The following is a 72,089-nucleotide window of genomic DNA, read 5'->3' as shown; positions in this document are numbered from 1 at the left end:
AGATCATTAAAACCAAAGTTGTCAAAACTTGAGTAGAAATAGATAAAATATTACATAATAATGAGAAGGATACACATTTATGTATTTATGAGTTTATCCATGTTCAGTTTATAATGATTCCCTGGATTTTTCCATGTCCACATTGTCTTCTGGTTTTGAATTAGTGCTAAAACATCATGAGATAAGAGGCTTAAATGCCGTTGACCTGATTGCAGTAAGACTTAGTTTTCTAAATGCCTTTGAAGGTCTGGTCTTTACATTCACTCTGTTTCTGTTTTCAGGAATGATAGCTTTGCAATTCTCACAAAATTACTCTGAGGACAAATACAATAAAGATTAAGCGATCAAACTCCTTGGTAACTGAGACTATGCAGGTACCTTAGACAGGTGAATAAACACTCATGTTTGCCTTCAGGGCAATTTGACAATTTTCAGCTTACATCAGTTTGCCCATAATTAGAGGTGAGAAGGAAACAGGAAAGCAAAAAGTGGGAGGACTTAAGGATCAAAGCTAAGTGACCTTGACAGGAAGAGGCTTTTATCTCTCCAGAAGGAAGCAGCCTAAGCTGATGACAGTCAAAATGCACTAGAAGTGCATGCAATATTTAAGATACTGGAGTTGAACATATTATGAGTGCAAATAAGTGCAATTTTTAGGAATGTTTGAGATTTCATTAAATGCATCCTTTGTTGCAAAGTCATGGATTTCTCTAGATACAGTCAGTAAACGTTTGGTTACTTCGTGTGGTATTTAAGCTCCAGTGTCTTCAGCTGTAATCATTAAAATCAGGCTAACAAAAACATTGCCAATAAAAAGAATAGCAACAATTGAAAGAAGCAATAGTAAAACTAAGAAACATAAAAAAATAGGAGTGACATGCTGGCTCTAATGACAGAAAATTGTCATCAGTTTCAACAAGACCAAGGCTGTTTTTTTTCTGTTTACCATCTTCTGTAAGATCATCAGAGAAATTTAGTTCTGGCTCAAGAACATACTTAAGACATATAGAGTAGTCTTTCTACTACGGAAGAACAGCAGATTTACCTTTCTGTGATGTGAAGAGAAGTGTTAGGGAGTGTACTGACACCTCAGTTAGTCAAGTTCCATTTCTTACTGGAAATATTTTTTTTGAGCATTAACTGCTCAGGGGAATACTTTTAGATGAAAAGGTTTTTCTGAAATAAGAAAGAAGTCTCTCTTGTCCAGATTAGTATCTCTTTGGTTTTTTTAAACATAGACATCTGTTTACAGGCATGAAAGCACACATTATACAGAAATAGTTTCTTCTAATTCTGCTCCTCCCAAACCACTTATCCAGTGTTTTTGATCTTGGCTATCAATCCTGGCAACTCTATGGAATTAATTCAGAATTAAAACCAAAACTCCACTGAGCGAAGAAGGCCAATTTTGCTGTCTTCAGTGGCTTGCACAGAGCAATGTTCTGCTGAATCCTGGATTGAGAACAACCATTTGTATCATACATTTTATATTTTTAGGATCAGCTCCTTCATTTGTCTAAAACAAAATAGCAGAGATGTCCTAGAAGCTTCTAATCACCGATTTGCTGCCTATGATGATTACATAGTTATTTAGCATTAACAATATAGTTAAGAGTTGCAGCATGACTCCCACTCCCTTCCATGGAAAACAATAGCAAAGAGTCTGTCTTGAACAGATTTTAAAAATAAAACACCATATTCAAGTCTCCATTAAACAAGTGGAAGGTTTCAGTAATTCCATTAGAGTCCCAACTTCCAGAAAATACAAACTTACTTTATATCCCAAAGAGATTCTACATATAATTGCAAAAAATTTACAATACTGTGGACACTATTAAGTTAGATTGGAATGTTTACTCATGAGAAGTAACATTTTTACAGGGATCTAATCTCATACCTCTGAACGGAACTTTCGTACTGGTTTCAATGCCCAGACGAGTATGCTTTAAGAATACAAACAAAAGGGTTAGTCACTTGTATAGTGTTTGATCTTCACAGTGCATTATGCAGAGCTGTGTGAACCAAGAGAGAAAAAAAAAAATTGTGTGATTCTAATTTTCTCAATATTCTTAATTAAACAACTCATTAAGGTTTTTCAAAGAACTACTGACATAAGTAGCATTATTAAATACTTCAGAAACTATTCAGTCATAAGTAACGTTATTCTTTTATATATTTTCATATTCTGAGAAACATAAAATTGCTAGTAAAAACATATTAAAAAGCTCCTTTCAAAGAAGAAAGCCACCTCTCAGATTAGTGATTTGAAAAGCAAGTATGCATGTTTCTTATTCAAGAAACTTCAAGAGTTTCAGAAATGTCACTCACTGTTCATGAAACCTCCGTTAGGTAATGAGTCACAGTGGTTGGAATTATGCACTGAAATGGTAAAGTTTATTGCCTCACCTGAAGTCGCAGGCAGAGTGTAGATGCTTTTGGTGTGCAGTTGTATGATGCATTAATATCATCCTGCCTAGACAAGAATGTCCTTGTGGTCAGACTGCTAGAACATCCCTGCCATCATGGTGTGGAATTTATTCACCGAGGATGAACCACAAACATGCCTTATTCCCATTTTAATAGTCATTATACAGTCCTAGTAACTCTCTCAGAAATGGTCAGTCCCTCTCACTGCTGCAGTTTTTTTGGTTGGTTGGTTGGTTGGTTGGGGATTTTTTGGTGGTGGTGGTGTTTGTTTGTGTTTTCTGTTTGTTTAAATGCTAACCATGAGAATAGCCCAGGAGGACTTACCATCTTTATTTCTACACTCTGCCATCCAGTCTAGCCCTGGTTGAGAATATCTCCTAAATCCTTAATGGGATCTGAAGTAGGACCAAGAGATCTGAGAATGGAGGCCAGCAAATCTGCATTAGCTCTCATGTCTTTTGCTACAGCTTCTTAAGCTGTGTAGTTAATAAGGGTAGCATTAAGAAGCTTTTAAAGAAGCTGTAACATTTTAGTACAGCCAGTTACTACCACGATCAAAGAAATAATAGGCTCTTTCATCAAAAAAAAGAGGCATGACCTACTAATCTACAGTTCTTTTAATAGCACATTCGTAATGAAGTGAGTCTTAATGGGCATCCCTCTGCTTTCCAATTGATTGCTCCTGTTGGATCATATTTGCACAAATGGAGTTCACTTGCCCACAATTAGCCGAGCATTGCCGGCATTTCTGGTTTGGTAGGACTCTGCATCTGTTTCACAGTGGTAAATGACCATGGAAGTCTATGCAAAATAAGAAAGCCATTGACAATCAAATACAAAGCCGAAGTTTAGCTGTTTCTACCCTCCCTAGGTCCAGTACCTCATGTCCCACCTAGTGATTGTTTTTGCCTAATTTCATTGCGGGAAATTAGCAAACGTTTCTGTCAAGAAGTAAAGAAAAATATAGTGAGCTCCGAGCCTCCAGCAGAGGGAAAGATGCAAACAGGAGCTGATGAATGGTAGTAAGGCAAGCAACTGCTTTGCTCTGCCACAGATGAAATGGGACACACTGGGAACGGGTGTAGTGAGGAGAGTGCCTGTAAGAGGGAACTACAAAAGGCAGGAAGGAGAGATTAGGGTTGCAAAAGGAAAAAAAAAAAAAAAAAAGGACAGCAGCAATTAAGTATAGGATTGTGGCTGTCCTAGAAAAGTGAAGTTACAGACAGTTGTAGATAAAAAAATAAAAAAGAATAATCTCTTTAATACATATGAAAAGTGCATAAGCTCTAATATGCCTAAATTAAAATCAGGTGAACTTTGCTTACATGTTTGTCCTCAGTTGTACCACCTGCTATAACAATTCTGTTATCTCAGTCTGTGGGCTTCTTCCAAAATAAATCAGGGTTTTAGCGATTAATATCATGCTTGACAACAATATACACTGCCCAAAGCACAATCAAAACATTCCTGTCAAAGAATTTTCTTTTACTTGTGTCTGTTATTGAGCTGCCTAATTACTACTGTCAAAAATAATCAGTCTTTAATGCGAAGATATGCTAGTGCCTGTTGAAAAAGAAACCTTACCTCCTCCTTTCTTTTATTCCTGGCTATGCATGTGGCAGTGTAGCCTCTGCCTTCATTATCATACTGCAACACTTGAGAGAGAACAGCAATGCCACTAAAACAGCTGCAAGTCCAGGTTTTTCTCTTGTGTTTGGAGAGTATCACTGACATCTTGGCTTTGAGTAATTTTTGCTCAGCACAGAAAGGATCTGTTGTCTATGGTACTGTCTCATTTAAGGGAGCATGTGGATAATTTTCCTCTGACAGCATAGAGGTAGATGCCTAACAAATGGTAGTCTGAATGTGTATGGAAAATCAAAACAGACTATCTCACCTACATTAGGAAAAACAATTTTCAGGGAGAAGCCAACCAGATTTTTTTAAAAACGTGTCTAAAGATTTGAAATATTTCCTTTACTAGAGATTTTTCGATGGTAGCATCTCATACCTTTCTCAGAATGGAGTCTTGTTTAAAATAGATCTATTTTTGGTTTACAATTAGATGCCTAAAATGTAACTGAGCCTGTCTAGGGGACTTTCAAGTACCGAAGTCTAAAAAGAAACAGAAGCATTCAAACCACGTAGCTTTTCCAGTGGAGAGACAAAATGCTTTCACCTACACACTTCAAGTCACTCAAGAGTCTTTCACTTTCTATTAACTGGGTACAGAGGTGAGGCTCTTTTTTCAGACATCAAATTTCAATGCATACAGTAGACTGGATTTCTTTTTGACGACTCTCCTGCTTTGAAGAACCTGCTAATTCCTATTCATGAATAAATAAACAAATAAATAAATAAATAGAAATGTACAGGGAAAACCTTAACTTTATAAAAGCAACTGCAGGTTTGATAGTAGCTTATTACCTATCTGAAAACAGCAGTGACTTTAACAACGGGATGACAACGCTGCAAACTTCTATTGAGTACTGCAACAAGGATTAAGGTTTTCCAACAGCATTTTCATGGCTCTAAGGATAATTTTGATATGGCTGAAAACCCTTTGGCTATGATTCCACACACATCTGCTACTCTCTGCTATTAAGGTATTTGTCAGGAATAAAAGACCCATGTACTATATATGCACAGCAGTAGGAGTGCTACTGATTTGTTCTACTACTAAATTTAGTTGATTGCTTAACTGATTTAGTCTTCTTTCCACCAAAGAAGAACTTAATGTAGTTTACAGTATTATTCTGTATTACCTACGAGTCACATACCTGTCCCCTGTTTTAGATTATAACACAGCATTGGTAGAATGCTTCGCTCTTCAGGGGGACAATGAAATACTGTGGAGGCCTCTCCTCACAGCCCCTGCAAAAGGCAGAAGAAGATAGGAGCCTTTCACAAGACCAGCTCCTGCTCTCTGTTAATGCCACACGGAGGTAGATCACAAAGAGGACAGGATCAGCTAGAACTGGGTTTGTACTTTCTCTTCCATGTAGCTACCTGTGACACCTACATAAAGTTGCCACTCTTGCAGCAGTTACTGCTCTGGTCTGCGCATCCAGGGAGTATCAGATCCTTTTCCAGGTGTCCACAAGTCCTCCACCATGTGCCAACATACAGCTGGTATGTGCAGCAAAGGTGCACATGGTGTTTAAAGCACAGATATTCCACCTCTGACTGGCACACCACCAGAAAAGAGGAATAACCTTGTGATTAAATGCAGCTGTATAACTCAGGGCATCTAAGTCCAGGTTCCAGCCCTGCCACAACTATTCTTGAAGAACCACAGAAAAGTCAATTAATGCAATCATACAACGGCAACAAGTTTTCTTGTGTGCTGAGGCTGTTTATGCATACTGGATAAAAGATACACTCCCAGTGCGGCTAAATACAGAGACTTAGAGTGGCATCTCTGAAACAAGATGACACTAAGGTGCTTTTCTAATAAAGGGTGAAAAAAAAAAAATCTGCAAAAAAGAGTAGCATCAATTCACTCATCAGCTACTGAATAAAGTTATACGGTCATCTTTTGCCACTGCCATTCATGAACTAAAGGAGATATACATCTCTCTTTCCCTCTTTCATCAGTGTGTGCTTTTCTGAATACTGGTGTTAGTGTGCATTCAGGTCCACTTGGGTTAAAGCATTTGCATTGTTCAAAAGGGCCATGTTAATAGATTCCAGTGCAGGGTGGAGGTAGTAGTTATCTTAACATTTCTGCTACATTTAGTTATTTTTATAGTTCTGGATCTTTTTTTCCTGCTGAGCACACTGAATAAAAAAATGACTTTGAAAGACATTATAATCAACCACTGCTGGCTGCAATTACATTGTGTACTTGATGTCTTCAGAAAGTCCCTCTAGTTTAAAACCATAAATCTTTCAGTTTGAATTCTCTCTTGGCTCTTTCTGTTTTGTTAATTCAGAAGTGTATTTACAGGAATGATTGCTAGACCATATGGGTTTATATAACAAAAATATCAAAAAAGCGAATATCAGAAGATTAAAATGTCATCATCTGTCTTTACACTGAAAATTTGACATTTTTTTCTGTTTATGACTGATATTTACAAATGAATGCCTCATGGACAATGAAGGAAAAAGGGCATCTGGATTTCAGAGCTGTATAAGCTGATTCACACTTGAGAAAATTAGTAGACGGAGGCTTTCAGATCTGACTGGTAATAAGAGAGACATAATTGTAAAGTAAGCTCAAACTCAACAACTGCTTTTTTAAGCCCAAGTCAATTATGGGCAAGGCTGCAGTGTTACAGCTTCTGAGCATATGAAACTTTGTTATTTCTGAAAATATCTAGCAAGGAATTCTTTGTTGTGTATGAAAAATTATCAATATGATATATTAATATATATGAATATGACATTGAAAAGAAGTGAATTTTGAAGCCTCCATTTTTTTTAAGTTAGCTGGAATACTTTCTTTCCTTTATGCACCTATTGCTGTTTTAACCTTTCCCTCCAGTGATGAGGAAGTAATTTTTCTGCAGATTTTCCTTACAGCCTTAATCCTTTCCTTGAAGTCTTGCCCACAGGGTAGCAGAAACACATACTTCATGTTTTAAGGACAGCCCCAACAACTGTCTAGTGTCCTGACTCCTCTGGGTCATTCAGATTTTCTTAGGGACTTGGACATTCCTTCTTTGGTGTGGCTTTGCAACAAGATAAAACCCAAGCAAATAATCACCAGATCCTTACCTAACATGTCTCGTTCCATGCCACAGACTGTCACACCTTTTGCAGCAAACACAAGACGCACTATTTGACAATTATCCTCCTCCCCCCCCATCAATTCTCTTCCCACCTTTTGTTCCTCAGTCTTTGACAATGAAGTGTTGATGTCTTCATTTTCCTCAGGCTTGATGGATTAAACACTTGCACCTGAATGTATGAGCCAGGAGAAGGATTTTCTAGCAGGACCGTGTGAGTATGGAGGGTATCTCTCCCTACACAGTCTTTCTAGGGGGCTAGTAGCTGATTCTCCTGCGCAGGAAAACTGTGAAGCTGAAGCCTACGGTCCAGTTATCATGGCTGGCAGTTCACTCTGTAGAATCTTGCTCCACATCTTCTGCAAAATTAAATATAACTTAAAGATACCAGGGCAGAACCCTCCTTTTCTTCTAAAGGTGGTGGTAGTAACTTCATATAATCTAGCTGTTAATGAAGCTGGGAACTAGCCTGCATCTTTCCACCAACAACCGTAAATCAGACCTGATTTTGGTGTAGTAAGGGCACATACACTGATGCATAGTGTAATCAGTTAGAATGAAAAAGCAGTGTCTCTTCTCTACATTTGTGCATTTTCCCCAAGAACCTATGCAATGTCCATGAGGATGGATGCAGTTTATTGTGTCACATAAATGGAAAAAAAAAAAATAAAATACAACCAACCTAACTGTTACTGTTAGCTTAATAGCTTAATTTTCAGGTCATTATTACTCACCCAGCGTATATCAGTATCATTTCCCATGCTCAGTTTCCTAAATTACTATACCACATCATTTATTAACTTTCACCTTCTCATTCAGTCTCAGCACGAAAATAACAGTTTATTATCAATTCTTGAAAATACAATTAATATTCATTCCAGTGTACTAATGTACCTTGATCCTAATGTGCAAAGGTTTGTAGCCAACCCTCAAACAATGAAACTGTACCTAGATGACTAGGGAATAAAAGATCTATTATACTGGCACTTCTGTTTAAATAAAGGATATGTCAGAAACTTTAGAGACACTGATGGTTGTTGGCATATTTAGAGGCTATTTAAAATCTAACAGTCAGCAGCCCATAACATTAAAGATGTATAAATACATACAAAAACATAAATGAGTGTGTGGCATCTGAAAAGAAATCATGCTCAAGTCTGGAGTCTAGGACACTTTATAAAGCATATTCCTTTGAGAGTCTATTGAGAGGAGAGTACTATAGGGCTGAACAAAAAGGAATGAAGAAAAAATATTTTCCTTCTACTTTCTGATGCCTCTCACAGGAAGGGTCTTTGTTAGTCCGGTTTATTTCTACCCTTTGGGAAGAGCAGCGCAACCCACAGTGCTGAGTGGAAGCAGAGGCGAATCCTCTTTGAGGTTTCTCATGTCAAGAACCTGCAGCCGATGCCCATCACTGTGCCAAAAAAGCATTACCAGGGCAGAGCTCCCTGATTCATAGGAATTACTCCAATAGATATATTTTGTCTTTGATTTAAATCAAATATTTATCTGGAAGGGTGTACATTTGCACTGAATTCTCACATCGGTGGTATTAAGACATTACATTAACAAGATACTGGTGGAGAGGATGAATAGAAAGATTGACTAAAAATATCATCACCTAGGGGAAATAATTTTGAAGTAAGTTGATATTTATAGTGATTAAGCAATTGTCTTATGTTTTGATCCTTCAAAGAAGCATGAACATAGACTTTAAATCTGCGACTTGTCACAGCGAAGACAGTTCTGTGACTGCAAGTGACATTGCTTTTATGTTAACAATCATCATACCTAAAGTTAGACTGGGATTTTTTTAAGCTTGGATATGTAGATTCCTTCTTCTCCTGTAAAAAGCCCAGATTTGCTATATATTTGAGCTGACAGAGCTAAGCCAGTTGTCTGAGGCTGTTGTACAGTAAAACCATTTTTCATTCTTGACAGTTGATTAACACAGTGAGTTCCCCAACCAGCTGATGACTGGGAGAAATGCCATGTTTAAAGTGCCTCTTTTGTCTTTTCGCCTGTCTTTGTGCGATGTGAAGAAAATAGTTTTAGCCCCCATCGCAAGGTCCAATCAGTTACATTTGCACATCTCCACTTAAAGAAAATAAAATATCCCTGGTGAATTACTTGTTTTCAAAAAAAAAAAAAAAAAAAAGAAAGGAGTTTACACAAGAAAAGCTGTTGCTTTGCAGAGAAATCTCTGGAGCATGAGACATTGGGACCAGAGCACAAAATGGCATTTAAGAGCCACAGGAGCTCACTCTTTACTAAAGGCCCGGCTCAGAGTATAGTCCTCCTGTCCTTTTTATTCACTCAATTGAATTTATCACTATGACCCGTAAAATAGTTATTAGCACCTACAGGGCAAAGACACCTTGAACTTCAGTTAGTACTCACCCTAATTGCACAGTTAGTACTTACACCAATTGTCTGTACTTACACCCCAATTGTCTGTAAAGGTGTGTCTCCTCTCTTACCACTCACAGGGAGGCTGCCGTGGCTTAGCTGCTCTACTACTTCATGAAGACTGTCCAGTCAAGAAGCATATCACAGGATCATGCCCTTATTTGAACATTTTGGACACATCTCTGCAGAGAAGAGCAAAAGCCTGTATTTCACAGCTATGATATCATTCTTGTGAGCTATATTTCAGTATGAGCCACTATAAAACTTCTCCCATGACATCAGAGCTGTGAAATATAGCTGACTTCAAGTGCAGAAAATTCTCCCGCAGGAATAATTGTTTCCTGGCAATTGGCATTTCAAGGACTGATCCTTTAAAAGGCTCGCACAAATCCTGTCCAGGTAATGCTGCTCCAGGAAGCACTACTCAAGAAACATTATGTTCAGGAGCAGAAGTGTGGGGCCCCACTGTGGGATTTGGCTGTAGGGACAATGAGAAGAGCACTGGGGGAGCCTGTTAAGTGATCATTTTCACTCCCTCACGCCTCAGCAATCCATGCAGACTTCACTAATAGCAAAATAATAGGTTTGCTCATCTGCTGTGCTCCCTACCTCAGAGGCTGTCTCCCCAGTAAGGCGAGCCACCCACGCACAGCCAGATCTACAGTCTCATTCACCTCCTCATGTCTGTCCTCCATGCACAGGTCACTATGGGTGTGCTGGTACAGATCGCCAGTGCTACCGCTGCCCAGGTCACTAATTAACTGACCTGGGCAGGTCCCAGCCTCCCCATAAAGCAATCTGGCAAGAAAAAGGAAGTTCGAAATATTGTGAGACATAATCTCCTCTTTCATATCACGTCAGGGAAGATGCCCACTGGAACAAACTCCACTCAGAGATGGGTGTTAGAGGAGTGGATGCTGGCAGACTCATAAAGGACAAGACTCTGTGCAGTTCAGCAGGGAACCGGAGGAGGATAAGAAAGACTATAAAAACTGGGAGAGAATTAAAGCCACCTCAGTTCTCCCTAGCCTGGGGCCTGAGTCTGCCCATGCACTCCTCTAGTGACCTGCACATTTATTTGCTGGTGCTCCACGAATCACACTGAAGGAATTGCAGAACACATCCTAAATCACAACACTCAAATCTGTACATGGACACAGCTTCCATGACAGAGCTGTTTTTACCTACAGAAAGTTCACTGACATTCATGAGAGCTCACTAGTAACCTTCCCTCTTCTCCAGGGGAAAACACAGTGCTTCAGAATTAATTGTACCTTTTCAATACTTCCTCTAAATGCTAAAAAACTGACTTCTTTTCACCCAGAACTTACTTTTTTATGGTATTTTACTTTGTGAAGCTTTAAAACAATACTGTTTGAACAGTCCTGTTCCATTATCTACTATCCATCTCAAAGCTAAGTGGTATTTCTTTATAGAAAATGATTTACTAAGAGGAACTGTAAGAGACTTGAGGTTATTTTATACAATTTATTACTAAGAGCAATAACAACCAGAAGAGTGGCTAACCTGAGGCATTGTAAATGTTTTAACTCCATCAATGTAGCTCAAAGGCTACATTCTGCCTGATTTACACTTTGAAAAAAACAAACACAAATAATACAGGGAAAAAAATGGCCTTTTATATAGAATATGATCCAAGTACTGTTGTGTGAAATGTTTACAAAATGAAAGAAATAAAAAACTCTCTTTTCAATTTGGTATAGTCTGTCTGTCATTCCATTATCTTTATTTACAAATACTGAGAGCTGCTGTATTGAATTTTGAAATGGTTCAGAATGATGTATGGTTTTTTGATCAGGATATTGAAAAAAATAACTTTTCCAAAGAGTATCTGTGCAAAACCAAATTAAAATTAATCAAATTATTCTTCTCTAAGCGTATGGATCTGTTTGGACTAAAGATTTATCAAGTTGTTTATGAAAATATATCTATTGTGGAATGTTTCTGTCAACTAATTCTGGTTTCTTCAGATTATAAAATGTTCCAAAGCAGTTCATTAGGCATTTTGCCTAGCAGGTTACCTGAGACACACAGTTTAATTTCTTCTTGCTGAATAGAAGCTTTCACCTTTTTTAAAAACTGAAGAATTATCCACACTACGCTATGGTACTGTATGTAAAGCTTTTTTTCATTACAAAAATCATTCAGTCTTCAGACATAGGGATCTTTTTCATAATTATTTTGTAGGTGCACAGATATTTAGTATTAATAATAGTAAGGAGTAGCTAGTACAAGCTCACAGAGATACACTAACCGTGCGGGGTTTTTTTAGAAGTTATTAATGAAAGTATTTATGTATAGAACTATGTATTTAAAGAACCAAAACTCAGTATAGAACTCTGGCAGTAGATAACTGAGGTAATCAAATTGTCCACTTAACTACCTACACAGTATATACCAGGTCTAGTATGTGGGATATATTGACAAATATGCATGTTTATTTCACTAACTTGTTTACCTGACCCTTCCTAAATGAAATCAAAGGCAAAACTCCTTAAATGTGAGGGAAAATCATGGAATTATCTAAGTTCAGGCTCTTCAGCCCATAACTATAGCAACAGAATGCCTCCTGGGAAGACAGAGTGCACTCTTGCTAGACCTTCTTTGGTATAATAAGGTAACCTCATCAAGGTCCCCAGTCAGAAACTGATCAGTTACACCTCAAATTCCAGGCAGTAAAAATAGAAAAGCCTGGTTTGTCTTAGTCAATTAATGGAACTAACTGGAGTTAAAGGAGTGGGGAGGAAATAAATAAATGAATGAATGAATAAGTGAATAAATAAATAAATAAATAAATAACAACACAAGTAACTCACACAAACCCAAACATCGCGACTCCTTCCTCCTACTCAGTATAGATTCACAGAAGTTATTTGAAGGACCACTTGCAACATTTTGAACCAGAAACAGCCCAGCTTTCCATCACTATGACTCTTTACTTTTTGGACTTATTTGCTGTGGTGATGAATGTTAAGTATCTTTGAAAATGCTTAAAAAGTTGGTATTTCTCTTTTCAGAGATCCTTTCAGACTGTGAAGACTATTTAAAGGAAGACGGCATGAGATTGGATTCAGTGCAGTAAAGTAGGTTAGTTTGAGGACAAGAAAGAAAAAAAAAAAAAAAAGTCATTATTTAGACCTTCTTGTGTTGCCGTGATGAGAACTTACCACTGCTTCTGGCTGCTGTTTTGGGCTGGTCAGCCCCACCAAAGTTTCTTAACTCCACTATCCAAAAGGACTAGCGGCTTTCCAGAAAAGGAAAAGGTTTTGGTATTGTCTGGAAACAGCAGGCAAGACCTTCATCGTTCCAAAAGGAGCTGGATGTGGAATCAGTTCTTTTTATTGGAGGAATACACAGGAACTGACTACCAATATGTTGGCAAGGTAAGACTCTTTCATACACATCTATGTTTTGATTTTAGAAGCACTAGAAAGCCAGCAACAACAAGAAGGTAAAAACAATGCTGGCTACAGCTTTTAGTTCACCTTTCTGTCTGCCCAGATTCTGCTGAGGAGTAGTTCAGCAGAAAGGTTAGTACACTTCAGCTTTAAATGGTAACCAATAGCAGGAAGTTCCTCATTTAACCAGCAAGTCCCATGACCAATCGTGCACAATTATGGTGAATATTTTCCTTTTCATTTTTGTTTGGAAATAATGCAGCTTCATTATTGGGTGGTCTGGGCCAGATTTTTAGCTTTAAAATGTAATCTTTTTTTTTCCCCTCATGCTCATCAATTTTCCTAGAGTCAAACTATATAAACTAGAAGAAGTTTTGTTCCAAGATACTTAGGGTTCACAGTACACACATTTTGTTGAGGATTCTCTATGTAGCAAAAGGCAACAATTTCCTTATTTTTTTTCCACTGCACACAACAATGTTGCAGCCATTTTCTGATGAGCTTTTGTGGTGCCACTGAGGACTCTGTGACATGACCATAGTATCACAAGCCGTGCTATTACAAAGAGTTGAAGAACACTTTGCTTGTACACTAGAAGCAACAGACAGCTTGAAATTTCTAAGTTCAAAGCATGCTGACAGTTAAAAAAGGGTCTCTAAAAAATAATAAAAATTACAATTAGAAAAAAAAAAAAATCATAGCTTCACTCTGAGAATATCCACCTCCCCAAGCAGCATACCTTCATGTGAATTGTAGAGCTAATGCACTTGTGGTAAGTCTAGAGACTCTACACTGCCCAGGGTGCCATAGTCTATAGGAGTCTCTCTTGCAGAATGCAGATATTATGCTATTGATGATGACACATTCAAAGTAGAAAAAATACAGCTTAGTTTTCCAAACTAAAGTGGGATTGTCTCTGATCTAGTTTGATCTCTCAAGCTTCTTAGCAAAGGCTGCAGATCACAGTGGTTTGACATTTTATGTCCCTCTGCAAGCTTCTGAGCATTCCCATGAGAGATGGTGGCTGCTTTTCTTGCCTGCCAATCAGCTGTCAGTCAAAGTTAGATGTGACACTCCTTTCCTGCTAACAGGCTGCAAGGCACAATTCAAATGAAGAGCTAGTCAGCTGGTGTAATACTCATAGAGCTCCAACCAGGATAATCAGCATTCATAAAGGGTAACATTAAGACCATTCTACAGCAAAAAAACAAAGTCAGAGAATCCTCGGAGAGGAGAAGCAGAGAGAGAAGACAAGAGGGTAAGAAAAAAAGACAGAATAAGAGAGAAGAACTAAAAAGACAGACATGGATGGAGAAGAAGCTTTACAAAGAGAAATCAAGATAGAGGAAAGGGGCATCAAATGAGGATAGAGGATAGGAGTCAGGAGAAAAGGGTTACCTAAAGAGAGCACAAATAAAAACAGAAGATGAGATGGTGAAGGAAGAAGAGGGAAAAAAAAAAAAAGGTAAGAAATATAGAGTCAAGGAAAACAACAATAATAACAACAACAAAACAACAACAACAACAAAACAAACCCAAACCTCAAAACAAACAAACAAACAAACAAAACCAACCAACACCAAGAAAACAAAGGACAGCCGTCTTCCACATACACTCCTCTTCCACAGTCTGCTCAGGGGCGATGGGGTAACAGGGTATCTCTTTCTCCAAAGATAAATAATGTACTGCTGAGGCAAGTCCTACAGCCTGCCATTTTCATTGTGAATTTTGACATTAAACCTGCTCAGCTCCTAGCCCTCCATTCTCTCCACTGCAGAATTTTAGTAGAAACTATTGACTACAGAGGGACTGATGGTGGAGTAAATATTCCTGCAGGAAAAGTTTGCTGATACTTAAAAAATGATTTAGTTGGACCAGAAAATGAAGAAAGTTTGAACTGGAGTCATTGAGAGAGAAAAAAATGTAGTTGTTATTTTTAAAAGTTGTTGTTCTGCCTATTGGTACTTTAATACACTTACGATTAGAAATCATAGAAATGACACATAATGTATAAATGTCATTGATTCTGTGTCCCTGGGCTGTTCACAAGTGGCCTTTCACATGTCTTTCAAATGCCAGAACTGCTCACACCCTTGTAATTGAACGATTAGCCAAGAGGCATGGAAGAGCAGCCATTTATTATTAGAGAAAGTTGCCTGTTGGTGTGAGTATAGATGATAGAAACAGCCAAATGTCTCCAAATGAAGGTAACCAGGCAATTTAACTGAGCAATTAAACTTGATTGGTGTGGGCAAATGAGGATAACGAACATGTTTATGAAGCAGATTGGTTAACCTTAAACATAAAATGAAAATGGTAAGAATATTTGGTTGTCGTCTTTTTATTCTCTTATACCATAAAGAAATGTGAACAGGAAAATATTTTAAAATAATAGGAATGTCCATAGGTAAAGAAGAATTGTGCTTGTGCTCTACTGTATAAGCAGTCAGACCTGGATCTTCTGGGTTTTTTGTGTTTAGTGGTTAAAGCTAGTGGCCATTAACATAATAATTATTAAAAATTGATACTATATGAAAAATTGATACTAAAAGAAAAAAATAGTTTACTCAGACTGGTTTAACTTCATCTTTTCATTTACTAATATCTGTTTAATTCAAACATATCTATCAAAATTTGAGATACAAGAAGTTTGTTGTGAAAGATTTTAACAAACAGCATCATTTCTAGAAACAGTTGTAAAGTCCTGTAACTTTCTATGCTACAAAGTCCTGTAACTTTCTATACTACAAAAAAAACCCCACATTTTTATCATGATAGTTTCAGAGAGAAGGGGGAAAAAGTGAAGGGGAATGCATTGAGACTTCAGGTAATAAAAGAGAAAGATAATGTCTCTGAAGACAGAGTTCAAGGCAGTACTGAAGACAATGCTGAAGCATCATCTGTATTAGACCAAGCACTACTGTGCTTCATACCCTGCATATGCTATATCGAATGAACACAAATGCTTTCCATGCCGAAGCACACACAAAACAAAGTAGCCCTTTTTTGGTACCTGTGAGTACTATCAGCTTTTAAAAAGTGGTCCCCAGTTTTGTATGCTACACACTTTACTGTCAGCCCAAATATGCTGCTGTGTCACACTGATCAAGGATATGTGGCTGCCAACAAGAAGCTCCTGGTGTTATCAATGTAAGTTGATTGTATGCTGTGGCTCTGACACTAGATCCACCATTTTATTACCCAGTTCTTGTATTCCTGAATTTCATTCCTATATATTAATGAAATAAAGCCATTTAAAAAAATTAGAAATTCATATCTCCAGTCTTGGTTAGCCTCAGACATAATAATATAAGGAACTTGCAGAAAAGTTTTAGGCTGGAATTATTCATCGCACTGCTGAATAACTTGTGAACTACAGCTATTCATTGAAGTGTGATTGACGGGCACAGTGGCATTTTAACCTGAAGATATCTTTTCTCCTGGTTCAGAAATTATGGCACTTGGCAGGGACTCAATCTCAAAATAAAATAAAAGGATTACATGAGCATCAAAGTAGAGAAGTGCCTAGCACTACTAGCTGGCCAAACTCTGCAACATTTTATTTGGGTTTTAAAAGAGATCTAGTTGTACCTGTGGCTGCTTTGTACAATTTTAAAGGACTGGGGTGAATGCATCTCTAAATCACAGGTAAACAATCAAGCAGTATTGCAGATGTATATAGAAATATATGCTATGTTCCCTAGAAGTCTTCAGATATTCCCGCACAAAAAATCTGCCCTGCTCCGAGATTATACTCAAAGGTATAGTTACCATTTGTATGTACTTGATGTCTTTGTATGGCTGTCCCATTGGCTACATAAAATTCATGTACTTGCATCCATCACTGAGTGGTCTTGTCAGAGCACAAACCTACAAATCATTGTTACGTAAAGGGACAGCATGTCTCTTTCTTTTAAACTAAAGGAAGATCTGAACTAGTCTTAAATCTTACTCATTAACCCAGAAACAGCTTCTGGCAGCCTGGAGTGGAGAGGTTCAACTGTCTTTCCTGATAACAATAGGCACAACTGTGGGATAGTTTTGTCACACTCTGCCTGTCTGGCACTAAAAGTAAACTTCTAGACATAACTTTCATTTTTGCTGTGTCTTATTGATGTTCATATAGTTCAAGCAGTAGGCTTGCCTGGAAACTATCTGATCTTACTACCTGTACAACCTATCATAAACAATCATCCCCTGCTGACAACTCAATTTTTCAAGGAAGATCAAGTCAAAGTCCTGCTGCTATGTGGCTAGGCAAAGCAGAAAGGATACTGCATTATTCTGGGCAAAACCAACCTTTGGTGTTGAAAGAACCACTGCAAAAGATAAGTTCCCCTCTGTCAGGAACAGTTTAAGGTACCATTGGTCCTGCTTTGGAGGAGGAGGGGGTGAACTGAATGGTATAATATAGTCTCAGTACTGTTTTTCTTTCTTCTGCCTGATTTTACTTCTGGCTACAAGTATTCTAAAGGCAAGCAGAACTCTCCCTTGCAGTGTATTTCACCAGAAGCAAATAAAACAAAAGATAGTATGTCTCCTAATGATTGCAAGTAGTGGGACTAAGTCACATACTGAGACAAAAATATCTGGCTGTGAGCAGGCACAAAGGGCTATTTAAACAAGGAAAATTATTGTAATGTAATACAGTCCAAGTATTTTCAGCATTTGAGGCAGTAACAGGTCACATGACTCCAATGGTTAAAAGGTATCATATCTTAATTGGATGATGTGACAACTAGCAAGAGAAACTTTCACGTCCTCTCAGATCTTTAGTACACTAGCATTCTGTACTTATCATCAAAACTTTTGACCCCCCAAAATGCAAGATTTGAAAGGTCGAACTGAAATTATTCTTCCCATCTTCATTTCTATTGGCAAACACTTGACAGTATTTGTTTTCTTTACCTTGTAACTTGCACAGTGACATACATCAGATGCCTTCAGCTTTCTGTTCCAAACGCAATGACTATTTGTAATCTTCATGAGGCCTAAAATTAAGATTTCCACTTGTGACTTCTGTTTATTCAGGGAGTCTACTCGAAACAGTTTTCAATGTCTTCTGACGCTCAGAATATATTTTCTCCAGGTCTACATTCTGCACCCTGTCTCCAGGAGAACTGGCAGCCAGAGAGCCAGGCTTTAAGTCTCTGAATGACCTCTCAGTCCTGAACAATTCCTGGGCTTGAAGTGGCTCACAGCAAAACTGTAGACAGCTATCAGTCATCCCTAGGTTGCATCAGTCAATCTGAGGGACTTTGTGGGTTGCAGCACTCCCCACAGTGTACACAAGGCTCTGGGCTGGACCCCTGTCCCTGGCAAGTCCTCAACAGTATTTTTTACACAGCTAAATGTGCACATGTAATTTGACTTGATACTCTACCTCTCAGAGGACCTCCACACACTTTACCATGCAGAAGAAGGAGGACTAAAGTTTTGCACCTTTGCAGATTTAGGCTGCCTCTAGCATACCATTGGTATGAGAGTGCTGTGGTCCTTGGGGAGCACTGACAGCTGTCTGCACCACTCTCTGCAGAGGAACTTCTCTCTTAGCAGAGCACAGGGTTTTCATGGGCCTTGCTTCTGACAAGAAAGTCTTAAGGTCCTTTATGCATACCAATATTAGTTACTTGCAATGATATGTTTAACTCTGTGGTAAAAGAAGCATCAAGACAAGCCTTTTACAGGTGAGAAAACTGATGTACAGGCAGGTTAAATGACCTTAAGCACACCTAAAAGTCAAAAATTTCTAAACCAGGATTTTAAAATAAATAAAAATCAGACTTCTTAGTCCCTTTCCCCCTTCCTGTTTAAATGCTTAAGTCACCTGCCTCCCACTTCAATAGGCTGAATACTTGTCATTCTCTTAGAAAGTAGAATAAATGCTGTGGAGCATCTGCACTTCCTTTGTTCCTCATCCATCATTCATATTTTATGTTCCACCACTTGACTTTCTCAACTGCCCTTCATTCCTATATTGAATTGCACACACATACACACACTTGTCTCATATTCCTCTTTGAAAGATTTACTGGTGCTGATAGAAGTCTGTACAGTCAGCCTCTGTGGAATAGAGATAGCTCTGAAATGAGGGACAGTTGAGAGGTTAGAGGCCCAGGACGACAATCTAGAAACAGCTTGCAGATTTAAAACTGTCATATGGGGGCTGAGAAAGGAGATAATGAGAAATGGGTGGGATAGGCAAGAATGTTATTCAGAAAATGAAAAGGCAGGAAATATAGCATAGTTAGTGCTTACGATCATCATAATTGTGAATCTACTTGGCATCATCCTTGTACCCAAATACATTACACAATACAAAAAGCCTTACAACCATCTGTTTCAAACACAGCACATTTCCTACATCATGGCACGTGCTGGTACTTACAGTGTAATGGTACGTAACCTCCCCTTCTTCCCATTCTACCTAGAGAAGCAAACAAATACTGGTACGCTCAAGCCAATATTTCTGTTAATTCTTGTTTTTCTTTTTTTTTGTGGCCTGAACTAAACAATTTTGTTTTCCATATGTTAATGACCCACTCAGACCAGGACTTACATTTTGGGCCATATCTTTTTACAGATTGTCCTATCCTACCCTTGTCAGCAATCATCTACATGTCTTCTTAAATTGTGTGCCCTTAGACTTCTGGCTGTAGAAAGACAGCTGAGCATGTTAATCTTCTTCCCTAAGGGCAGACTGCAGGTGAAGTTCATGCTTTATTTTGTGTTATTTGGACCACTGGTCTTTGGAACTGTGATAACCATTTTCGTATTTGTTTGTACAGCACAGTAAAATCCTCACTATAAAGCTGCAATGACATGAATATAGAACTTGCAGGCTAGCAACTGCAAAAAAAAATCCCTTTTTCAGACTCAAGACAAAGAACCATTGTTATTCCACCATTTGTTGTTTACAGTTGGCTCACCAAAAATATTAAACCATAAATCTTTGAGAAATCTCTTTATTAAATGAAATCCATATTGTCTGTGACTACCTTTTTTTCTGCTGCCATTTCCCTCACTGGTGAACATAGGTTCACAGTGGGGCAACAGCACATTGAGAGCTGTGGCCAGTCAGTGTAACATTTCAAAACACAAACTGAAAATGTGTTGTGATGTTAATAGCTACTCTTGATCCGTATGCGCTAATGCAGACTGTGGCTTGCTTTCACCCTTAATGGGGTGAAAGAAAACCTCAGCATCCACTTGCAACTACTTCAGGGTTCAGTGAAGCTTGTAGTTATCATGAAAGTCTGAGGTGGCAGACGAAGGAAATGGAAGAATCACCCTCTGGAAGTAAAGGAGAAAAGAAAAATATCAATCCTTTCTCTCTGCTAATTTCCCCAAAAAAATCTCTGAACAACAAGGGTTGTAAACAAAACAAATCCTGACTGATCTGCAAATTAAAAATGTACATTTAGGAAGAAAGGGGAAAACAGATCAGCATATGTTTTTGCTGGATATATCATTCCCATTCTTTCCACAGTTGTTTATTTTGGAGTCATATCATCCAAAGAAGACTGCAGCTCTCCTATACTCAACTTGCATATGCTATGTCATACAGGGCAGAGCTCCAAGAAGAGCTCAGCTGAAATGGCCTCTCTGTACAGGGATATAGTCTATCTGACACTATTTCTTGCTTTGTCTCTTTGTGAAACATCAAGCAATATTTCACCATTGGACGTCTATTGGAACAAAGAAGGATTTACTGTCCCACACAGGCTCTCATAATGGTCATTCAGTCTTCTTTACCAAGTTTATTAGCTTTGTCAATACAATATCTTCGTGCTGGAAGGCAATATGAAGTTAACTCAAGTCAATTGTATAACTTCTGTGTTTAACATCATGTTGTCATTAATGGAAGGTTAAGTTTTCCCTAAAAGACAGAACCAAACAGTATAACTGCACTTGTGGCTCTATGACATGCTTCTTCCTACCTTGCAGCTCTTGCAATCAAGCTGATCAGGGCACTGGTAGAGGATTTAAAGGGCATGCAAACAGAGATGTCAGAACATTCATAGTTTCTTTTCACTATATTTTCTTTCTGTGGTTTTACACATTTCAGGTCATTTGCTTAAAACAGAGTTAATGCTGTTTACAACTGCTAAAACTCTTCACAGAATGCCCTGTACACATAGGGAAAAACAACTGCCGAGGAGGTTGTGGGCCAAGAATTAATGCTCTCTGCCTGAAAACTCTTGCATGTATATCCATGGTAATTGTAAACTGCTGTGAGCTTGGCCCTCCTGCTACTTTCAAGTAACAAAACCCGTCAGAATCTATATCATGTACCCTGATAGACCCACCTTATGCAAATGCTTATTAATTTACCTACAGAAAATATTTTATGAAAAATTACTTTTAGATTATTTAGATTGATTGGAGCATACCAATTGCATGTGCTTCAGAAAGAATTATTTTATTTCATCAATCATAAAATCATAGAATTGTTTAGGTTGGAAAAGACCTTTAGGGTCATCAGGTCCAACCATTACCCCAACACTGACAAGTCCACCACTAAACCAGGTCCCTAAGCACCAGACATCTACATGCCTTTTATATACCTCCAGGCATGACGACTCAACCACTTCCCTGGGCGGCCTGTTCCAGTGTTTCACAACCATTTCCTCGAAGAAGCTTTTACTAATATCCAATCTAAACCTCCCCTGGTGAACTGGAGGCCATTTCTTCTTGTTCTATCACTTTTTACTTAGGAGACCAACATCCACTTCTCTACAACCTTCTTTCAGGTAGTTGTAGAGAGTTATAAGGTCTCCTCTCAGCCTCCTTTTCTCCAGGCTAAACAGCTCCAGTTCCCTCAGCTGCTTCTCATCAGACTTGTGCTTCAGACCTTTCACCAGCCTTGTCACCCTCCTCTAAACTCTCTTCAGTGCCTCAATGTCTTTCCTGTAGCGAGGGGCCCAAAACTGAACACAGGATTCAAGGTGCAGCCTCCCCAGCACCAAGTACAGGGGAATGATCACTTCCCTAGTCCTGTTGGCCACACTATTTCTGACCCAGACCAGGATGTTGTTGGCCTTTTTGGCTAGCTGGCCACACTACTGGTTCATGTTCAGACGGCTGTCGATCAACATCCCCCAGTCCTTTTCCACCAGGCAGCTTTTCAGCCACTCTTCCCTAAGCCTGTAGCACTGCATGGGGTTGTTGTGACACAGGTACAGGAACTAGCATTTGGCCTTGTTAAACCTCATACAATTGTCCTCAGCCCAAAAATCCAGCCAGTCCAGATGCCTCTTTAGAGCCTTCCTGCCCTCAAGCAGATAAACACTCCTACCCAACTTGATGTTGTCTACAAACTTACTGAGAGTGTACTCAATCACCTCATTCAGATCACTGATAAAGACATTAAATGGAACTGGCCCAAAAACTGGGCCCTGGAGAACACCACTTGGGACCAGCCACCAACTGGATGTAACTCTGTTCATCACAACTCTTTGGGCCCAGCATCCAGCCAGATTTTTATCCAGTGAAGGGTACACCCATCCAAGCCATGAGCAGCCAGTTTCTTAAGGAGAATGCTGTGGGAAACAGCAAATGCTAGGTATGACATAATTTGGATAGCATAGGCACAAATATTCTCACCAGAAGAATTCCATTCTCTCCAGTCAAAGAGACCACTCATTCCTAGATACGAAATATTGGATCTTGAACTATTACCTGAAACCTGGGACTGAAAATTACTCCTGCAGATAGAAGCACAGAATAGTTAAGTTGGAAGAAATCTCTAGAGCCTATCTGTTCCAACCCCCTGCTCAAAGCTGGTCCAACTAGAGCAGGTTGCTCAGGGCTGTGTCCAGTTAAGTTTTTTGTATCTTCAAGGACGGACATTCTACAACCTCTCTGGACATGTCTCTTAGTGCTTAACCAGGTCTGCTTTTGCTTCTTTTTCTCCTAATATCTAACCAGAATTTCCCTCATCACAACTTGTGTCTACTGCCTCTCATGCTGTCTCCTCTAGCTCTGCCTTCTCTATACCCTCACTTTAGGTAGCTATGAGCATCTTTAAGACTTATCTTCTTAAATCTAAACAAAATCATTTCCCCCTCCTCCTCTCCTCTCCTCTCCTCTCCTCTCCTCTCCTCTCCTCTCCTCTCCTCTCCTCTCCTCTCCTCTCCTCTCCTCTCCTCTCCTCTCCTCTCCTCTCCTCTCCTCTCCTCTCCTCTCCTCTCCTCTCCTCTCCTCTCCTCCTCCTCTCCTCTCCTCTCCTCTCCTCTCCTCTCCTCCTCTCCTCTCCTCTCCTCTCCTCTCCTCTCCTCTCCTCTCCTCTCCTCTCCTCTCCTCTCCTCTCCTCTCCTCTCCTCTCCTCTCCTCTCCTCTCCTCTCCTCTCCTCTCCTCTCCTCTCCTCTCCTCTCCTCTCCTCTCCTCTCCTCTCCTCTCCTCTCCTCTCCTCTCCTCTCCTCTCCTCTCTCCTCTCCCTCTTCTCTTTTCATACATAATACACTCCAGCCTCCCCAACCCTCTTGGTGAACCTTCTGTAAACTCACTGCAATATGTTAATGTCTTTCTTACACAGCAGTGGGGCAAAACTAGATGCAGTACTCCAATTGTATTCTCAGAAGCTCTGAATGGAAGAGGATGATCAATGCCCTCGATAAACAGGCTATGCTTTTGCTGAAACAAACCAGTTAGCTTTCTTTTTGGCAAGGACATACTGCTGATTCATATTCAGCTTCTTGTCTAACAGAACACCCAAATCCTCTGCTGAAAAACTGTTATTTATGCAGCCAGTACTGCTGCGAGGGATTATTCCAGCACAGACACAGGACTTTGCATTTGCCTGTGGTGAACTTTGTGAGGTTTCCATCAATCCATTTCCCTAGGCTGTTGACATGCCCCCAGATAGAAGTTTTACCTTTTCAATATTGAGAGCATTTCACCCCCACTCAACCTCCATTTTTTATGCTTTGCAACTGCTCCATCATTTGCAAATGATGATTTGCTCCATGATTTGAGTCATTACTAAAGCAGCCGTGACCTCCAGTATGAAGCCTGAGGAAGACTATTAGTAATCAGTCACCAGTCAGACTTCATACTACACATCACAAGCCTTTGAGCTTGGCTATCCAGCCAGTTTTCCACCCACCTTGGACATTTATCCAGCCCATATCTCACTGATTTGTCTATGAAGATACTATCGGAGACTGTGTCAAATTCCTTGCTAAATCCATGAAATATCCACTGTTCTCTACCTGTTCACAGTGCCATTCATGCTGTCATGGGAGGCAATAAGGTTAGTTAAGCATGATTTTCCATTAGTAAATTCATGTTGGTTCTTCCACATTACCTCCTTTTTCTTCTTGTGCCCAGATTTATCTTCCAAGAGGCTTTGCTTCATAACCTTCCCTGGAACTGAAGTATAGCTGGCATCAAGTGTTCAGAATATCAAAGAGTCACCTTTGTCAGTAAGCAAAGGATGAGCATTTGCTGGCCAGACTCTAGCTCCCAGATCGTTGTTCTTGCCCTTTTTAGAATGGGTGTGACTTTCCCTATTTTCAGAATTTAAGAACCTTCCCCAATGACTATGGCTTTTCAGACCTTGCAGAAAGAAAACATTCTGCCACCATCCTTGGATGTATCCAGTGTTGTCCTGTGGAATTGGGTTTGTCCAATTCACTTAAAAGGCTCCTAATTTGTGTTTTTTGTCTGCTGTGGATAATGCTTAACTCCATCAGAATTTTCTGCTAGGCTCAAAGATCTTTTGGGCCTGTGGGAAATGGCACTTTCACATACCTGAGCAGTTCTTCTTTATTCATGAGTAACAGGTCCAACATAATGCATCCTCTGGTCAACTCATCGAACACCTGTGCCAAGAAATTTTCTTACAATATTCTGCAGAAACCTGAGTTGCTTGCACACAGATATATTGCCCTTCCAGCAGACACCAGCATGATTAAAGGTCCCCATGAGTACGATGGCCTGCAATTATAGGGTTTCCTGCATCTGTCCAAAGAAGACTTCATCTACTTCATCTCTTTGTGCAGGCAGTCTGTAGCAGATGCCTAGTGTGATGTCTTGTGTTAGTATGTGCTTTGTCCACAATCTCTTGACTGATTTGTCACCTGTTCCAAAGCAAAGTTTTGACCAGCTACCTGAGCTGGTCATTTGCTAATCTTTCTCCTTGCCCTCCTGGCCTGGTCTTTCCAAAGGGCCTACATTCTTCTGCTGCAGCATTCAAGCCATGTGAGCTATCCCTTCACATCCCAAGTAATGCACTTTGAGAAAGTACTCATTTGAAAGAACAATCTACTCAATGGCAGCCTTGGCTAACGTTTCCCATAAATATATTCCTAGTTGAGCAGCCTTTCTCAAGAGGTTCCTGTTGAAATTTAAATGTGCAGCCTTTTAGATTGTACCTGCTGTCTCACACAAATCCTTAACTATCTGTTTACAAGTCACAAACCTTTGTTTAGAAACAAAGCTGGGGAACAAAACAACATGGAGACATTTTTCATATTTCAAGCTTCTGATCTGTAGAAATAGATGATCCAGACATGCAAATAAAGGTTCAACTAAACCTGTGCATATGAATTAATTTCCTTCTTCCTAAGTCTTCATTTAAATCTGAATGTGGGTTCTCATTTATTTTAGTGTTTTTCTACATTCTCACTTCTCCACCCCCCTGCTTTCCTCCCTGCCACACACACTTTTATATAGCATATAAAATTCATACACGTATTTCAGGATTTGATTGTCAGCATCAAGTGCTCAGAATATCAAAGGGTCACCTTTGTCAGTAAGCAAAGGATGAGCATTTGCTTTCAAGCGCATCCATCAGGGAGTAGTCAGAAGCTGTTACTTGCTGAAGAAGCCTGATGTTTTATTCAACTATAACCCAGTAAAAACATTTCTACATATTAGGCCAAAGGATTATTTTGGTTTTTTCCTAGTTCATTTTTAAGATATATTCTCCCCTACCCCCACAGGAGAATAGACATTTTTACAGAATTAGGAGTGTATTTGTTCATAAATCTTAATTAAGTTGCTGTATTTGCCAACTACATAAATTTGAGGCACTTCTGAAAGCCTATGAGTCCAAAGAAAACATTTTCTCCGTGATGAAATGGATAATTCTGACCACTGATAAAGAGTAAGGAATTATCCCTGGGTAAATTCCCTGAAAAATCAAAGCTGCGCATATATCACTAACTACACTGATTACAAAATTTAGAGAACAAGGGACATATACTAAAACATATTATTAACTATAGAAGTGTGTGATTGTTGAACATACTATTTTTTTGAAAAATAAAATCTCCTAATCTTGGAAGAATACCTACTGTCATCTACAATGTGAGTTCACTTTTTGATTGAATGATGCAGTACAGGACAGAAGTCCCATTATAGTCAGTTGGAGATTTTCAAATTAACTGAAAAATATTTAGATCAAACCAATAAAAGCATTCTGCCAAAAAATGGCTGGGTACATGGAAAACCTCATCTGTTTTTGTTTTCCGCTATGTAATTTTTAAAATATGAGACACATCATAAAATCATTTTGGTTGCAAGAGACCCTCAAGATCATCAAGTCCAACTGTCAACCCAGCACTGCCATGAAAGCATGTCCCTAAGTATCTGAGCCTTTTGGCTCAGTGAGTATCTTTTCTTGCAAAAAGGAAAATGGAACATGTTTTATATATTAATTAGTAATCTTAAACAGTGGAGATACATTAACTATGCTGTAGGTACCTTTACCTGTGCACGCACCTGTCTTTTACGTATAAAAGGATATCAGGATATTAGAACTATTTTGCTCTGTTTGGAAAAAAGCTAAAACAAAGGTAGGTGCTCTTGAATTGTATGCACAATTCATATTGAAAAATGGAGGTTTAGAGGAGAGATTTACCAGGGAGGCATCCTTCCCTTTAGGGACTCATTGTATCCCCATTGAAAGGCATTACAAGCTAGGCACTTAATTATCCTTAACTTCACAGCTCAGCTGGCAGACATGGAAACAACTACATTTCTTTTCACTTTACCACAAAGTCTTACATCTGAAGATACCTCCAAATGTTATTTGAGCTAATAGAGCCAGTCCCAGGCTGCAGAAACTCTCCCATCTACCCCATCCCTTAGCTCTTCTCTGGTGGCAGTAATCTTCAACTGGTGGATAATAACAAACAACTGAAAGCAATTAGATTTTCTAGAATTGCAGCTGGATTACGAACATGCCATCCCCCCACACTCTAAATGCAGCAGGCTGTGGGAAAGCTACAGAGTTGCTAGTCTTTGTTTCAGTTAAGCAATCCTCAGTCTTTCCATAGTCTACCACAGAAAAAAATTACACCCAAGGCTCTCAAATCATGTTATAATCATTACATACAGAAATGGACATTGTTAACAACCCACATTTTACTGCAGGGAGAATGCAAAGGCATCAAATAGTGATCTGTCTAAGATCAGACAGGAAGACTCTGACAGAGACAGTATTAAAACCTGCCAGTCCTGTATTTTTGGCTACAAGCCTATCTTTTCCTTGCATATCTGGGTTTTTTTTTGTCAAAGAAACACACCTAAATGCACTCCACTCCTTGTTTGTATTTTTTTTATACCAAGAAAATAATCAGTGATGCTTCAAACTAATTTTCCCATTCAGTCTTTAAGACTCACACTTGAATCCAATGACGGACTGTTTAGTTACGGTGGTAAATTTGCAGTGGTGAGAAAGTCTGTCTCCTAAAAGAAATTACTTATACATCTCTTTATGGATTTCAAGGATCCAAAGGTTTGAGTTTTCGTTCCTGATCATGGAAGTATATACACTAGGTAAGAAAATAACTTTTAATCCCTCCTAATCTTCTGCTTAGATACTCGTGTAGAGAATTTTCTTAGTACCTGAGGTAAGATATTATAAGACTGGGGGTCCTTTATGCTTTTTAGTAAGCGAACACTGATGCCTCAACTAAAACCATTTCTCATGTCTACCTGGTAGTGTTGCTACCACACAGTTTAAAAACTTTGGCAAAAATACATGATGGGAAGTATGACAAAGATATGCCAGATGCTAACATAGATGGACCAAAAAGCACAATATATGTATTTTTTTTTAACTGCCTTGGTCTTCTGTAAGAGAACAACTAGATCTCTGTGCTTTTATGAGGGTAATTGCAGAAGTCTGTACAATTCTGTTTTGTTACCATCGCTACTGTGATGGTAACAGACAAAGGCATAATGAAACCCAAATTCTGTAAATAAAACTGGGAAAATTAAGGTTAGAACTGAAGATTTTTTTTTTTTTTAAGTGACAGGCAGAATTCTTTTGAGTCTAGAAGGAAGCTTGGCTATCTTTCTTACTGTTAGATAGTAGTTCAATGACAAGTTTTTTAAAATAACATGAAATTCAATGGCCTGTATGTAGAGCGATCAAACTTGACACCACAGTCTCTTGTGCCTTATAAATTAAAGACCTGTTTGTAAAGGAAAACTTCGTAAATTCCTGCTATAGTTGTGCTTTGAGATAGTAGGAAGAGAGACAAATAAATCTGCATTACCACAGAAGAGCTAAGCAGCACTATGCTCAGGAAAAAATGGAGACACCTTTACCTAGTTTACAGCTTTGCTATCTATTAATTAAAATCTGATGAGCTGTCCTTAAAGAGAAGAGCAAAAAGAATAAGGGACCTTCCTGGTTTGAGGTAGTGCAGTGCAGGACAAAAGCTCTTGTGCCATTGTCCCTATTTAATCACAGTGAAGAGCAGCAGCAGTTGGCGAACCCAGGAGGGAAAAGAGCTGATGGGCCCTAGGCAATGTTGAAGTGATTGACACTTTTCAATTGATCTTTTGCAAAGTTGATTAGCTGTGGCTGCATGTTTTCACTTCGGGTTATAAAACCCATTTCTGATTTTGAAGGGTGGGTAATAAAGGTGTGAGTCACCAGCATATGGATATTCATTCTTAGCTTCATACTTTTAAAACAGAACAATAGGTTTGCAACTACTGTTTGAGCAGCCTATTCCATAAACCAAGGATCACAACATCAGCCAAACTGTTGTCCATGTCTGTCTCAGTCCATGTGGCCTCACATATAGCCCTCACAAAAAGAGAATGAAAGGAGCCTTCCAGCCTGCCTGGAGCGTCCAAACCAAGAGTCTTTTGCATCTTGTCCCTGGTCAAATGACAAATTCATATTGCAGGGCCCTTTATACTTTATTTCTTTTTGTTTGGTTGGTTGGTTTGTTTCAGTCCAGCACCCTTTACTTTTATTATAGGCCTTTTCTATGTTTTGTTTGTTTTGAAATCAGATGTCACCATCTTTTACCCTCAGTTTGCCTTTGGAGTACCTGGTTGCTTCTGAATCTTGAAGTCTTCTCAGTGTTTTTTGGTCCATTCATTTCCTGAAGTTGTTCAGCAGCACAAGTTCAGTTTTTAGCTGAACTTGGGGGAACAGACTGACACTCCTACTTTTAAAAGTGAATGAGAAAGATCACTGACATTTTGATACTCTCAAGAAACAGAAAGATAGCATCACCTTGGTGAATTTTCTTTTCCTAGATGTTTTTTATTCTTCCTGTGGTTCCTGATATCATGACAATCTGTTTTGTTTTGTTTTGTTTTGTTTTTGAAGCTTATACTGCTGTTACTGAGCACTTTTATCTGACTTCTAGCTTTTTTACCATTTGCAGTGGGTGCAATTTTAGCATTAATTTTATTTTTTTTGTATCTCATGGAGTCCTTTTGGTAAAAACCTCAGGTTTAGAACTAAGAACCAGTACTTAGGTTAAAGGGAGCCCTTAGAAGGCATTACTGTTTTACCCTTCCTCTGGTATACTCTAAGGTGTTTATCTTAAATAAGACTTTTCAGTTGCATTTTGATACTGCAAGTATTGGATACCTGTATCATTTATATTTTTATTATTATTTTTTTTACTGAGTTATTCTTCTAATATACCTGATTCCATGCAACCAAGCCTGATATAGTTTACTTAAAAGAAGTAGCTTGCCAATATGTACTTTATATGAAATTATAGTCTGTTATATATTCTTATATTAATAGGATCCCATAGCATTCAGCTAGGGATTAAAGTGTTCAGCCAGGGTTTAAAGTGTTTCTGATTCACAGTATCACAGTATCACAGTATGTTTGGGATTGGAAGGGACCTCAGAAGATCATCTAGTCCAATCCCCCTGCTGGAGCAGGAACGCCTAGGTGAGGTCGCACAGGAACATGTCCAGGCGGGTTTTGAATGTCTCCAGAGAAGGAGACTCCACAACCTCCCTGGGCAGCCTGTTCCAGTGCTCTGTCACCCTTACTGAGAAGAAGTTTTTTCTCAAATTTAAGTGGAACCTTTTGTGTTCCAGCTTCATCCCATTACCCCTTGTCCTATCATTGTTTGCCACTGAGAAGAGCCTGGCTCCATCCTCGTGGCACTCACCCTTTATATATTTATAAACATTAATAAGGTCACCCCTCAGTCTCCTCTTCTCCAAACTAAAGAGACCCAGCTCCCTCAGCTTTTCTTCATAACGGAGGTGCTCCACTTCCTTAATCATCTTTGTTGCCCTATGCTGGACCCTCTCCAGCAGTTCCCTGTCCTTCTTGAACTGAGGGGCCCAGAACTGGACACAATATTCCAGATGTGGTCTCACCAGGGCGGAGTAGAGGGGACGGAGGACCTCTCTAGATCTACTAACCACCCCCCTTCTAATACACCCCAGGATGCCATTGGCCTTCCTGGCCACAAGGGCACAGTGCTGGCTCATGGTCATCCTGTTGTCCACCAGGACCCCCAGGTCCCTTTCCCCTACACTGCTCTCTAATATGTAATTTCCCAACCTATACTGGAACTTGGGGTTGTTCCTGCCCAGATGCAGGACTCTACAGTTTCCCTTGTTAAATTTCATTAGGTTATTCCCCGCCCAACTCTCCAGCTTGTCCAGGTCTCGCTGGATGGCAGCACAGCCTTCTGGTGTCTCAGCCACTCCTCCCAGCTTAGTGTCATCAGCAAACTTGCTGATAGTACACTCTATTCCCTCGTCTAAATCGTTAATGAATATATTGAATAATACTGGCCCCAGTACTGACCCCTGAGGCACTCCACTAGATACTGGCCTCCAACTAGACTCCGCACCATTGACTACCACTCTCTGGCTTCTCTCCTTAAGCCAGTTTGCAATGCACCTCACTACTCTATTGTCTAGACCACACCTCCTCAACTTAGCTGTGAGGATGCTGTGGGAGACTGTGTCAAAGGCTTTACAACCTCTTACAAACAAAGCCCAAGAAAGTAAACACAATGTAAATAGTATACAGCATATTTTCCAATAACTCAAAGGAAACCAACACCCCAAAATGCAGAAATCTCATTCTTCAGTGCTGTATTTCATTAATTTACTACAGATTTAATGTTTGCATGCCTGATTTCAGTACTGAATTTTATCCTTTATTGCTGACCAGGGTATCATACAGGAAGAAAAGGAAGTTCTTCAAAATGGAAGGGATAGAAATAGGATAAAAATGCAATGTTCTTGAAACAGGAGTTATTAAAAAAAATAAATCATAAATTAGAAACAGCAAGAGCAAGAGAAGGACAAAATCTTGAATGTTTTAGTCATGGGATGACAGGAAGAAAATAGTTTGATATGGCAATGAAAATGGCAAATGTTTGTACTCCTTTCTAATAGAGACAGGAAAATCTTCACTCATTTCTCATAGAGATGGGAAAATATTAACATAATTGTTCAAAGACCTGTGTCCATTTACACAGAAGGCAAATTGAAATGCAGAAAAAAGACCAGGATCATCAGCCCTTCATATTTGATCCTTTCTTCATTGGCTCTTTTTGGAATCCACTTGACGTAAAAATGAGGGACTGGGGCTGTAAACAGGATTCCAGCTGAGGACTCGGAAGTGCCTATTTTGCAAGTCTGTATATAGGCTGGTAGCCTAGCAAAGAAAAATAGTGAGAGCATGTGGGATTGTTATCTATAAATGTTGGATGAGGAAGAATATACGCATGTGGGAGGAGGTTTTTAAAACAGAAAATCAATGCTAGTACAAGAACAGCACACCTAATCTTGGAAAACAAGATTTTTTCTAACCACCAGAGTGTCAATTTTTTCAAACAGGAACTAAATACTTGTTGAACCTTTTTCTTCACTAGATGAAATGGGAAGCAGGTTAAAACTGCATTAAAAATCTGAAACACTCAGGAATCAGTCACACCAAGCCATATTCAGGTTTACTGTATTAACTATACTGTAGTAACTATACTTACTGTAGTAAACTAATCGCTTTCTGTATTTAACTAATGTAAGTATTCTATGAACCATGACATCTGTAAGTTCAAGAAAGTGATGAACAATGAAGACTACTGATTGCATAGGAAAGCAGATCTTGGGTTTGTGAGGACATGAAAAAAGTGAGAATCTACTTCAAGTGGCTGTTGCAGCATTGTAACAGCCCCTCTGTGGAACTGCTGTATCTGACAGCTATACATCTGGAATCATAGTGCTGTGATCTAGCAAGGCTGGGTCTGTTTGCAATTCTTTTTAATCTTGTGAAATATATATTTTTTTTCCTGAAAATTACAGTTCTTGAATCTTACTTCAAACTCCAGCTCTCCAGCTCTTTTGAGGGTGTAGAGTATAAATTTTCATATAATCTTCAAATTACTTTATATAAGAAAAGAAAGGAATCACCTCTTCTAGTTTCTCTAAACACCAATGAAAGCTGGAAGCACTGTAACTTCTTTCTCCTGTTGTCTTTCAATTTTTCTTTTTAGCACCTACCTTCCTATTTTTAACAGACATTTAAGCTGCATTTTGGAAATAATGGTCCCTAAGGGCAGGTACCTAAGTCTTGATATAACCTTTCAGATATCTGAAGTGAGTAGATAACTATCTTCAACACTCTACCCTCTATCTCACTCCGTTGGCCCTCTCTAAATATTTTTTTAAATCAATTCATTGCTTTCAGTTAAATTTTATAGAGGAATAAAGGTGTCAAAACCATTAATTTTATATACAGTTCAGAAGAATAGCAGCTGCATAAGGCAAATAAACCTACATTGTGCCTTGAGTGGTCAAATGACTGTTCTATAGACACACATATATGCCACCAACAACTACAGGCCATGTTGTCTCTTCTTCAGCCAGTATTTAGGAAACACAAGAAGCAGCAGCATTTTGCAGTCAAGAAGCTTTGAGAACAGGGGCTGGAGCAGGAAGTACAAAATACCATACAGTGGGTAGAATACTTTGCCTTAGGGGTGAGTCAGATAGAGAGGTTATGTGGACCACAAAATGAAATCAATTAGTTGTGTAGATATTTGCCCTGATGATACATGATATAGTGTGTGTATATATTAGTAGGTATATGAAACATATATAGAGTTTGGGGGGCATTTTTTGTGCATTAAAAAAAGTCTACGCTCAAACTTCAGCAAAATATACATAAATACTTACTACCTAATGTGCAAAAACAATGCCAATTTCCTTTTAACACAGAGTCACCAAGTGAAGCATAACCTTTGGTGCTGATTAATTGGTTATTTTAGTGGTGTTGATTATGATACTAATTGAAGAGGTTGGTTGATGCTATAGGGATATAGAGCACTGGAAGAGACAGGGAACAGTGTAAGGTTGTTATTCTGAAATAGAAACTTTGTGTAATATTATAGTATTAGCAGTTTCATTTTAAGCATTTCTTTTTTTCTGAATGTTGTACCATTGCACTACATAACCTCAAGAAATCCATGTGGTTGAATTTGTTCATTACTAGATAGAACAATCTGGAGAGGGTCTTTTCACAAGGGCATGTAGTGATAGGACAAGGGGTAATGGCTTTAAACTGAAAGAGGGTAGATTTAGATCAGATATAAGGAAGAAACTCTTCACCATGAGGGTGGAGAGGCACTGGGACAGTCTGCCCAGAGAAGCTGTGGATAGCCCATGCCTGGAAGTGTTCAAGGCCAGGTTCAATGGGGTTTTGAGCAACTTGGTGTAGTGGAAGGTTTCCCTGTCCATGGCAAGGGAGTTGAAACTAGATTATCTTTAAGATTCCTTCCAACCCAAGCAATTCTATGATTCTAGGACTCTGTTGTTTGGATCTATTCAATTTGGAGTGAAATCATGTGCTACGAATACTGCCAAGAGTAAACCTGTAATTCTCTTTGTTAGCTAGATACCAACTGCCTGCATACTATTTTAATAATTAGTCTCTATTTCTTTATTGTATTAGGAGACAAAAATGTGACCACAGCAATCCCAGAATAGCAAGTTCCTCTTATAAATGCAAACAAATAATAAGACATAACAGGGAGCTTATTTCTGGATAATTGTAGGTTGATGATTTAGCGCGTACATCCCAAGGTCTATTGACTTTGATCTTTGCTGAGGTTCAGTAACTACTCTGAAATTCAGTGAGTAGGTTGTGATATTCACAACAGGAAACAGAACTTGGTCTGCAGGGTGGATGGAAAATCATCCTACCCACCGACTTGCCAGGTATCATAACTGGCAATATGACATTAGCAGGAGCCAAACTGCAATTTACAGCTGTCTTGCACAACCTAAAGCCACTTCATAAATCAGATTAACTGTGCTGTTTAAATGCGTGCTATAGAGTGAGGTAGAGGAAGGATGTTATTTCATTCTGGAGAATATTCATGGCCTGCAATTTCAAGTTTTTGGAATTTAATTACTACATCTATAAAAGTACATTTTCAGTACAATCATGTTACAAATATGCACGTTAGAAAGCCACTTGTCTCAAATGTATTCCATTTAAACATTCAAAAAAGTTAGTGCTTAGCCTTAACCTGTTGAAATATATGGGATCTCACTTTCTTTATACAGCTTGGGTACTGCTGTTTCATACAGTTTCATACAAAGCTGAATTTAACATGTTTAGAAAAGGGCCCTGAGGTACCGCCAGCCCTGACTGTCCCTGCCCAGCCCCAGGGCTCCCTCCCCTAGCCCATGGCCCAGGACCACATGTCAGGCCCCAGAGCCATCATCCCCTGCCCCACTAGCACTGCAGTAAGGCTGGTCTCCAGCTCCCCACAGCCCTGCTCTGCTTGGCCGTGGGCCCTGCCAAGCTGGGTTCCCCTACGGGCTCGCATCGTGTCCTGTCCTTGGCCCGCTTTGTCCCCAGAGAGGTGCCTGATGCCTGTGGCCAGGAATGCCCTGGCTGCCCCACTGCTGGCTATAATGGTGGGCTGGGCCCTGGCTGCCAGGCCCTGCCATGACCAACCCAGGGATACACCGTCCCACACCTCTGTTCAAACACACTAGCACTGCTTCTTTTGGAAGTGCTGCCAACATTCTGGAGTATAGCTCATGTCTTTGTAATATTAGAGATGGGCAATAATGAATTGCACAACTTAATGCCAATTAGATTTGCTGTTTTCATGCTGTATCAGTTTATAGTCCTACTGCAAAAACACATGAAAGGTGCTCTTCAATTCTTCCCACATGTGTGTAGCATAGGTCCAAATCAATTTTTAGAACTTTGGTAAAATTTTCCCAGAGTGCTGTTTTAAAGCGAAGTGATACTGTCTATTGGAGATGAACGCAAAGGCTGTAAATATATTCACTCTGGAAATTAGGAAAAAAAAAAAGCCAATGGTACAAGTACTTTTACTTGCATTTTCCTTTTTGTTGTGCTGAAGATACACCATTGCCATTGCCCTTGGTTCTTTCAGAGGGCTCTGACAGAGACTGCAGAGAAGGAGGCTACTCCTGATTATGGTAAATTTGAAAATAAAAACAACAATGCTCCTTTTAAAGTGATTATGTATGTGACAACAAGCAGAATGTTAAACACAGGCACCTAATTCTGCAGTCTTGCATGTACTTTAAACACCTCTTCCTGGAGGCATGAAGCCTCTCCTGTTTTCAGACCAGCTGTATTTGAATGTTTCAGGCCAGGACATTTCAGGGGGTGTAGAAGAAAGGCAGACGCTGGACAGTTTTTATCTGACTGCAAGTCATTACTAGCAAACCAGATGGTTCACTTAACAGTGGTATTAAAGTAGAATGAGTAAAAGTATGCCTAGGGCATAGTAAAATCTTTAATTTGTCATTCATCCTCTGCCTTAGCCAGTGATTGATGGACGATTTCACAAAAGTGTCCAGATTAGATTCTAAATGAAACAATTTACTGTAATATTAATAAAGAGCAATTGCTGATGCATTTACTTTTTATTGCATAGACTTAGTTCTTCACAATTTTGCTTACCTTTAGGGTATTATTCAGTTCAGTCTGAGCACTCAATTGAAATTAAGTAACACTGAGTTCCTGTGGAAATAAAAGCTACCTTTACATGGAGTCCTAAAAACTTCTGGCTGAAGTAACTTTGTCTTGACTAATGGTAATACAATACAGCCCAGGTGACACGAGCACTGTGTCCCAAGACATTTTATTCTCTCCCATGACTGTCTGCCATGGCCCATTTATCTGACCAAGTTTATGCAGAGGATAATGGATACTCTTTTGCAACATGGGTTAGCACACAGAGTGAAGCTATAATATCTTGCATTGGCTAGGACTGGAGCTGCTAAAAGCATCTGCAGTATAATTTATATGCATATCTCATCACAGCAAACTTCCTTTGTGGTGATGTATCTGGATAGTGAAAAATAACTTCAACTTTAAAAGAAAGTGGGGGTTGTTATTACTACTAATTTCATCCTCATAATCTAACAATAGTGTTAAGTTTTGTATACAAAACCATCAACTGTATTTTTAAGTGCATCTCACTTCCAGGCCCTTCATTTGACCTCAAATTGCACCATTTCTTTCTCCTTTAACTTTACTCACAGTTTATTTTTTTCAGCATGGTGATTGTAGCAACTTCCACCTTCATAGTGGCCACACAGACAAAATATTAATTACAGGATAAACTGACAGTTAAGAAAGAATAAAACAGATTTTTGTCTTTGCCTAGATAAAACATTTCTACCAAGGAAACAGTCAAGGACAGGTGAATGTTACAAATTTCTAATCTATGAGAAACTTTTCTAGAGATCTGCTTGTTTTTTCTAATATATAAAAACATTTTTTTCTGAGAAGAAAAGAACAAAATCTGAGCTATTTTGGCGCAGCTATTAAGCAGTTGATCCTTTTGTTGTAATATAAGCCTATCCCACAAAAACCCTGATGACAAGCATTTAGAGAACTATCCTAATTTACCAAAATCAGAAATATTATAATCATACATTTTGAGATCCTCCGTGAGTCAGGTTCTCAAGGCCACATATGGTGACACATTGTAAGTTCACTGTTGATCTGAAGAACAGGCACTCAGCCAGCCTTAGCTCTACATAATACGTGCTGGCACATAGGACATGATCTCCCCAAGGCCTCGCTCTCACAGTAAATAATCCACATATAGCCGGGGCAGCTGAGTACTTTGTTCTGTTGTGTCTCAGGAAAGTTGTAAAACTAAAGGTATTGAAGCTGAAAAGGATCTTGTCAGAGGCCATGCTTATTTTCAAATGTTAGTGCTGTTGCTGAAGGGCTAGAGATTGAACCTTTGATGAAGATCACCTCATTCTCAATATTGATGAATCATTACGCTGAGATATACTTTGCCTTGATATCCAAAACCACAGCTGATCTTACCCAGGTGAATTAATTGTAGAGGAGGAGTGGAAATTTCATAAACTATGGATTTAAAAAAAAACACAGAAGTTTCCATTTTTAGCCGTTTAGGTGGTCTGGACTAGATGAAGAATATTAAGGAAGAAAATTCCCAGGGGTTCCACCACCTTTTCTAGCTTGATCTTTTTCTGCTACTTTGCTAATTGAAACCAGGTTTAACTAAATTGATGATAAAAATGAGTTTGAGAGTTGAGCCTGTAATAGGTGTCACAACAGAACTATTCCATGATTCATATGAATTCACGATAGCCTATTATTGAGGGCTGTTTTTTTTTAATTTCTCCCAATATGATGCAGACAAAGTTAAAGATGCTTTCAAGGCAAACAAAAGTTGAATTTTTGATGTGAAACAATAATAAAAAATACTGTTTTAAAGGCAAAATTCTTTTTATGCCTTTTTTGTTCCAGGTTGCCTTACAGGAAAATTATACTCAAATATCCTATTGAAATTACTTCCTGCAGTAGACTTCTAGTCTGATTTCTTAACAAGCAGGTGTAACAGATATTCATCAGAGGTTGAGATTATATCTAGCAAATCATATAATTCCTGCAGGCCCTGTGGCCAAGTGTATTGGCCAACTGAATGAGACTCAGGAGACCTGAATTCTATTCCAGGTTCCAGTACTAGCCTTCTGAGAAACTTCAAGTTCCTATGCGTTGTTACCCCAAAAAAAGAGCAAATGGTTCTGACTGCTTTTCTGAAGGCTTTCAAAATCTACTTATGAAAAATGTTGCATAGAAGCTACTATTGGTGTCCTTATTATCGAGAGAAAGGGCTCTGTGCAAAATCACATGGAATGCGTTTTTCTCCCTGAAGAACAAAATTAAGAAGAATGCTTCAGCACATCTGCTAACGATTAAACGTACTACAGTGCTGCTATTTTGCATTATTGGGCACTTTTGAAATGTGTGTTGACAAAGAGTTTTACCCTTAAACACATGATTTATTACATGGCTCATGCTTTTTGTAGGGACTGTAGGCATAAATGCACATGATGGAGAACCATGCCACAAAGTGGGTTGTCAGTAGGCTGCCAGCAAAGCACTGATTTGGGCAGAAAGTTGCAAGGAGTTCAGAACATTGACCATGTGGTCATGCTGAAGGCTGTGAAGATTTTCTATATTCTTTAAACCTACAAATCTTTCTCTTCTACAAAGTATGTCATACAGCAATGTTAAGTACTTTGCCACATAGTCAAATAGTTGTGGTTTTTTTTTTTCTAACTTGTGTACAGGAAAAGAGAAGCAAAGAGCTGGTTGAGAAAGTCCAGCTCTCCTGATTCATAAACTTCTCTCTTCTACAAAATAAATAATTTCCAGGAATCTGCTACCTAATAGATTATTTTTTCCCACAAATTTCATCACCTATGCCTTGACTTTAGAAGCCATTTTAATGTTTCCTTTTCTAATTTTTTATTTTCTCTAATGTAACAATGAAAATAATTGTAGTTGATTAACCTTGATTTTAAGGCCAGGAGGGATAAATAAGGTTTTATCAAAGGAATAGCCATGAGAGTATGATTTTATCAGTTGTACCTTGTGCTTGTGCTTAGTAGTATTCAAGAGACTTGGAAATCTCCTGGGGAAAAAAAAAAATGATTGTTTGGGCAGCTCATCCTTTTTATGTTAATTACTATCATTCTCTTGTTTCCCCTGTTTAGTCAATGTCCCTTTGCATAAGGCAACTGATCCCTTCATTGCCAGTGCTGGAATGGTCTAGTATGCCTGCCCACCTCTGCTCTTATTTTGCCGCATCTGTAAATGCATATATTTATCTGCTGTTCATGTATGTATTTAGTATGTTATTATGTTGTTCACTATGTGGTGTATTACATAATGTCCACAGGGAGTAAGAGCAGAGCATCCAGAATTTAAACTCAAGAAGTGGCTGACCTGGCCACTTGTTAATTCCTTCCTTATTGCAATTCCTGAATCCAATATTTTTCCACTGTAGGATCTGACTGTCCTATATTTGCCTAGGATTCTACTTAGGCCACTAACATTTAGATCTGACTGATGTATGCTTAGCTTGGGAAAGTGATCTGCAGCTTCAGTTCATGGTTTTCCTCAGGCAATTCTTACCATGTTGCAGATCATTTCAATTCCAACATCAAGACACAACTCTATCAATTCACTGCTTCTACTGTGGTATCACCTCATTTTCCAAAAGCAGTGTACAGCCTATTGGCTGGGTATTAATAATAGTAAAACATCTATCATGATATCAGTTAAAGTATCTAGAATTGTGTTTCAATTATTTATTTATTTATTTATTTATTTATTTTTTTAATCCCCATTTCACCACCAGCTGCATTCAGACCAGGATAAAGGAGATGGATCACTTAAGTACATCCTTTCTGGAGATGGAGCAGGAGACCTCTTCATTATCAATGAAAACACTGGTGACATCCAGGCCACAAAGAGACTAGACAGGGAAGAAAAGCCTGTCTACATACTCCGTGCCCAGGCTATAAACAGAAGGACTGGAAGACCAGTGGAACCAGAATCTGAGTTCATCATTAAGATCCATGATATCAATGACAATGAGCCAATGTTTACAAAGGATGTTTACAATGCCAGCATTCCTGAAATGTCAGATGTTGGTAGGTGCCAACTAATAATTGATTTCAGTGTCTAATCTGGGTTCTTTCTGTGGACTTAATAAAGGGCTAGTTTACAGGCACTGAATACAGACATCCACTGTTTGAGTCTGGAGTAAAGCAGCTCAGCCTTTTTAAAAAAAAATCTAACTCCAGGAAAACAGTGACAAGTTTGATGGAACCAGATGTGTCAGCTGAGTGAAACTCATTCCTTGTGTTGTACCAGAAAAAAACATGCAAGATTAGTTTAGCTCACAGTGAAAGAGAGATGTGCTAAGCTGTGTTACGCGACATATCTAGAGTTATTATGATTTAGTAGCAGTGTAATAAGATGGTAATCCGTGGTCACCTAAGTGTGTCCACATCATCCCTAGATCTGTTCAGCAACCATTCTTTAGTTCAGGAGGGTAAAAAGAAAAATAATGGAAAAGTACAGGAGCCAAAGTGGTTGTACACAACTTGGGAATGAAAACTGTCACTTGAGTCAACCCATCACTGATTCAGAGACACAACATTAACTTCCTATGACCTTTGCTGCTCTTTTTGTGCAAAAGGAAAAAGGTTCAAAGTCCATTGAAGTCCATTGAAATCTTTCTATTGATTTAAAATGTATCAAGCTGTAGGAATAAGTAAAAAAAAAAAAATAAAAGAAAAGAAAATAACTTCCTTGAAATATGGTTTTAAGATTGCATCTTTTCCAGAGAAGTTGCCAGGTTTTGATTCTTTGTCTCTGATTCTTAGGGAGGTCATTTTGATTTCTTTGTCAGAGAGACATAGATGGTTAAACTGCAAGAGGCACATTTCTAATCTGAAATAATATCCAGAGAGAGAAGCATTAATTAATCATAATCAAGAATGAGATTAAAATAAAGCTCGAGCAGTATGAAAATAAAGACTTTGGGGCATACTGTCTACTCTCATTCATGGGTCTTGTCACATGGATGAAATCTCATCTGGTGAAGGAAGAACGTAATATTCACAAATCTGTTTTAAATGCCAAAACCAAAGCTCGTTTTGTATGTTTGTTAACACTTTGCCTAGGGTTCAACACGAATTCTTTCTCTAGAAGACACATGAAATAAACAGATTTATATTCCTATGCCAAATACTTTACAAGCATAAGTAAATTTGAGAAAGTATATTCTTAACTTAGATTCAAATTCTAAATGCCTTCAATATCTAGGGGAGAGTGTATTTTTAGTTTCTTCACAAGAAATATGATGAAGGATCTACACATCCAATCAATAACTGTATATTTTAATGAAGAGAGAATAAACCAACTATTTTTTTTGTTTGTTTTGTAGCTATGTGTCTTATGTACAGAGAAGCTGCTATAAAATAAGAATATCTCTAACTTCGTGCCACGAGTTTGACCTGAACCTGAACTATGCTTTTTCTGCATCATAAACTGCCTTGGCCATGAAAAAAACTGTGGATTTATATTTTCTTTAATTTATCATTGCAGGTACCTTTGTTGTGCAAGTCACTGCAACTGATGCTGATGATCCTACATATGGAAATAGTGCTAAAGTTGTCTACAGCATTCTTCAGGGACAACCATATTTCTCCGTTGAATCTGAGACAGGTCAGGGGACCTTATCTGTCACTCTATGACAATGTCTGCAATTTAAAACGGTATACTAAGACAAGCTAGGACATATTAGACAAAAACTTCAAAGAGATTACATCTTACTGAGTGCAAAATCTGACAAATTTAACAGAGGAATACATCAGTAAACATGACACCTACCTTAATTTAATCTTAACAACAAAGTCTAATGAATACAATTAGTACTGGATGTGAACCCATTTTCAATCATTTTTAAGAAGCAGTGGGTACAGAGGCTGCTGTGGATGCTTAAATTAAACCAAATAGGTTGGCTTTTAGAAGAAAACGAGAAACAGGTGGATGTGGAAAAAAAGTGTTTAATTCTCATAGATCTTCATAATGGCTAAATTAAGACTGAAGACTTGTTCAGCTTAGGATTTGTTTTTTTTTTCTCCTGTTTCTTCAAAACTTGTTTAAAGTAATTATCATTTCTGTACATCTGCAACGTATCACTTTAATGTTAATTTTATGGAAGAAATCTTAATTAAGAATAATGATAGAAGAGGTAAAATTGGCTGTTGCACTACACTGGAAGATCACAAATAGAATCCAAAACTTCTGAGTTCTGTTTTTGGAAGACATTTAAATTATACGCAGTGACTGGAATTTTTTATGGGCTGAATAACAGCCAGCTTTTCAACCTGTGCATGTAAAACACATGAATTCTGACTGACTGAATCTGCTGTACCATTGACTATCAGACTACACAGATATTCTCTTCCGAAGATTTATAACAAACTTCTCCACCAAAAAACAAATGATCTCAACAAACCCCTTAAATGGGAACATCCATTGTGATAGGTTGATAGAAGCTAAAGAAATCAGTTCTCTTCAGGACCGTTACAGGAAAGGAATTGATTATCCTAGACAATTAATCAGGTTTTAGTATTGTTTCTTAAATAAATCTTAAGAGACTTGGACAAGGAAAAGGAGGGAGAGATTAGATGTCTCAAAGAAAAATATGAGGTGAAAGAATGTACAAAATTCTGAAAAGAGGGAAAGTCAAGATCCAAGGGACCTTCTCTTCAAGACTAAGGTATTAGATACTACAGGCAAGGATTTTTGCACTGATAGACTCATTCTGACTTGGACATTACACTATTTAAAGTTATAATAAGGATAATGTAGCTGGGAGTTCACCAGTAATAATATCTTAGCAAGAGGGTTGCATGGGGCACAGAGGGGAATCAAAGTAAACCACAGGTTTGATCTTCCTGCCATGGAAATCAATTGCAAAACTCCTAGAGCGAAATGAGTCTCTGCCAAAGCCGCTGTAAATTTTGCCATGGATTTCAGTGCTTGAATTTCACCCCTTTTGCCTACAAAGGAGTCAGTTCTTAGCCTTAAGATACCTAGTCATTTTGCTTCACGGTAAAACTGAATGATTGAATTTCAATAGGAGTTGGCCTCACAACTGGTATTTGTGCCTTTGAAGAAGGAAATGACATGCAAAATCATTTCAATAATTGTATAAATAGAAATATACATAATTGGGCATTCTTCAATGCTCACAATTTTCTTAACTACTTTCTCTTCTCCCTTTTAATATTGTTGTACTGCCTCTTTAATGATGTCTTGCTAGAGTTAGCCTTTTTTTTTCTTTTTTTTTTTTTTAACCACATCTGTTGAAATAAAAATATTGACAGAACAGGAGAGAAAAGATGGAGCACATTATAATGAACAAAGAGCCTTTTTCCAGTTCGGTGAGAGATTTTAGCATGGAACTGAAAGGGGGTAAATAGTTATGTAAAATAACACTGCTCACAAATAGGTAGAATGTCTTTCTGGGAATGCCACTAATATTGTGTCTGTCACATAGGCTGCAGCCTGAGATATGATATGACAAGTCTATAATTTAATGTGCCAACTTATAACAGTAAATATTTGTACTGGGCAAAGTTTACTTATTACACAGAGACTGTTTTATTTAGGCTGTGGGGTTTTTTAAATAAGAATTCCCATCAAAGTCAGTACCTTACCTGTGAGTTTTCCCTCTTTAATTTTCATATTTCAGGCATTATTAAAACTGCTTTGCTAAACATGGACCGTGAAAACAGGGAGCAGTACCAAGTGGTCATCCAGGCTAAGGACATGGGAGGCCAGATGGGCGGATTATCGGGAACCACCACCGTGAACATCACATTGACTGATGTAAACGACAATCCACCTCGCTTCCCCCAGAGTACGGAATATTTACATTCTAAGTCTTTACAGTAGAATGGACAAAAATTAATATTTTTTTTTCACTTCAGGTATTGTTTCTGCTGTCATTAAATTACTGAGTATTAGATTTCCTGTAAGAAAGAAACAGACAAAACGCAAGCAAGCAATAGGATCATGCTAATGTTAATTGCAATAACTGGGAACCGTACCTTTAATATTTTTATTCCAGTTGCAGTAGATAGTCTGAGAGGTAAATTAATGTACAGAATCATTATTTTTCCTCTGAATTAAATAGCTTTGACTGATATAATCTTTATTTCTTGATCAATATTATTTCTATTAGACTTTGTCATTGACTGTGTTTTAAGATAACCATTCTAATCAAACATATTTAAGTTTTGAAACATATTTATTTAAGTACATAAACTGATCCCAAGAGCAATTCTATCAAAATGTATACTTACACCTGGGAAGCATTTACCTCATTGGACAAAAGCACATACATAAATATACCAGATATTTCTACCTGTTTTTCTTCCCAGATCATTTGATAGATATCTGTGTGATATTCAAGGGAATCACTTGAGCCAGATCTTAGAAAGTAATTTCTATTGTACATAAGTGATTCAAAGTGATTCAGCTTTTGTCCACATCTTTCTTTCTTTCTTATTTCCTCTCCTCCTTTCCTTTCCTTTCCTTTCCTTTCCTTTCCTTTCCTTTCCTTTCCTTTCCTTTCCTTTCCTTTCCTTTCCTTTCCTTTCCTTTCCTTTCCTTTCCTTTCCTTTCCTTTCCTTTCCTTTCCTTTCCTTTCCTTTCCTTTCCTTTCCTTTCCTTTCCTTTCCTTTCCTTTCCTTTCCTTTCCTTTCCTTTCCTTTCCTTTCCTTTCCTTTCCCTTCCTTTCTTCTTCTTTCTTCTTTCTTCTTTCTCTTCTTTTTTTTTCTTTCTCTAACACTGCTCTGTGTGTGATGTGTGTGTATCACAGTGTCAGTGTGTGTCAAAGTCAAGAGCAGCTGTTAGAGAAAATAATTGCAGATAGTATCAGACAAATCAGCAAGCTTTGGCGGTTAAGTCACCAGGAAAGTTATTGGAAGCAACTTGTCATTTAAGTTCAAAGTCTGTTCTTAGCTGTGGGCAAAGCACTTCCGTTTAAATTAGAGCAACTCAAGAGAAAATATAGCACTCTGCCTCCAATGAGTTAATTATACATCTCTGGACATAAGTGTCTTCAATTTAAAAGCAGAAGATACAGCTTCATAATGCCAACATTCCCCAAGTAGAATTTTTTCAGAGGAAAATACAACGTAACACATTATTAATAGGCATTTGCCTGGATTTGGGTTTTGTGTTACTAAGCTGCATTGGCCTCTGGCAGTTCCTAATATTTGTCTTCTGGCTTCAAAACATTTACTATATACAATTTTTATATGGCCAACAGAGACTTTGGTGATGTCTAGAAAGGGACATATGTTGATAAAGATATATGTATCTAGAAAAACTAAATGCCCATCCTTCCTACTAGAAAAGGCTGTTTCCCCAGGAAGGCCTGAAAACACAGCGACTAACCCACCTGTGCATGCCCAGCATCGACACTGGGCTGAGAGGCGGTGTCCAAAGTACCAAGAGACTGACTGACAAAATGTCTTTCTCTGTCTGCTGCAGGCACATACCAGTTCAGAACTCCTGAGTCTATGCCACCTGATTCACCAATTGGCAGGATAAAAGCTAATGATGCTGATGTGGATGAAAATGCAGAAATTGAATACAGCATAACTGAGGGGGATGGATATGACATGTTTGGAATTACCACAGACAAGGACACACAAGAAGGAATTTTAACTGTCAAAAAGGTACACAACTTAACACGCTTAATCCCAGCTTCTGAAATACCAGCCAAAACTTTATCAAGCACATCTTTTTTTCCCTTTGTAGTGTAATGTGTTATTTCTTTTGAATGCTATCTATACGGAAACTTCACATCCCCTATGTAAAGTTTCTTTTATACAAGCTATTGAGGTCCTTCTCATACCCTCCTTTACTAAACCAATGCACATACTTCGAAGGACCTGAGAGAGTAAATAACCTAGGTAGTGGGATAGGACTGAGAAAAAAATTCTACAATCTGAACACATCCACAGAATAACTCAAGGAGGCACCACCATCCAACAGTGATTTTCTCCCTGTGATGCTTACGGGATTTGCTCACCTTCTAGAAGGTGTTGTGTTAAGAACACAGAAATAATCAGTATCACATTACCTACTTTGCACTACTGGAAGGTGTTGAATTGTATAGCTATAATGTATTAAAATATATAAACAAATTTATTTTGACTCACTTTTTGTAAAAATGTAATGAATAAATCCAACAGCATACTTTTGCTTTAGAAAAAAATAATCACAGTGCTTTGCTGGATCACAATAGACATCAGCTACTAGGTTGTACATTGGCTGTCAGAACAGGTTTGAGAAATATTGTTTACAGTGGGTTATCAGGCAAGCTTGATAAGGTTACAGATATCATCCTCCATCAGTTCAAGTTCAGTCATCACTAGATAGACATTGTGTAGATTTTCTGAACATGCACTTGCTTGTTGATATCAGTACGACACCTGTCATTACTTGTTTTTTAGAAGATGCCTTCCAGGGGCTGATTATGATATTGGTCTATCTCTGTTTGCATTTATGTCTGTTGCTGACAGAAGCTGTGAATCTTCTACAACATAGTGGGGAAAAAAAGGGGCTGACTACTCTATCCCCACATTTCTCCAAGTACTGCAACAAAAAGTTGCTAAATGCTGCTTCTTTATACCTTTAACAGAGTGTGATATAGTGTAGCCTATCATAAAATCATGTTTTCCTTGATGGGTGGTCCTGGATGTCTAGACACTAGATGTCACAGTGTTTTGTTCCAGTGATGGAACACCAATATTTAAACAAGAAGTTCCTAGAAAATCTTCCCACCTTTGGAGTGTGGTGTTTAAAGGGAGGGAATAGAGAAGAAACCATCAAAATGCTGAAAATGACAGAATAAAAGGCATGAAGAGTTAAGACCATCTGAGAAGGAAAAGTGAATTGATGTTTAGGAGTTCCAGGCATACAGTTCTCTGAAAAAGTCTTTTTTTCTATATCGTATCATCAGTAACATAGAGCCCTGTCTTTCTCCTTTCTGCTGGCATTTTAATTCCTGTTCAGTCTCCTGTTATCTAGCTCCACGAAATCCCCCCATTTGGCTCATCTGGCTGTAAAACCAGAGCAATCCCCACAGACCTTTCAAATTTGATTTTGTTTTTGTTTTTTCCTCAGGCATTGGATTTTGAAAATAAAAACCTGTATATTCTGAAAGTGGAAGCTACCAATACTCATGTGGACCCTCGATTCCTGTACCTGGGTCCATTCAAGGACTCGGCTACAGTCAGAATTCAGGTGGAGGATGTAGATGAACCCCCTGTGTTCAGCAGACCAGCATACATAATGGAAGTGAAAGAAGATGTTCCAATGAACACTGTAATAGGAACAGTAACTGCTCAGGATCCAGATGCGGCCAAGAATTCTGTCAAGTAAGCACACACTATTTTGGCTTGTGTGTAAATTTTTTACAGCTATAATTTTGATTTTTTTTTTCCTGTCAGTACACACGCAAAAAAACATTTTTAACAATGAAATTGTTCAGGTATGCTTACATATGGAGTATTGTAGATGGTAAACAATCACTCCCACTTAAGCATATCTAGGTATGTATGATTGTGTTTGGATGGCCCTTGCATCTTGAATTATATCCTGCCTTCTTCAGTAACTAATGTTCGTGGTTATTTCTACCATAGAAGAATTTACTGCAACAAGGGCACTAAGATGTTAGTGTTTTTACATCTTCCGCATTATCCAGTGCAGTGTGGTGCATTGTCTTGGCTATATGACAGGGGGGTGATTCAGCAGCCCTCTCCTCTCCCATCTGTCCAGACCTACTTAACAGAGGGCACATTTACCTTCCCTAAACTGCAAGTAGAAATGCCTTATAAGCAGCTCCTGTGCACACACAGACTCTGATCTCACTTGTATTAGTGTAAGGTTAGTAAGATAAGGATCCGTCTCATGGACTTCATAAATTACACTTGCCATGAATCAATAGTCTTAGAGGAAGTGGAGGAAATCTTAAGGTTGGAGTAGCTAAACCTAAGCCTTTGTTTTGAACAGCTACAATGTTTCAGTAAATTTAAAAACATATTGGAGTATTTAAGTCATATTGGATAGAGTATAAAATAACCTTTAAATAGTTGTGTGCTTTAATTGAAGTTCATTGCTACTGACAAGGCAGTAAGAGGAGGAAATGAAAAGTACAACAATATTAAATCCAGGTCAGTTTTCAGTATGTCTCTGGGTCGGGCACCTTGGACATGCAATAGTACTCTTAAGGTCAAATAGAACAATGTTTTAATAAAAACCCAATCCATCAATACTTTGCACTTATGCAAACAACTACCTTTCAACAAGACATCTTACAATGTTTATGAGGCATGAGTAAGTTTTAAGCTCTCATGTCATCTTGCAATAGGAGAAAATATTATAATCTTATTTTCCTAGATGAAGAAACTAAATCTAAAGCATTTCTGGCAGAAACCCTGTCTGTCTTCAGTTTACATGAAATGCCCTGCACATGAATTCTTGATTGAGACTAAGCCTGCTAATTTTAATTAAGGTTTGCTTTCATTTCTATCATGACATGCAACAGTTATATGGAGTTCTGGACTAGCAGAGCACAGTAACTTAAAGAGCAACATAATGTTTTGTTGAGTTTGGTGAAGCCCAGGGACAGAATGAACAATCTCTATAGCATGTCTTCATGGGCATGCTAGCATGAAAATGAAAAATTGGTTGGGGTGACACCTGGGCCCCTTGGAGTCATCATATGAATCTGCTTTTTTATATCTAATGGCACTGTAGAGTGAGGGGAGTGCTTCCCTCTGCTTCCCTGTGGTGATAACTACAACCATTTGCATTTCACAGCAGCAGCAGCCCTTAATTATAAGTGATTTACAGTGGATAGGGATTATGCTGTTCAATGTTGAATACTGCCTACTGGCTCTTCTCTGTTAATTGAATCTGTGTGCTAAAACTTACCTGTCTTTCAAAAGGCAGATCTTTAATACAGTATAGGTACTTTGCATATTAAAGTATTAAATAATTATTGAGCAAAATTTAGCCAAGGTGTCAAAATTGATGCAGTGCAGCAGAATACTTGTCTCCATTATACCCTCATACCATGCAACAACCAAGGTGAAAGGAGAAGAAAAAGAAAAATGAGGAAAAGGTTAAAATAAAAGAAATAAATACAGCAAGAGAAACATGAAAATCAGTAAGAGGGGAAGGAAAACGGCAGAGAGCAGTAGTCTGGGAGACGTTAGCTTGCAATAAATGTAATTTTATGGTGCTAATATCTTGGGTATCTCCTAGAATTTAGGGGCACAGGTTGAGTCTGCATCTTTTTGACAGGGTGATTTTTTTTTTTTTTTCATCATGCAATAGAGATGCTAAATCCAATTTTCACTCTGAGCTTCAGGGAAGATGCAATTAGAGTATATATATATGACTTGTCACTTGCTTGTCAATTTTTCTTGATGGTTAAAATAAAATCTTTAGACACTTGATATTACAATGAAAATCTTTCATTTTCTCCTCTCCTCGAGTGAAGATTTCTCTTTTTAAACAAACTGAGCCTCAACTCTGTTAGATGAAAGCCCCTTTGATCTTCCATTAAAGGAAACCTTCACAATATCATTATGAAAATGCATTATGAAAAATTCACACACATCCCTTCCTGACCCACAAATCTTCCTGACTTGTGGCTACATTATCCAGCAAGCTGCCGAACATCAGAAGACAATGAAGCAATAGCAAAATATGAAGTGGATATCTGCCCTGATTGTAAGAGTGCATAAGCATTCATGACCTGCCTACTGGTAGAGCTGAATTTCATCAGTCCAGCCCTTACAAATAAGCCTTACTGTGGCATGACATTTAGAAAATGCAAAAATACACCTGTAACTGTATTTGAATATGCATCCATGTGTAGCGACATTAAAACACTCCTGAGTAACACTCAACTGTCCAGCTCTATTATAAAAAGAAGTTTTCCATTCTGCTTGTGTTTGATTTAAACAGAAATGTTATGAACCTCTGCATATCGAAAAAAATAATTCTGCAACTGGCACTGCGATATTGTACATCAGATCTTTTTAAATTGTTAGTTGAGGTTTTTTACCATAGTAACTCCTCAGAGGCATAATGAAGTTCATCAGTCACTGGAACTGTCTCCCTGCTGTGATTTGATTTACTAAAGTGTCCTAGATGAAAATGTTCTGCAAACAAATGTAAAGCTTAATTTCATTTGTGTATTTTACTGACAACATATTTGTATGTGTTAGATTCTCTCTTTCACCCTCCTTCCTGTGATGTATGAGGAGAGACTGAAATCTGCACAGATACCTTTTAACTTCCTAGCTTGTCAATTCCTCAAGGTTTGAAAAGGATGAAGTCCTGAAATCTGACAAATACACACCAGTGATTTCATTAAATAAATGTAAAAATTAGTTTGATGTTGTCTGCTTAATTCTTACTAGGTTATGATCTGTAAGTCAGAATCACCACAAATTCAACATAATTAACAGCCCTTGATCAAAAGAGACTGAATTATACAAACTGAAAAACAGAAGTGACAGTCTAGCTTATTAAAATTATCCTTCTAGACCAGGGTTAATGGAATAATTAGAATATACTTTAACTGCATTGATCTTGTATGTATTTTCTTTCGGATGTGAAGAGATAAAATTAACATTTCATTAAGGAGTTCTTCTTGGATATTTTTTTGTTTTGTTTTGGTTTGGGTTTTTCTTTGTTTTCTGGTTTGGTTTTTTTGTTGTTGTTGTTTTTTTGTGAGTTTAACTTTCAACTGTACAGATGATCGAATATACATACAGTTTTACAAGGACTTGTATTTTAAAATCCTTAATATCCTGAGGAAGAAGTCCTCAATATTACAGATCTGAAAACCTTAGAAAAAGTACAGAACTTTTTTTTTCAAATTTCCTCCAGATACTGTACCACAGATTGAATTTGGGAAATCTTAAAAAGTAAAGATAGTGATTATGATATGCCAAGCCATTAAAATATGCTAAAGCAGTAAGATATTTTAAGTCCATTCATAATATGAGGCGTGAGTAAAAGTATAATTGAAGAAAAAAAAAACAACAACAACAATGAAGGGACAACTTGTGCCTAAAGCTGGTTGCTTACTTAAATATTTTGCTGAATAAGAGCCTGAACATACTATTACAGTTGGCTGGAAAATGTAATCTATGGAAAATCCTGATATTTCACTTCAAATAAGAATGCAAAGTCTAGATTTACTGCAAAATGGAAATACCAAAGTATTTCAACTGAAAGATATGGAAATGAGCTACAGAATATCTGAAAAATAATTGAATTCACAAAATACCAACATAATATCATATGAAAGCCAGAATGAATGAAAGTTAAAATGAAATGTTTACCATATCAAATACTTTGTCAAAATATAACAGAGTCAGACCAGTTTGTATAAACTTGTTTCCATCAAACATTTCAGCTAAGTCAACAGATTCACATGCACTATTTACATTTGGACAAAACAAGACAGCTTGCTGGAGCTGTCCCATCAGTCAGCACTGCATGTTACAAACCTTCGCTCATACTCTTTTCAAGCCGACATTTTCAAGCTAACGTTACAGTGCTGCATAAAAGCACTAAGTTATTGACATCATTGCTGACTATGCAGATGACTTTGCGGTACCATTAGGAAAGTGACAAAAATTAATAAAAACTAAATCAATTCCTGAAAAACTGGCAAGCTGTGCCCATGCAAGTCCTGCCAAAAAAAGTTAGCTTTTTCTGTGAGTACCTTTGAATCTCATTTGGTTGTTTCCATAAGAAGTTAATGTGGAAAAAGACAAACAATTTAGTGCAAATAATTTATACCTGAATACTTGATGGTTTTGTTTTGTTTTGTTTAGGAAGGTAGATTACGTCAAAATTCTCATTTTAGAATAAGACCAGTCAAATTTGCTGTGGCTATTATATCCTTTTTTTTTTTCTTTTTTTTTTTTTTTTTACTTACAGAGAAGAAAAACAAAATGCAGTTATAAGATAATTAGCAAGTTAGTTCATTTTAAACCTTTGACAGAATCGTGTTTAAACTGGACTCTTCTATTCCCTCCTTCCATGCAAGGTCTTTTTCAGCAGTTAAGAGACACTGCACAGGTACTGGAAAATCTGTGCAGAATAAGGGAAGTGCCATGCTGCTGCTCCTAGGGCAGAGCCAGGAATGGAAATTTTTCTTCAGCCTCTGCATTCCCCTCAATTCTGCAGTGGCAGTAAATTCTGCCAGTAATTCTCCTGGCCCGGTTTTCATCTGACTGCCTACCACCTCAGCTGTATCTTCATCCTTGTCTGGATACAAAGGACCATGTCCCCTGTCAAGTAGCTGCCGTGTTTCCAAGCTGCCTTGTCTCCATCAATGTGGCCTGCAAGACCAAGGGAGCAGACGGGGCTTTCTGAGGCTCTGTCCTGGGTTGTACTTCAGCACACATTTGGGCTTGCAACAAGAGCAGAATAATGCAATGGCATTCTTGCTTTAGCAACATCAGAGACATATTTCTGTCAAAACTACCATAATTTATGTAAGAATTTTCTCTTTGTGAGAGATGAAACCAAGTTGCAGTATTTAAATTAAAACGGTAGCACCCTCTTCCATGAACTGGAGTTCTCTGCTTTTAAAGTTGGATTCAGTTCAGTAGAAAAAGTGAAAGATCAGACTGAAATTCAGTCCATGTTCAGACTCCAAGTTCCTCCAGAGCTTGTTAGCATTCATTTTCACATTTAGATACCATCAAGCAGGGCTGAGCATGTTAGTTTTAATGAATTACAGCAAATCTTTATGTGATATGTACTATGGAATAATGAATCTCTGTTCTGTGCTGACTTGTTTTGGGTGGCTTTTTTTTTTAAACACTGGGAAGTGAAAGGCTGAAATGCACTCCAGCTGTCAAATTTTATATCAGAAATTATTTGGAACTGTTGAGATATCAAACCGTAAAAAGAGAGTTTTATAATGGGAAAGCCAACTCAGCCTTAAAAGAAACTTAATATCTTTCAGGACACAGACTTCACATTTCTCACTAAAAACAAAGCTTTGATAATTCTCAGAGGTATGTAAATTCTGCAGTAATTCACTTATTCGCTGACAATGCTCCACCTTCTAAATCAAACCTCCAATGTGTCATTATCCAGTAGCTCAGAACTAGCTCTTTGTGTGAATATATAAAGACTCTGAAGCCTGCACTGAAAACAAAAGGCAACCGCATTTACTAGCTGTTTGATGTCTAGTCTCAGAAAACGGTTTAAGACCATAGAAATCAAAAAGAAAGCATTCTTCTAACCCCTGTCTCTGTATTTCCAGGTACTCTGTAGATCGACACACTGATATGGACAGAGTATTCAACATCAATTCAGGAAATGGTTCGATATTTACCTCAAAACCCCTTGACCGGGAAACACTGCTGTGGCACAACATTACAGTAATAGCAGCAGAGATCAGTAAGTCAAACAAAATACCACTACTGTCCCTGATGTAATGGATTTAGCCTTCTAGCTGAGCATGGAAAACAACGGCTGGACAGATGTCAGGTTATATGGATAGTCCACTCAATACTACTGAAGAGGCAGAAACTGCAAGAGGTGGTTTGCAGTTTTGTATTTACTAGGGACACAGATCATGAAGAGGTAACTTAGCTGAGTAGGGAGGAAAGGTAACAGTTTTCTGCTTTCTAATCAGTAATAGCCATTTTTAACTTTGAACATGATTGTTGAATTTTGAAATTGGTCTGCAGCAAGCAAGCTGTTTTAAAGCCAAACTGCATTCCATGGCTGAATTCAGTCTGATCCAAACTGAATATAGCACAGGCTCGATGTCTTCAGCTAAGACTAAGGTGGCTGGGCTGAGGTAGGTGTCCAGATCTTAATCAGTTTTAAAGATTTTCCTTTTTAATTTCTTTCACATGCTTTGAAATTGCAAGCTCTAGTTACAAATCAGTCTGTCACTTAGTTTAGGATTGCTCAGAAGCAATCTTGTGATAATACTGGTCATGCTGATTGTATGAGTGTAAATACCAGCGAACTAGATAAAGGCATGTATGCTTGGTGGTCTAAATAATCAATTCTCATTATTTTAATACATTAACTATAAGCACATGACACTCTCAAATATTAGGGAATGCAATTCTTTTCACTTTTGCAGAGTCACAGTGCCTATGATTGTGAATTGTGGTGGAATGGTATATAGATCTAATATAAACACCAGCTCTATGACCATCACAAAGTCTTTGTGCAATTCAGAGGCCAAATAGCTTTTTTCTTTTAACATAAACTCAGATAATATAAGTTCTACTTTGTTATGTCGTGTATATCCTTCAACCAGCTGCTGAATGGTGAGAAGAGTGTAACTAAGGAGTACTTGACTCCAGCTTGCTTTATTCTGTAGGTTTTTTTAAAACTGAAAACTGCTGTGAAACGAGAGTATTGAAGCAAGCAGATGGGGTTATGTGGAAGAATAGTGGGCTATAGCCTACAGGAATTATGCTTCTTAATAATTTTCTCCCTGACTTGAAAGTTTATGTCTTTTAATGCTAGGTATGTGGTTTCAGCATACCAAATAGTGACTTCTGGCTGACTATTAGTCAGGTGTTTGTGTTTCTATGAAGTCTTTGAAGATATCATCTAGGATCAAGACTTGTACACTACTGGCTGAGTTCCTCATAGAGGATGAGGGGAAAAATAAACACCTAAAAAGGAAAGAATAGCAAGAACATTTGGGAAGAACACTTACATTGATCCCAGAGGAGCTGAAATAATAGACAGTAGCATCTATATGAAATACTCATCTAGTTCCTTGCCTCCTCCCCCAAGGACAGACCTTCTACTTGGCCCAACACTCTTAACTAAACCTTTTGTTTAGAGACAGACACACTAGTGTCTGTCTTAATTACTATTCCTCTTTAGTCTGACTCCTTCTAGTCTGCAGCAAGGTTCTTCCCAGGTTTTGCTTCACTGAGCCTAGACCAAATTGGGCATAACTGGGGTAGATGCCTTCCAAAGGCAATTTTCTTGGTTGAAATGTAGCTACTGTTTAAATAAGCCTTGATCTGATCCAGGCTTCATCACTAGTTTTAGTCTCAAGAAACTAGACTGGAAAGCACCACTGCTCAATGCTCCTAGCAAAACCCAGTAATTTCTAGCAAGGCTAGCTAAAATCCCATTCCCCTGAATTCTAGCTAATCACTGATTGCTCTCAGTGACATAGCATCCCATCAAACTCCAGGCATATGTCATTGAAGTAGTCTAAAATAAATATCCAGTAAAGTTACAGGCAGGGGGTGCTCTCTTTGATAGCAAAGAAAAAAAAAAAAAGGTCAGAAAAAGAAACACCTTTCAGTGATGACTGTTCTTGATTTCATTTTACAGTAGAAAAAATATGAAAATATAGAAGCTGTTTTGCCCTTAATTGTCTAGAATTGTCAGTAAGTCTAGATAGCTCAATTTTTTAATGTTCTGCTTTTTCACCAGTATGAGCTGCAGTTGCTCAGCAGCCCAGAGAATCATGCTGTGAATGTCGTGAACAAATAGTTGGTGAAACACTGCGTCAGTGCATCTGCCATTGTCAGAAGGCAAACTGGTGATAAAACTCAGTAAACAGGGCTGCTGATTCACAGCTGCAGAATTATAACCGATCTAGGGGGGGAGAATTCCCAGAGTATTTTAAAACATTCTTTACTTAACACTTAAGGGTAAATCAAATGCTGGTAGGACTTTGAGAATGTATTCAGAAAAAGAAAAATCTTAAACAGTTTGGTTGCTGGCTCAACAGAAGACATACTACTATGGAGGCGAATAGATTTAAGCAGTTCATTGAGTGTGTGTGGCTCTTTTTTGAGATGGAGCCCAGCAGTAATTAAAAGATAATGCAAACAAATTAACCTACATCAATTAATTGGAAAAAATATTTTGAAAGATTACCAAAAAAAAAAGACTTAAAGTTGTATACATATATTTCAACTGACATTTTCAGTAAATCAGAAAAAGGGGCTTGTCCGTAGACCACAGAGTTTTTATGAAGATTCTATTTATTACAGTATCATTTTAAACTGCAAGAATCTTAAGCTCCTAGAAGTAAAATGAAAATATGTACTCATGGCTCAAAAATCAGGAAAGAAAACAATTGTAATTCTTGAGGAGAAACACATTTGCCTATATATTTGAATATATTTTTTAGAAAAGTATGCCCTTATAAAATAGTCTTGCCAATAGTCCTGCAACTTCAAATTAGTACCTTTGATTTCTGCCTGTTATAAAACCTCAACATTTATATTGATGTATTTTAGCACAGAATTCAGCCTACTCTATATTATGCATAAACTGTTATTTTATATATTGAATGAATTTAGCCCAATGGCTCATATTAGAAAGTGGTTTATGCTTAATGGAATCATATTAACTTCAATGAGACTGTGGAGCTTTAAAGCACAATATTTTGTTCAAATGACTGAGATCTGTAATACAAATATACAGTGCCAATTTTGGAGAAAGCATTTTCAAATTTATAAAACTATGATAAACACAGTAATAGGACTTTAATAAAAGCCTAACTCAAAAAGCTATTATAATGAACGCTTGTAGAAGTGTACAGTCTTAGATCTGCTATATTTTATTGCATTATTTTTTTCACTTGAATCATAGGTTAAAGTGCATCAATTAACTATATTAACATGAGTAGAAAATTAACATAGCAAAACTCAATGTGAGCCTTTATGAAAGGGAGGGGGAAGGTGTTTATTGTAAAAGAAACTCATTTTGATCACATTCACTCATAGATTTCACTCTCTCACATTCCCACACCCACACAATCCCAGGAACTGATGTGGTTATGTCTGGGTGACCTGGTCTAGATGGTTTTTTTGTGTGTGTGATATAGAGCACAAAGGACCCAAATCAGGTCCTGGCAAAGTCTCTTGGTTTTCTTTTGATCAGTGATGACAAATTGCTTTGGGAGCAGGCCTTTAGGATTTGATGGTTGTTATGATGTGACATTTTGCCTTAGAATCTTGCCTATTTCACCATTCATGGCTCCTAGGTGAGGTTGCTGCCCATTGCCTTTCCCCCTTATTTTGTGTATCTTCATGACTAAAACCTGTCTCCCTGAAACAGAAAAAGGAATAGTCTATACAATATGTAGTGCATTTCCAAATGTTTCAATTTTTGTCTAGAAAGATGACAATATTTTCATCACTATGTTTAGGGATATCCTTGTCAAATTCAATCTCTTGGCACTATACAGTCCTTATAGGGAAAAAAAAAAAAACAAAACCAACATGTTTACTTATGGGGATCTGCAGGTTCTACGTAATGCTTATGTTCTTCAGCGGATACATTTTAGTGTTAAGTCTAGAAATCAGCCAAATAAATTCTCAACAGATCAGAGAATATCTGTGATCACAGCCATGGCTACTATTTATATAACATAATGGTAATCACGGTAGTTTAAGGAACTATGTCACAAGATTTGCGGGGGTCAGATTATTACATATCACAGGGGGAGAGGGAAAAAACATTAAGTCCCATCTTCATGATTCTTCAGTCTTCCTGTTTCAGAGTTAAGAAAGAGAATATGTTTTAGAAACTTTGTTTCACCAAACTGTATCAGTTAGTTTAATAAATAAATTTCATTTAATTCCAGTATTACAGATATATATAATACATAGATTCATAATCATACTTGTAGTGTTCAAAAGAATTTGTAAATCCTGGGCTCCCATCTAATCTTAACTGCATAGCTTACACAGAATCAGAGTAATGATAAGAAAGCACAATTTTTTGGAATTCACCCTGTAACATATTCCCTAGAAATCAACAGAATATAAGTGGAGTGTTGTGAGAATAACTAAGGCAATGGGTCCCTAAGTCTGTTCTTTTCTCCTCCTGCACTGAGTCAGTATTATTTCTGGTTTTATCATTTCAGACAACCCAAAACAAAGCAGTCGTGTCCCAGTGTTCATTAAGGTTTTGGATGTAAATGACAATGCTCCAGAGTTTGCCATGTTTTATGAGACCTTCGTCTGTGAAAATGCAAAGGCGGAACAGGTGTGTTTTCTGCTTGTACTAAGAAAATATTCCAAATTAATTGAGTTTTCTACTACTCTTGCATCACCTCATCAAGGAGTGTACTTTGTATTGCATCAAACTGTCAGTTTTGCAAAATTAAACTAGACAGTGGCTGCACATTATCTGTTTGCACTTAGTGATCTTGCAGCTAACACAACAGTATGTTTTACACTGTTGTTTTCTGTACTGCACCTTTTTATCCCTGATTCAGTTTTGCTCTGTGATTATTTATTGAGGTTCTTCCACTGTCTCCTTCAAAAAGTTTCAGGTCCATAACTGTTCCAGGTCCTGTCTGTGATATAACTATTTCCTGCCAGATAACTCACTTTACCAGTCCTGTAACTAAATGGTTCGAAGTAGCAGGTAATTTGGAAGATTCATCCAAACAAATCCTGTGACAGGAAATTTGGGTAGATAAATAAACAGTCATCTTGGACTGTCTCATCTTTCATCTCTATTGCTTGTAACATGCAAAAGTTTCCTACCCACCTGGACAGGCATCAAACCAAACCTGCTCTTGAATTCAACATGATTTTCCCACCAACTTTCAAATTCATTACGTTACTGGTCGATGGTATGCAATGCAATAGCTTGAGGATCCTAAACAGCATCGCCAGCTTATACATCACTTTTGCTAAGCTTGCCATAGCAGCACCAGCTGTTTTAAAGCAGAAAAAAAAAAAAAAAAAAAAAAATCACTTTACAATCCTAGAGTAAATAAATAAGCATAAGGTCCACTGACTTTGAAGATAATTTTTTTCTTATTGTTTCAGCTGATACAAACATTAAGTGCTGTTGATAAAGATGACTCTCACAGTGGACATCAGTTTTCATTCTCCTTAGCTCCTGAGGCAGCCAGCAGCTCAAACTTTACGCTACAGGACAACAGAGGTGACTTTCTAGGAAGACTTTTCTTTATTATCTCATCCTTGCTTTCAGTCTTCAGATGAAGATTTAATGTGTATTTTATGTTTCCAGACAACACAGCAGGGATTTTCACACGAAAAAACAGATATAACCGGCATGAAATGAGTACCTACTTCTTACCAGTGGTAATATCAGACAATGACTACCCTATCCAGAGCAGCACTGAAACGGTGACTATTCGAGTATGTGCTTGTGACCACCGAGGAAAGATGCTGTCCTGTAATGCAGAAGCCTTGATTCATCCTACTGGTCTTAGCACTGGGGCTCTTATTGCCATTCTTCTCTGTATCATTATATTACTTGGTAAGTAGCTCAGAGGCATTTTGTTCCCTTCATGCTTATTTTGCATTGCTACAAGTGATTATACCAAGGCTAGGACAAGAGCAAAGCAAAGACATATTTGTCTTATCCTGCAGTTTTATTATTTTATTTCCTTCTCTGAGGGCTGCTACAGATGAGGTGTATAGAATACATCCTAAATAATCTTAGTTATCTAAAAGTTAGCAATATCCAAGCAAGCAGAGGCAGCTGGGCTCCACTCTCTGGTCAATGGAAAGAGACAGGAACATGTAGAGAGACATTCATTCCAACCCCATATTTGTATCTGAGGTGGACCAGGATTAATTACCCTCTGCAGTTGTCCATCTCTTCCTGTTGACCATAGAAAGCCAGATAACTTAGTTTTAAACAACTAATTTCCCATGTCTAAACAGAGGAGAAGCAAGTCTTAGTGCTGCTGTGCTGCTGGAAAAAGGATGCTGAAATGGGGTGGCTACGAAAGCAGTCTCTCAGAAGCTGCAGGGTCCTCCCTTTCAGGCACCTGTGAATGTGAAAAGGCTGGATCCTGAATGTGGAGAATACACAGATTTCTGGCTACAGTACTTACAAGTGGTCAACTTTTTTTTTATAAAAATAAAGACAGTTTGCAACATCTCTCAGATTCCTCTCACTCAGGTACCAGCCCTCTTCTACAGCACCAGTGATGGGTCCCTCAGCCATTAGTCATCAGAGATGTTATTAGTTCACCTTTAGTGTCTGGCCAGAAAAGAAGGAATCAAATTGATTTTATAGCAGTAGTGTCAAGGAGGGGAAAAAAGGTTTCTCCAGTGATTCCATTTCTTTCTGTCATACTCATATATTCCTTGGACATGCTCATCACCACTGCAGAATCATCCTGATCTTCACTGCTAACAAAATTTCTCTCTCCAGTGATGAAAGATCATGTTGTGATTCTCAGACTTGAACAATATAGCCATGGCTTGTTCAAACAAGCACTGTCCCATTTGCAGAAAAGATTTCCACAATAACAACCTTGCCCTTAATTCACCATTAAATTAATTTTTCAAAACATGGTGTCATCACCTTTAAGGCCTGAGCTCACTTTATATTAAGTTCCTTCCCAGAAAAAGAAATCTAATGCTGCAGATAGTCTTGCACTCCTTAGTAAAACTGTGCTCATTAATATCAATCTGACATTAAACGATTTTCTGTTTTATGTCAATCAAAAATAATTGATTTTGTGTGCTAAGCAGCACTTTATGTCAATTACTGCTCACGCCACCATGCACCACAAGCAGATTTTGAATTAACTCAGCTATGTAATTTTCTATTTTCAGGCTGGTTGCAGGGTTTACATGTGCAACCAGTACTGAGTGAAAAACAATACTCTGGGCAGACCTGAAACACAACTTAAAGTTCAGCAGCAACAAAAAGTGACAGTAAATTCCTAGGTTTATTTGCAGTTTGAGTAAGTGTAGCAGCTTATCAGGAGGCCTCAGATACTGTTAAACACCGACATGCAAATAGAAGTGATGTACTTTAACATATATTTTCTAATGGTTTTTTTTTGCCTGCAAGTTCAGTACAAAATAAGAAAACCCAGGTATCAGAGATGTGACATAATTATCAAAGTCTCATCCTTGCATATTCTGTGTAACACCTTTTTTATTAATGAGATACTTCAGCAACCCTTCATTCCTACACATTCTCAGATCATTCTACCAGTTGCTATTCCAGAAGTCCATTCAAAATCAACACTGTGTTTTTCAGGTTCTCTGAAATTTTCTTCAGCTAGCTCTGTTCTCTCACATAGACCTCCGCCCAATACCCCCACATACTGTCACAGCTTTATGCTTTTAAGGAAGATAATTCTCTCCTATTGTATTTTTGCATAGCAGTACAAAGAAGGATCACTCATATCAGGACCCTTACGTGACACTATACTTAAATCTTCACCATTAACATGAGAGCCTGAAGCTTTCACCATCTGAATCATAGAATCATAGAATAGTTTGGGTTGGGAGGAACCTGCAAAGATCATCTAGTCCAACCCCCCTGCAATAAGCAGGGATAACTTCAACTAGATCAGATTGCTCAGAGCCCCGTCCAGCCTGGCCTTGAATGTCTCCAGGGATGAGGCATTTACCACCTCTCTGAACCAGCCCTCCTATTCCCTCAGTTTTACCACCTCACTTATATCCTTTCAACTCATATTAATAGATGTCAATATGACACAGCAGGAATTAGAGCTTTTTCCTACTTCATCCTATTTTCTTGGGATCCCTCTACAGTCAATGAAAAGAAAGAATATGAGACCCTTCCATAACATGCTTGAGCACACCTACAGATAGCATCTTGCTCTAAGTAAATCTGCAGGGAATTCATCATAGAAAAGGAAAGAGGGGAAGGCGGGGGGCTAAAATCTTGTTTTGGGGATGTCCTTAGTCCTTGATTTTGCCCTTAACAGGGTTACAAATGAGGAAGAGAGTGCCAAAAAAAGTTTCTGTGCTTTGACTCACCATTTTGGAAACACAGCTGACATGAAAGATAATTTTGAAACACCTCATATGTTTAGGCATTTTCTTATTTGGTTTATCTTGTTATGAAAAAACTATGAAGACAGCAAGATTTGTTTTTTTTCTCAGAGTTGGCACAGCAGAGCTGAAATACTGAGCACTCTGGACCTCAGACTATGAAAGCAACAGTGATAGTAATAATATGTTGCAGCTCCTTGCTGTTGTTAATTTGTAAATATTCAGTTATTTAACCATCTTAAGGTAGTATCCTGCTGAGAAATCTGAAATTAGCTTCTAAAGGAAATAACACGTTGAAGATGAAGGCAACCATGAGGCTGATGTGGCCCTCAATGAAAATGAGTTTGACACCCCTCCCACCCTCTCTGCCAGGGGTGTCAAACTCATTTTCATTGAGGGCCACATCAGCCTCATGGTTGCCTTCAAAGAATCAAATGTAATTTTAGGACTGTATAAATGTAACTACTCCTACATTTATCTATGCCCACTTCCCCAGCAATACCAGGGATCCTTATTGAGTAAAAATATTTAAATTTGAATCATGTCCTTGGAAAGAGTTCCTGCCCTCCAAGTAAATGAAATGTAGATATATATATGTGCGCATACACGCACACTTTAGAATGGCAGGCATTAAATTATCTGTTTGATAAATCTCATGCCTTTGGCAGATTAAATAATATCATTACCGTATCTCATCAGTCTAAGAGTTGAGGCATGTAGTTTTTTAAGGTAATGTAGATTGTAAAAACACACAGAAAAGACAATAAAACTTGAACTTTTTGCTGGCTGAAAATCCACTCCGTATTCCAAACTTTTTTCCAGAGGAGGACTGACTTCCTTATCTTGAAATGCAGCTTTGCTAACCTATTGTTATAGCCCAGTACATACCAGCCTTGTCCACAGCACAAAGCACATCTCATACCAGGGGTTCAAGGTAAATAACACCTGATGTTACTCATATTGGAGAAAGTGTTTCTCCCTTCCCAACTCTCATGAAACTAGTTCTGTTCTCAAGGCAACAAAATTGCTATATGACTGAGTAAAAATGTGCCTACTGACAAAAAGATACTCCACTTGGCTTCTTATAAGCTTGATGGCTCCTTTTCTTCCAGTGCATATCCATGCCATTTCATCTCCCAGAGTACCCACAGGCGAAGCAAGCACAGTCTGAAAACCTGACATGCGCACCTGCAGTTTTGCAACACATCTTTTAAAACTTTGAATTTGAGCAGAGTCACAGCATTTCTTCTTGATTTTAATGGAGTTCAGGATAAACTTTTCCCTTTCTCTTCCCCTGTTATTTTTGTTTCCAGTAACAGTGGTGCTGTTTGCAGCACTGAGATGGCAGCGAAAAAAAGAGCCTTTGATTATTTCTAAAGAAGACATCAGAGACAACATTGTCAGTTATAATGATGAAGGTGGTGGAGAAGAAGACACTCAGGCATTTGATATCGGCACCCTGAGGAATCCTGAAGCCATAGACGATAATAAATTACGCAGAGACATTGTGCCAGAAACACTTTTTATGCCACGGCGGACTGCAACAGCACGAGATAACACGGATGTCAGAGATTTCATTAACCAAAGGTTAAAGGAAAATGATACAGATCCAACAGCACCCCCATATGACTCATTAGCAACCTACGCATATGAAGGTAATGGTTCTGTGGCCGAGTCACTCAGCTCCTTGGAGTCGATGACTACGGATGGAGATCAGGACTACGATTACCTCAGTGACTGGGGGCCTCGGTTTAAAAAGCTCGCAGACATGTATGGCGCAATGGACAGTGACAAAGACTCTTAGTACGTTGCCTTTTTTTTTTTCTTCCTTCCTCATATTCAGAAACAGCATCGAGTTACGTGAAGTGGCTATTTCTTTCTATTTCTCCACAGTTGTGTGAAAGGGTGCTCTGTTCTACCCATTTGAATTGTCTAATGACTGCAGTCTGTGTGGATCAGCCGTCAGAAAGCTTTTTCTAGCATCATTTTATGAGCTTCCAAGAGGCAAAGTTCTTATTTTTAGTGCATCCAGTTTACCAAGCCAATCTTACAAGCATGGCAGTAGTGGAGGGGAAAAAAGGATCAGATGGGGGGCAATATTTTCACTTGTTCTGCTTATATTGTAGATTGGAGTATATTACTGTTTAAGCTCACTTGCTCTTTTTACTTGTATTCAGACTACTCAGCTCAGACGACTGCTCTGTCAATTGTGTGTTGCACATCCCAATGTAATGAGGTACTTTAGCTTACCCTATGTATTATAGTCAAAAGTAGTGGTGATGGAATGAAGGTTTATTATACAAGTAGAGTAAGCCAAGAAAAAACATCAAACATGCATTTTACTCATGAGGAGAGTAGAAAGGCCTAATGGTCATTTAAATCTAAGTGTTTTTCTAGAACTCACCATTGCCCCCAATGCACTGAATCATACTAACACACACATATATATAGTTCATTGACTGCTATGTATATATACTTCTGACCTAGCATTGCTGGAGAGATGTGTGTGTGTGCATGTGTGTGCAGTCGGTAGCCCCAATATCTAATTCTTAGATGATTTCCCAGTTCTAACCCACACTTGCCTTGTGGTATGGGGAAAGTCACCTAATCCATCTCCAGATTAGATTATGACTTGGTGGAAGGAGCAGATCATAACTGTGTTTTTCTTGGTACCTTTTCCAGTTCAGTGATGGCCAGCCACTATGCTGGGGTGGTGGGAGTCAGGCTTTTCATATCCATCTACTTCTGCCTGTTCTCATGTGCAGGAGGGGAATAGTAGCCACAAGGTGACTGCTACCTGTTGCCCATTAGGGCAAAAGAAGCAATTGCAAAGGAGGAAAGTGCTTTTTTTTGTCCTGGCCTTCCCTGCCTGGATGCCTGGGTTGACTTCCCGATTGACTATCTGTCCAGTTCTGCTATCTGTAAAGTGGGGAAGTACTGCCTACCTCATCAGGATGTTGCAAGAATTGCATAAGTCATTTGGAAATGCCGGCTTTCTGCCAGATGAAGTAATTTCTCATACTTTTGGGTGGTTGTTTTTCTCATGTTTTTGTTGGTTTGTTTGGTTTGGGGGTTTTTCTGTGGTTGTTTTGTTTTCCTCCCAGATTCAAGTCCTGAATGCACAAGAAAACAAGAATCATAGAATCATTTTGGTTAGAAGAGACCATCAGGATCATCGAGTCCAACCATAACCTAAACTAACTCTAGTACTAAACCATATCCCTAAGAACCTTGTCTAAATGCCTTTTAAACACCTCCAGGGATGGGGACTCCAAACTTCCCTGGGCAGCCTGTTCCAATAACTGATAACCATTTTTTCAATTGTCATTCCAGTGGCCTGAAAAGAAGGGTTTATAACTATAACCCTTTTCGTTTTTAATAAACTACTCAGCCCGCATTGTTAAGGACTTCACCAAAAGGCAAAATTTTAAACACCTGTCTGTCTGTGTGTGTTCATCTGCTTTGCCAAGCTGAGTAACTTTTGTTCAGGGCTAGAGCAGAGGAAGACACCATAGTCTCATGCCAAAACAGTTTTCTTTACAGTTTGGGCACCACTCAGTATTTCTGCTGGTTTGTCAAATGCATGCAGTTGCTACTCTACAAACCCAGCCATCTGGGAGAGGTAATCTGGGTAAAAATAACGGGCTGCCATGGGAAATATCCAATTCCAGGAGCTAAAAACAACCCCCACTCCCAAAGTAGGTACACAGCCCACGGTACTATGCCAAGAAAACAAGAATTTTTTATTATTTTTTTTTTAATATACCTCATACAGAACTCATTTAATGTATTTCATTTTGAAACAGTATTTAATACCAGAATTACAGGCATGGATCTATTTTTCCCCTCCCCTAAATCTTAAATGATTCAGTCTGAAAACTAAACACCAGCTCCAATTTAAAAATAAAGACAGAAGGGAAAAAATTAATAAACAGAAAATTAAAAAGGATTAAAAATTAATCCCTGGAATTCATTACTCCTAGAGAGCTAAAGAGAGAAGTAAGATTCTCAAGTATTAGACTTTTACAAGCATGACAACATCATTTCAGCTTTTGCAAACCAGCTCACAACAAAGAGGATGAACCAGCCACGCTGCAGTGCTGTGTGGAACTGGGAAGGACTCCTTCACAGGGGGGAACACCACACATTTACAGGTTTAGGGCAAGGCAGCTAATGGCTCGCAGATGCCCAGCATGATAGATTAGACGGGGTTTCAGAGTAGAGGAACCCAGAGTTTCAAAGGGAGCTGAACCCCCAGTTTCACTGATGGAGTCCTCTCACAGTGTTTCAATCCAGCGAGGCAAGGTGCCCAACCCCATCGTTTGGTGAGCCTGGGTCTGTCATTCCCATTGCAGTGGCAGTTGCACAACTAGGCACTTTTTATGTCCTCCTCAAGGCTTTTCTGTAGTTTAAGATTTTAAGAGTCTTTGAAAATCTAGCTCTTCATGTCCTCCTTGAGCATCCAGAAGGCAACCTGTTTGAAACCTGGCTCTGGCACGCAGGAGGGGCCACCTGGATTTCAGGTACATGGAGGAGAAGCAGATGCTCAGCATCACCTGCCACAGGTCCCCCACTTCGGTCTGCTCTCCTCATAGAATCAGCAGAGACAGCTTACCCCTCGGGGGCTCTTCCAAATTGCTCCCCACCACACAGCTGTGCCTCACCCTTCCCTGCATGGGGTGCAAATTGCCTCAAGCTGAGAGACAAGTTGGACGCCCTAAGCGAGTCAGCGAACTCCCCTTCCCCTCCTGAAGCCCTGAGGAAACAGATTTTTGTGCGGAGGGGACAGCAGAAGTGGCTATGAAACCATGCATGTATTCAGCCCTGAGAACCACCCCCGACTTACAGGGAAGAGGGAGCCACTGTCGCTTGGCTGAAGACAGACATTGCACTCTGAAAGGGCCGGGCTACATTGCAGGTCAGCTTGCATTGATCACTCCTCAGGATGGGGTAACAAGGCAGGGGGATCGCTGATCTTGTAACTACTTTCCTATGCTTTCACAATGATTTTGTCTGATTTGGTGATTGTTAGTAGCAGTCCAAGCTCAAGTTTCTTTTTTTTTTTTTTTTCCCTTTGAATTGAAAGCTGGTTTTATGTTGTCCATTGAGTGACACAGTGAATAATAGAGTGGCTACTCATGTCTGTTGTATAAATATATTATATATAAAATTATGTTATGTCACCACAAATAAGGTGCCTGAATAGCAAATGCATTCTTATAAGAAAATTCAAGGCAAACTTGCATCCAAATTATTATTTATGCATCTAGGTTTTAAGGTCTGTTTTTTCCTGCAAATTAGACAGATTTATCATCTCTCACGCAGCAAGAGGAGTTCAATTCTGTCTTTTCTTCTTGCTTGGCAGTACCACAAAGTGCAATTTATAAAATCAGTACTGCATATTAAATATTGAAAGTGCCATATTGCAGTGAATACAAAATTTTACAGTAGTATTTCTTTGCACTTTGTTGCATGCTGGCATGCTAGATGATAGAAATGAGTATTTAACAATGCTTTCACACAATGTTAAAATTGTCATTTATAGATAAAAATTGCTAGACTATAAGCTATGAAGTGGGTTTCAAGGCTGTTTTAAGCCTGGTCTTCTTACAACCACACCTATTTGAGAAGAAAAAAATATTGTTAGGATGTTTAGCTAATTCAGGTAGAGAAATGAGCAATGCAGTTGGCTTTTAGTTTGGAAAAGCATCTGATCTAGCAACAGGGGATGTGTTAAAAGATACCAAGGAATTCAGTGGAGTTTTAACATGAAACAGGGGCATGTTTATATGGGAGAGTTTTCCAGTCTTGCTGCTGTAGAACAATAACATCTCTACACTTTAAATTGAATAAGGTTTCTAGTATAGCCATTTCATCCTGACTCCGGAAACAGCTACTTTATTCCTGAAAAATGTTTGTTTTTTTACTCCAAAAGAATTACTATTTCAGGTTAAAACAAATTCTTTCCTGAGGCAGCACCAGTACGGGGAGACACAAGAGCACATGTCTCCAATGCCGTTGTGTCAGGACGTGTCTTTGTGCAGACAAGGGCTTGGAAGAGAGCTGATGCAGAAACTTGGAGCAAGTTCTGGACAAGGAAATTTGGGGGTTTCCACAGGACTCTACTAACAGGACCACAGGACTGGGATGTGTCCCTAAACCTGACATACACAGAGATATATCTAACCATGAGAAAAACAAGTTGTTTGTGTTTTTCAGTTACTGCTGGGAAACATTCTGAGTAGAACAGTCCACCTGTACCAACACCAATATTTTCTAAATTTATCCTAAGAAACAGATACATTTTTCTGTTTTTTATGATGTTAGTTGTCTTAATTCATTCTATTGACAAGCAATTCCAGCTGTTGAATGTGAATGGGAGAGGCAACCTTCAAATGATCCTGTTTTGGAAGTAGCAAGCTACAGTACAAGGCACAACACTCCCATTTCTCTGTCACAAAATAAACAAAAAAATCCAACAAAAAACAACTAAGTGAATAAATGTAGTACCATAAAAAGCAGAACAGTCACAAAGAAGTAGAACAGGGAGAAATGGCTTTGGCAATATGTGTCTGCACATGTTCAAAATGAATAAAAAGAAGGGAAATAATAAACATTGAAAGCTGGCCACATTTCAAAACCATACATATCCATGTTCAGCAGGGCCAACAGTGCACAGTTATTTCTAACACTTCCAGGTGTCCTATAGCAGCCAGAAGGAGATTTGTATGGGTAGGAAACAAGACATCATCTTTTTCAGTCCAAGCAAATTAAATGCATGCCATTTCTCTGCAGATCTCTAGGAAATAAAGTTGCTTTAGCATGATTATTGGTAAAACATGTTAAATTTCTGTGGCAGATCTATCCTGATGGCCTTCTGCAGGGTGAATTACGGACAGTGTTTCTAAGCAGGTAGCTCTCTGAACACCACCATGTTAGCTCTTCCTGCCACCATCTGTTTTATGTATCTCCATGTTTCTGTTGGTTATAAGTAGAACTGAAGTGTTTCAGAAGACCACTGTCCCAGCTGGATGCTGCCATCCCCTACCCATTTGTGTTTCAATTAACACTGCCATCTGAGCTCTCTTGTCATATGAGAGCTGACAAATTAAGAGTCATTACGCTACTTCTAATGAGTATGAGCTATGTCATCAGTTGTGAAAGGCAGGGTTTTTTTCAACCCCTCCGGACGCGTGAAACAGCAGCCTCCTCCAATAAATGTCAAAAGCCACGATGTTTTTGAATTTCAGTTTAGTCTTCAGAATGACTTGTTTTTTTCAAGCTTGTTTCTGTACTTAAAGAAGAGGAACAAAAGCATATTTAATGTCCACAGCCTCATGCGTTGCTTCAGAAGGAAGGGAAAAATACATCAGCCCACACAATGTTTTAATGCCAGTCTCTCCCCACAGTGGTTTTATTCAGGTACAGTTGGACCATTCTTGATCCTGCCCATTGTTTTGCAATACCACACTTTACAGCCCAGGCCTGGATTTGTCATAGCCTAAACACTTTACCAAACAGTTGATAAAATTCAGTTGTAGGTATCCGAAAGCCATGGCTGGCATTAGAGAGAGTAAAAGAGTCAGAGAACTGGGAGTTTCAGGAAAAAGAACAAAAAGTGAATTTTACAGGGGGCACAAGGGGAGGTAATTAGTCATGTGCAAGGCATGTCACTTAAAAGCCACAAAGTTGTCATATTACACATAGAGTTACTGGATTTCAAAGGAGTTTTTACAGAATCTGCTCTTTCTTTTCCTGCATGTGTCTTTTGCTGCTAACTTCAAACTTCTCCTTCCACAAAGCTGGTTTGGCAATGCATAAGTCCAGCATACAGAGAAATCCTTTCCACTCCCATGGGCTTTTGACCTTCCCTATGAGACTGCACTATTTATGTAAATATACCTGGAGACACTTTCTATAAGCTTTTAGTTTTCTATGATCTATTACTTTAGTGTTTATTAAAGAAACAAATGTATAGAATTATTAAGCATTCAGGTGAACACAACAAAGAAAGAACACTGCAAACACAATTTTTTTCTGGATTTTGACACACAAAAGAACTCGTCAGAATCACTGTACTGTTTTAAATCTGTGATTACTTTCAATGCTTTGAAAAATTAAACTTAAAAGAATGGCCTTATAATAAATGCTATGTGCATCTTAACTGTGTTACTGAGCAAAATCAATCTGGCAAACTCCTATTGCAATTTGTGATTTTTAAACCCTTAAAATAAATGCTTCTCAGTATTGATTTTTTTTTTAATTAAAAATACTTCCAAGCATAAATTGAAACTGATGCTGCCACCTGGGAAGATTTACTTGCTGGCATGCTCCAGCCACACAGTCTCTTGCGATGTCACCCCCCTGGTTGTGCCGAGGGACCCTCAGCATTGGATGGATCTGGTCGTTGCTCAGCACAGACGGATGTTCGCAGGTGATAACATTTTGGTCACCCAAGAGATTTACATCTAGAAGCTTCCCTGTGTTGCAGAGGGACCCATGCTGGAATGATTATCTCTTCTGCAATGCAGATGGGCAGTTTGTGATGGTCAGATGGCAAGTGTGCACTCTCTCCCTTATATTTCCTGTTCACTGTACTGGCTTCTTTTTGGGGGGTACTGGCTTCTTTTTGGGGGGTGGGGGACAGGGGGAAATGAAACTAAAGGATTTAATGAGAAACCAATTTGAACAACAATTTCTCACGGACAGAGTGAATTTGCCTTTTTGCAAATTGATTTTTGTAACAAGTTATTTATATGATACTACTTAATAAATTGTTTTTTTCTAACTTGTTTATTTTTTTTTCTAATTATCTCCAACTATGTTTTGTATTTACAACACTATCATAAAGATAAGCCTTTGAAAAGATTCTGCAATCACTTTAAGACACAAGGGTAAATTGACTCAGCCTTTTAAATGCCATTTCTAAGTGTCTGGCTTGCAAAATGCTGTAAGAGCAGTAGGATCATTATTCTGTCAGCAGTGAGGCCTTCCAAAAGAGCGATATTATTTCAGACGACATCATTTTGTGATGCTTACTATGAGGAGGATATTGGTCTATGATCACAAGCCAAATTTTGACTAGCCAAGGTTTCCCAGGAAATCAGCAGGAGCTTTGTCAAAGTAAAGCATGTGGAATACCTTCCTTGAAGCGTATAAAGATCATATAAATTATAATAGCACTGTTCAGTTATTTGCCTTTCATTGTATGAGATCCAAAAAAGATTTAAAGGCACAGTTCACTCATGGAGAGTTTGAATGTCATTTGCAGTATCTTTTTTTTGCACACAGTAAACAACCTCCAGAAAAATTATTCACTTTAACACTTCCTCAATAAAATATATGACTGCATCTCCAGAAATTCCATCATATTTAAATTTCTTCCTAAATACAAGGACAAAGAAAAGAGTGTGAAATATCACAGCAAAGCTGTACTTAATCAAAAGCATTAGAATGAACCACAAAAGGCAACCCGTTTAGCACTGAAACCTGTATGTGGTTTATAAAAGAACTGAGTAACTTAGAATCATAGAATGTCCTGAGTTGGAAAGGACCTGCAAGGATCATCGAGTCCAACTCCTGTTCCTGCATATGACAACTCAACAGTTCACACCATGTGTCTGATGGCATTTTCCAGTCTCTTCTTGAATACTGCCAGGCTTGGGGCTGTGACACCTCCCTGGGGAGCCTGTTCCAGTGCTCTTTTGTAACCAATTAGAGGAATTAGCCTGAACATCCACCTGCAGCCTTTGGTGGACCTGCAGAAGAAAGGTTCTGTATGACAGCCCAAGAAACTAGCTTTTTAAGACATGCAGTAGTAGATCAGGCGGCTATAAATACATAGGTCCACATAGCAATTAAAAGTGTTTATTTTTAACCGTCTCATTATCTGAACATCAAATTGCAGAAACCAAGGCCTGCCTGATACATAGAGGATGGCACACCCTGGTACGGACCTGCCCTTGCACATGCAAGCACAGAGCAGCAGCAGTTACCCTATCTCTTGGCTCTTACTTTTTGCGTCAGGGCAGCCCTACATGATTTCACAACTTGTTCTAGGCAAAGACAGTAGCAGCAGCAGAAATGCTGGTTGTCCACCTGCTGAGAGATGGCTCAGGCTCTGCA

The 72,089-nt window shown here is 38.4% G+C and overlaps 1 protein-coding gene across 1 annotated transcript; it reads left to right on the top strand.

Annotated features, from left to right (window-relative positions):
* Positions 1-12,745: 12,745 nt before the first annotated feature.
* On the top strand, positions 12,746-63,768 carry LOC309436222 (cadherin-6; the record flags this gene model as incomplete). Its single annotated transcript, XM_082045244.1, has 11 exons — positions 12,746-12,973; positions 39,923-40,217; positions 41,680-41,799; positions 43,838-44,005; positions 45,646-45,833; positions 47,287-47,540; positions 53,471-53,607; positions 58,082-58,203; positions 58,998-59,115; positions 59,203-59,454; positions 63,278-63,768. The coding sequence occupies 11 exons, from the start codon at positions 12,746-12,748 to the stop codon at positions 63,766-63,768; spliced, it is 2,373 nt and encodes a 790-aa protein (XP_081901370.1).
* Between the last annotated feature and the right edge of the window lie 8,321 nt (positions 63,769-72,089).

This window comes from Streptopelia decaocto (genome assembly GCF_964273445.1).
Source record: "Streptopelia decaocto genome assembly, chromosome: 2".
Classification (NCBI taxonomy): domain Eukaryota; kingdom Metazoa; phylum Chordata; class Aves; order Columbiformes; family Columbidae; genus Streptopelia; species Streptopelia decaocto.
The sequence above is the reverse complement of the archived record's forward strand: the minus strand, read 5'-3'. Positions and strand labels throughout refer to the sequence as shown.